We start from the raw sequence: 72,089 nt of genomic DNA, 5'->3' as shown, positions 1-72,089 counted from the left end.
ACAGGGGGTTTTGGGCTGACAACTGAGGAGCCCTATTTGTACCAGAAGTGTACAAAGGCCATCTTAGGGACGGCTAAGCAGAAATGGAAACTATCTGCAGGATCAGGACCAGGAGTGGGATACACTTTGCTGATAATCACAACCATTGAAGACAGAGATGATGGGAGTCCTATCACCGTTATCAAATTAAGCGTTGTTTTGGTGACTTCAATTTGCCATGGGACAAATGTGTAAAAAAACAGATCAGATTGAATGCAGGCCGGACACCTTTGGAAGTAAGGACAAAACACAGCCGATTAAAGTTGTCTCACAGGCAGCAGCGTAATCCCGTGAGCGCTGAGTGTACCTGAGGCAAAACTCACAAAAGTCGGTGGAGACAAAGTTACCCTCAGAGGCTCTCCAAGCAAACCCGGCCCTGAAGTGACTGACATGCACAAAAACACTGTGAGAAATATTTGTCTATATTAAAGGCTTCCCAACTTGATCACATGAGAGAATGGCGAGGGACTAAAGGCCAGATGCCCAATATCCAGACGAGAGGGACTTTGTCCAGAAGAAGCAAGGGGTCAGTCTTAGCTGTGTCTGATAGTATTTAGTCTGTGGAGACCTCTGGTCAGAAGCACAAAGACACAAACCTGCCATTCCTCTTTAAATATTACTTTACAAAAAGAAGGAGGAGGAGAGAGAGAGGAGAGAGAAGCAAAATGAGACTGGATTGGGAGCTTGAACAAGAACTCGAAGGAAGACAGAAGTCAGGAAGGGACTCGCTCTCTAGAAGGGAAGACAGGATGCTGACGGAAGTTTTTTGAGTAACTTAGATGTCCAGACATGTAGAAAAGGATTTACACATCCTTTTCTCAAATCACAATGAAATAAAGTAGATTGATGGTATCAGAGAAGCAAAAGGAAAAAATGATTCCTTCTAAAGGAAAAGCTGAGGACGCCTGCCGAAAGTCAACGGTGCAAATCGCAGTGACCAACAACCAGAGACCAGAGAAGCGACCTGGAATGTACTAGAAGGACACTTAAGAAAAATCATACAGGAGCAGCAAGAATCCCTAAACAAATGGAGGTCAGAGGAAACAAAAAAAAAAAAAAAAGGAAACTCGAGCAGCCTATGGGGCAGCTGAAGGAAGGAAGACGAGGTTTGGTGATGGGGCAGGGTGGCAGGGTGCAGGATAGAGGAGATGCCACCGAGAGACCGAGAGGAGCCACACCAAAACACTAGAAAGAGAGAAGGGTGCCAGAGGCAAGGAGTTCAGCGAGCGACATTTTTATTCACCTTAGTCCCATTACGCTGCCCTTTGGAGGTTTTTAAAAAGAAAAGGTGAAGTAGGTTCACCTGAGCATTCACCTGCGCACAGGGCTGCCTTTCAAACGTACAGTTCTGTCTGTGTTCGGATGACTCAGTACGGAAAGAAAGACCTTCCTCTCAGCCTTTGTGATACGAAAATATATCAATACAAACTTTGAAAATATATACTACATTAAAAAATAATTAAAAATAAAGTGGAAACAAACTGAGGAAGACATCTGACATCAACCTGAGGCCTATACACACACACACACACACACACACACACACACACACATGCATATACATACATAAACACACACACAAATACACATGCATATGCACACACAAACATATACACATAAAAACATATATATACACATAAACCCATACACAAACACACAAACTAAAAACATACACAAAAACACACAAATATACACACACAGACACACTACAAAAAATAAACAAACAAAACAACAAGAACCTTGTACATTTTAAACTGATTAAAATTGTGGAAAAACTTTATATATTTCACTACAACTTTTAAAGAGTTGTGTGCTTTATTGTGTCTCTGTGTGTGTGTATATTAGCAGGACAGTAAAAAGAACATTACAAAATGTTTATTTTTAAAAGAAAATACTTATTACAAGAACAAGGTGTCTGTAGTTTTATGCCCTTAGTCTTTTTACAGCATAGTTTATTTTGTCTGGAGACTTTCTGGCACCCCTTGGAATATGCACAGACACCTAGGCAGCTGATGAAGGGGCTGAGAGCCAAATAGAAGACCCAGGGGACTGAGAAAATGCGCATATATTTGAGAGTCTGAGAGCTGAAAAAGCACCGCCTAGATTTAACTTGGGTCTGAGCTAGCAAGTCTGGGACCACGAGCATTGTATGTTTATGGTGTGCTTTTCAGTGCTTTGTGTAGTAAACAAAGGGTGGCTTCGGGGAGGGATGGGGGATCAGAAGTTGACTTGGCCACTTAGGAACTGTCTGTTTGACTTCAGGAAAGTGTCTTGCCTTCTCTGAGTTCTTTGCCATGTGTAATACACGAATAGTACCTGCCCGCTTCTATTATGAATACCTCTTTTTTATTAGGTACTTGTGAAGGGCCAGGCACTTGGAACACACATGCCGCTTTTGTCAAGTTGGGAGCATAGGCCCCAGCACCTCGCATCTATCCCAGCCCCCAGGCCTGGTCTGGACTCCAAATCCCAGCAGGACCACTCCCCAGGGTATTTAAGTGATCTCCCGAAAGAGAGAAACACGTGATCTCCCTTTCTTCTTGGGGGGGGGGGTCGTTTCTCGGGGCCACCCGAGAGCACAGAACTCCCATTAAACCTGGATATTTCTTAATTTGGCTTGTTTTGATTTGGCTTGATTGGGAATTTTTGCGTCGGCAGGGAGTTCACGGTAGGAAATATTCCTAACACTTTTAGCGTCATTTGGTCCTCACAAGTGTCCTGAGAGTCAGGCATGATCCCTGTCATACAAATTAGGAAACCAAGGGAGATGCCATCGGTGTGTGCTCTGGTTTTCTTTCTGTTATTATGATTTAAAATATATATATAATTAATATATATAATGTAAAAATATAATATATATTAATTTTTAAAAAACTGACAAGAAGCTGCTTAGGAGAGAAGGGGTTTATTTTAGCTACAGCATAGCATTGTGGGGAATTCACAATGCAGGAGTTATAGGAGGCTGGTCACATCATCTTGTGAAAAGTGACTGCCTCCAAAAGACCCTTACAGAATGATTCTCCACTCCACCAGGTCCATTGGCCAGCTTTCTCTGCCCCTTGGAGTATCTAAATGATACCATTCAGGTCCTCTTTACCCCTGGCCTGTTTGGGAGCTCAACCCATAGAATACCTAGACATAAAAAGAGAGAAAGGGGTACTTAGGCACCATAAGCCCCCTCGAATGGAATGTAATTTTAGCAGCAGCTGCATCCCTTCGCCTGAGCTGTAGTCCTGTGTCCAACTCCTTCAACTGAAACAAATGAACAAAACCCCTTGGACTCACATAAGTTACGAGAGAGATGGGAAGAAACGCTTTCAGCTTATTAAAACCCCTGGGACACTCAGCAAACGTTTCTGCCCCCCAAGTCCTGGTTCAGGACTCCAGCTTTCCCCGGGGGTGCTGGGAGCTCACCCTTGCCCCGCAGCAGCTGCTTCCAACTTCTGGCTGTTGTAAGGATCAAAATGCCCCTCGTGCCCCTGCCCACACCTCTGCATATCATCCCTTCCCTTCTTACAGCCTTCTCTTGAAGGCTCGATGGTACCCAGACCTGCCCAGAGGTCCCAGCAACCCCTAAGAGGGCAGAAAATCAAATATTTATAGAGGAGATGCCATTTTCTGGGCCATGTGCTAAGCCGTTTCCAGTCCCCCTCCTCCCTGTAATACTGTGAGCCGATATTCTCCGGTCACAAAGTAAACAACTTGAGGCTGAGAAATGAAATGTGGACCCAACTCCAGGTCACATAGATTTTCTAGTCCCCCTCCCTCTGTTGCCACAAAGACCACACTGTTTGCTGCCTTAAGTGGCCTTTAACACAAATAACCATAGGGACCATAGCCCTCCAAGCTTGCCCGAGGCATGTCAGAAAAAGAGAACCCTCCCCACTGCCTAGGCTGAGGGTGTAGCATCTTAGTGGCAAATGGACTTTCCATGAATGGAAACAGCCTTTCCCTTTTGCTAGAAGAGACAGGATTTCACATGAATGTGTGATGCCTGGCCAGGAGCCAAGAATAAAAGCAGGAAATGGGAGCCCAAGTGAGATAACTACCCTGGACATGGTGGGGAGGGGCAGGACAAACAGAGCCCATTCAAGTTTGCAAAGCATCAGAGAGCCCAGTGGGTTAGGGACGGCCTTCGGGGAGACCCAGAGACCTTAGGGGGAGGGGAGTGGCAGCCTTGGCAGAGAGTAGACTAAGCGCTGGCAGAGCAATTAGCGGGTGGGGCAAACGGGCAGGAAACCACAGAATAAGGCGAAACCCAAGAGTGGGCACCTGAAACGTTAAAAGAAAAATAATAACAGTGTCGTACACACATAGGCCAGTATTTGTGCTTGGTAGCCGAAACCGGCTGACCCAATGACTTCAAATGAGAAACACATGGAGTCAGAGGCAGCTGCCTGGGGTTTAGCAGATGGAGACACGGCCGGGCCCCGCGGGCATTTGGGAGAAGGAGGAGTACTCAGGAGAGAGAGAGCTCAGAATTCTAAATGAAGAGATGGGATGAATGAGTCCAGCAGGCTCCCCCCACCCCCCCTACCCCCAAACCCCCACCCCCTACCCTATCCCTCTCCCCCACCCCCCCCATTCCCATACAGGGCAATCCTGAGACCCAACGGGACAGTACCAGCCTACAGCTCTGATGCTATAAATTCCTGACAGTTCCCAGCCACTTAACGCCCTGATTCCCACCCCTTTTACACATTACCCCTCCTAATTCTCCCGACCACTCTGCAAGTTAGCCTCCGTGTCCCCTTCATAGAGATTTGGAAACCGAGGCTTACAGAGTTTATTGTAGCTTACCCAAGGTCACAGAGGTCACTGATGGGTAGCCAAGAAAGGAAGTTGACCTGGGTTTGCCTTCTGTGGCACATCCCAAAATGTGGGTTTTCAAAATGGCTAAAACAGGCGTGGGACAGGAGCAAATGATTCCTGCGGAAGAGGTAGCCTTGGACTTCAGTGAGAAACCTCGCTGGCTGCTGAATGGAGCTCTTCCATTTCGCCGGCACCTTGACGCCTCTAAGCTCTAGAATCCCAGACAACAAGGAAGCGTGTTTTTTTTTTCCAAGCCCAGTAGTACATGGTCCAACCATTCATATATTCATTTCTTCATTCAACAAGCATTTATCAAGCCCCTGTTTGTTGCCAAGGACCTGTATGCTATGAAACCATTTTCCCCATGAGCCTGGTTTGTGTTCTCTTAGGGCTTGCTTTTGTTTTGTTTTTCCATTTCAGTGCATTTCCACTTAACTTGCTGCATTGGACCCTCACACATGCCCCAAAGTCGCAGCTCAGCTAACAATCAACACCCTGCTCTCTTGAAAGCGTTTATGATGACACAACAGCCCTGTGCCTTGCCGAATGGTCCTCAGTCTCCCTCCCAGCTGTGAAGTCCTCTGCTTCAGCAGAAATGAACAGGGAAGGCTCTTTATGGTCAGTTCTCCGAGCTGAAGAAGGAAACTGAGAGGGAGCTTTGTATAAAGCTCTAGAGGGGAAGAAAAAAAAAACCGATTTGACTGGTTTTCATAGAAATCTAAAAACCTGGGAGGAGGGCATGAAATGTTTTCAGAAGTCAAAACTTTCTGACCAGAAGGGTGAGACCAAGCGGCAGGTTCATGTTGGCTCAGCAGCAACTGCTGAACAGCACTTAGTGGCTGACATGGGAAACTGCCACTATTTCCCATCATCCTGTGCGCCTGCTGGCTGGTTCATCCACGCGCCCCTCTGGCAGGGTCTAGGTGGTCCGGGAGACCATCTATGCATGTCTGAGGACTCACCTGGGGTGAGTGAGGTGTCTCTCCTGCAAGGGGCTAACCCAGGCTTCTTCACACCATGAGAGGGGTCTCACCGCAAGGGAGGACACACACTTTCAGAGATTTTTCTGCATAGCTGTGGCTCCTATCCCTGTGGCCAGATCAAATGACACAGGTGGCCCTAATTCAAGCAGCGGAACGAGCTCCTCATCTTCACTGTGGGATCTGCAAAACAATGCACCTGTTTCCTTTTCTCTCAGCTGCGTGGGTTTGCGCCAACTGATACCCTCGGGTTTCAGCTCTCTCCAGAAATTGCTTCTGTCTCCGCTCTCTCTCGGGGACACTTCTTCCCAGAGACACCATGGCCTGTTTTGACTCTTATAATATAGGGCTATAACGCTCAGCTCACAACAGAAATGTTTTCTCACGGTTCTGGAGAGAGTCTAGAATCCAAAGTCAGATTCTGCTGAAGCCCTGCCCTCCTTTGGGGTCACAATGGCCTGTTTTCTCGTGTGTGTGTGTGTGTGTGTGTGTGTGTGTGTGTGCTTATATATGTGTTGCTGTTGTTTAGTTGGTGTTGATCTTATTTGTTTGGGGGAATTTGTTATGCATAAACGTGTGTGGTGTATTCATGTTCCAATGTATGTGGGCACACATGGGAAAGCACATGTATGTGCATATAAATAGCACCCAGAGCCCAGCAGGTCCACATGGAACACCAAGGACACTAGTTTCAGGGGGAGAGAGTTAGAAAACAACACTGGGAAGGGAGAGTCTATCGATGCGGGGTTACTTCCTCTGGGTGTAGGGTTTCACACTCTGACAAGGACCCTGAGACCAGGGCAAAGGTGCTGCTAAGGTGGATGGTACGGGAGTATTGTCTGTAATCCGTCAATCATATTTTAAATAAATGCTGATTGGCCAGGCAGGAAGTATAGGTGGGAAAACCAGACAGGAAGTAGAGGTGATGCAATGAGAACAGGAGGATTCTGGGAAGCAGGAAGTTCCCTACACCATTCCTGCCCAGATCACCGAAGAAGCAACATGTGAGCTGACAGCTGGAAAAGGTACCAAGCCATATGGCTAACATAGATCAGAATAATGGGTTAATATAAACTACAAGAGTTAACAAGAAGCCTGAGCTAATGGGCCAATCAGTTTATAACCTAATGTAGACTTTGTGTGATTTTCTTTGGGACTTGCCGGCTGTGGGGTACTGGGCGGGATAGAAACCCCAACAAGTCGGCCCCTCATGTTACAGGTGGAGAAATGACGGCCCAGACTCACGCAGGGAATTCCAGCGCTTTATGGAGGGGATGGAAAAAGAGACCAATGGGCTAGGGAAAGCGAGCATGCTAATGTCAATTGTCCTGGTTTGCTTTCTGACGCTGGGACAACGTCAAATCTGGGTCACTCGCTGAAACTTCAGGACTGGATGGCGAAAACAAACCATGGGCATCCGTCTGTCCACCTATCCTTCACCGTCCCATGAGGCTTCTCTGTGCAGATGAGAAAATGGGGACTCAAGAGGGCAGCAGATCCCAGAGACACGGGAGTTTGAGAGAATCCCTGTACCGCCTTAGAGCTGAGAGTGCAATCTGTGTCTGCCAAAGCCGGCCCCATTCCTGGGTGCCCAAGCACCGTCATTTTCCACGGAGCCAGTTGGAAACAAGTCCTTGACTGGAACCAGCTTGAGGCGGCTTCTGCCCTTGTTTCTGGGCAAAACAACAGGAATCGCGATGTGTTTCCATCACCTACACTAAGATTCTGTGTGTTAAACCTCTGCTTGGGTGGCCAGGGAAAACATCTTGAGTTGGGATTAGGTCTCAAATATCAGGTTTTGAATAGGACTCCATTCCATTCCTGTCCCATAGATGGACTCCCTGGATGGCATCCCTGTTAACCTGAGGAAACAGCCCCTACACAAAGAAGGCCTTGACAGAGTGTGGTCAACACACGGCCAGAATGAGATGCAGTGTAGATGATCCCCTTCTGAAAAAGTTTCACTCCCACCACAAATTACAGAATAAACAGAGACGGGCCAAGACCACTCACAAGTGAAAAACAGGAAAGCCACAAGGCTAAGGACAAAGGAAGGAGAGTGGTTTTCATGAGACCAGACCAGAAAACACAGATCTTTCCATCTGCTCTGCCTGACTTTCCACCCATCACCTCCAGCCCTCAAGAATTTTAAAAAGCCAATTTTAGGGCTGGAGAGATGGCTCAGTGGTTAAGAGCATTGCCTGCTTTTCAAAAGGTCCTGAGTTCAATTCCCGGCAACAACATGGTGGCTCACAACTATCTGTAATGAGGTCTGTTGCCCTCTTCTGGCCTGCAGACATACACACAGACAGAATATTTTATACATAATAAATAAATAAATATTTTTTTTAAAAAATGCCAATTTTAAAAAGCATAACTATAAACTCTTCCATCTGAGACAGAGTCATTAAAGGGAAGTAAAGCATGTATCAAAGGCTGCAAGTTGCCAAGTAACTGGAGCTAAGTGATGGGCATCCCCAGATTCACCTAGAGAGAAGCCCCCAGGCCCACACCTCCATCTGCCCTCCAGATCTACATCTGGAAATCTACAGCAGCCCAGATACCAACAGGGACTTAAAAGGCAAGAGAAGAGGGAATGGGGCTTTTAAAACAGGCTGGAGAGATGACTTGGTGCTTGCTGCTCTTCCAAAGGATGTGGGATTCCATCCCCAGCACCCACTACCAGTCCCCCAGGGGACCCATCGTCCTCTTCTGGCCTCCGGAGGCACTGCACACAACCTGCAGATAGTGCACAAGACATACACGCAGGTAAAATACCTATACTCAAAATAATAAAAAACAATTTTTTTTAAACTAGGGCAATAGGTGACCGCAGCAAAGCGTGGTGATGGAGTTTGCAGAGGGAAGCTGCCCCCTCAACATCGCATGGCTCTAGGGCCTTCCCTGGACACTGGAGCTTTGTAGCTAGGAACTCCAAGCAAGTTCCTCAACCTCTCAGCTCCTTCTGTGCAGTTAAAGTGCTAACAATAAACCCTGTATCAGAGCTGCCAGAAAGACCCTCAGGTCTATATCAGCGGCCCTCGGCAGCTGCCCATGGGTCGTCTACCTAGAAAAGTAGGGAAACCAAAGCTGTTCCTCAAACTTAAGCAATCTGTATGACTCTGGATTCTGAGGAAACCTAGAATTATGCAGGCATCCTCCAGTTCCCCAGATCTAGAACATGGGGATGGCTGTGGGAAAGACGTGAGCCTCCTGCTGTGAGTCCTGGAGACCCAAGCAGAGCAAACACCCAAAGCAAGAACGGGAAATGGGAGGAAAGAGGAAGTGGAATTAGGAGGGAGGGCAGGAGTTGAGGACTCTCGCAGTGTCAGAGACAGGACATATATGTACAAACACACATGCATGCATACAGATCCTCACACACATACACACATTCATACATGCACACACACATACACATACAGATACTCACACACATACATGCACATACACATGCACACATATACACATATACATCCTCACACACACATACAGACAGGTACATACACGTGTACATACACCTGCACATGTGCATACAAGCACACACATGCACACATGTATACATACACACACTAACAACACATACACATATGTGCACATACACACACATGCACACAGGTACATGCACAAGCACACACACACAATGCACCTGCATGCATACACATACAGACACATACACACAAGTGCACTATGACTTCATCCTTTCCATGACTGCACAATAATCAGGTACCACTAACATCCTCATTTGACAGACAAAGAGCCTGGGATTTCCAGGCATCCTGTGACCCAAGCCAGACTCACTGAAAAAAAAAATGGAGGAACCAGGATGCCGACCCAAGGGGCCTCTCTAACCACATTGTACTGTCAGGTGAGCACACACAGCTGTGTCTGTCCTCTCGCCCCCAGTGGTGATGGTTCATCTTCACGATCAAGCTGACTGGATTCAGAATTACCTGGGAGTCTTACCACAGGGTAAGGGTTTCCAGAAAGGTTTGACTGAGAAGAAAACACCCACTCTGAGTGTGGGCAGCACCATCCCGTGGGCAGGGATCTCAGGATGACAGGAAAAGAAGAGAACTGAACCCAGCGTGCATCCCCCTCTGCTTCCTCATTGCAGACATATGTGCCCCAGCATCTCATCTTCCCACATCACGCCTTTCCCACCGTGGACTGCGTCCCCTCAAACCACGAGCCAAAATAAACTCTCTTTTCCTTAACTGGCTTTTGTCGGGTACTTAGTCCCAACCATGAGAAACACAATTAATAGACTCGGTTGACTTTTGTGCAGAATGGGGCTTGTACTGGAATTGCTTTCAATTTTTCTACATTTAATTCGAAGTTGGCTGTTGACTTGCTCTAAACTGCCTTAATTATGTTTAAGCATATCCCTTATATCCCTTATATCCCTTATCTCTCCAAGACTTTTATCGTGAGGGGGTGTTGGATTTTTGTTTGGATTTTGCTGAAAAGGCTTTTTCAGCATCATTTTTTTACTTTAAGTTTGTTTATATGGTAGATTGCATTTAATGATTTCCATATATTGAACTATCCCTGCATCTCTGGTATGAAGCCCTCTTCGTCATGGTGAATGATATTCTTGATGTGTTCTTAGATTCAGTTTAGGAATGTTTCATTGGATATTTTTGCATATATATCTATGAGGGAAGTTGATTTGTAATTTTCTTTCTTTGTTGGGTCTTTATGTGGTCTGGGTACCAAGATGACAATGGGCTCATAAAATGAATTTGGCAATGTTTTTTTTTCTTTTTCTATTTTGTGGGATAACTTGAGGAGAATTGGCATTAGCTTTTCTTTGGGAGTCTGGCAGAATTCTGCTCTAAACTCATCTGTCCTGGGCTTTTTCTATTGTTGGAAGATTTTTAATGACTGCTTCTATTTCACTAGGGGATTATAGGTCTATTTAGATTGTCTATCTGATCTTGATTTAATCTTGGTAAGCGGTATCTATCAAGAAAATTATCCATTTCTTTTAGATTTTCCAATTTTGTGAAGTACAGGTTTTGAAAGTATGACTTAATGATTCTTTGAATTTCTTCAGTGTCTGTTGTTATGTCCCCCTTTTTATTTCTAATTGTGTTAATTTGGATATTCTCTCTGTCTTTTAGTTAGTTTGGCTAAGTGTTTGTCTATCTTGCTTATTTTCTCAAAGAACGAACTCTTTATTTCACTGATTCTTTGTAAATTTTTTTTGTTTCTATTTTATTGAGTTCAGCCCTTAGGTTGATTATTTACCTCCATTTACTCCTCTTCAGGGAGCTTGCTTCTTTTCGTTCTAGAGCTTTCGGGTGCGCTGTTAGGTTGCTAGCATGAGATCTCAGTTTCTTTATGCAGGCACTCAGTGCTATGAGCTTTCCTCTTAGCACAGTTTTTATGGTGTCCCATGAGTCTAGGTATGTTGTACCTTCATTTTCATTGAATTCTAGAAAGGCACTTCTGGAAGCTCCTGTCCACCCACGTTGGATCGCAGGGCTTCATGGCAGCTTAGGTTCTGAAAACACAAAGTACGGTCTTCCTCTCCCATGCTCCCTCCATGACGCTATCCACCATATATCATGGTGAAGCCCTGGGGCCTTCCCCAGAGCGCAGCAGACACCGGCACCATGATCTTGAGTCCCCAAAACCATGAATGAAACCAACCTCTTTCCATAAAAAGAACACAGCTTCGTGAATTTTGTTATATGAACGCTAAATGCAAATGCAGGAACACCCTCTCTTCTCTCTTCACCCGGGCTGTCCCCAGAAGCAGGAGGCCCACACATTACCTCTAGGGTAAGGAGGAGCCATGGCCCAGCTTAGAAATATGCCTAGAAAGCTGTGTACATTAACATAGCTACTTACATAGTACCCGGTTCATCATTGCAAGAGCAGCCGAATGTTAAACATGGCAGTGACCTAGACGTAGAAGAATCCCTGTCCTCCACCGCCATGTCTGTGACAGGCTCAACCCTGTGGTGTTATTGATGCAATAGAAAAATTAGTTATGATGTGGCAACAAAAATAATTTTATGGTTGGGGGTCACCACAACACGAGGAACTGTATTTAAGGGTTGCAGCATGAGGAAGGTTGAGAACCACTGGTCTGTAACAAGACTGCCGTGGGAATCCAATGAGTGGAGACTGACATGTAATAAACACTTCATACATAGACTTTTAGACATTTTATTATAAACACTATGTCCCGTAAAAACAATAACAGAGGAAAGCTAAATAAATTGCCCAACATTCAGAGCTAGTGATCAGCAAAGCCTCCTATACTGTAATGCAAGGAGGCAGAATCCCATCAAAGCAGAGAAAAATAAGCTGTTATTAGACGCTCTGTCCACCAGGGGGCAGAAGATGCAGGCATTAGAGAGGCATGACTGCCGCCCACTGATTTTATTATTATTATTATTATTATTATTATTATTATTTTATTTTCTTCTTGTCTGTTTTAAACGCTAAAAACTGAAAGTTTTGCCTAACCCGGTGGTCCATGTCTGTAATCACAACACGTGAGAGGTGGAGGCGGAAAGGCACGATTATCCTCCACTACACAGTGAGTTTGAGGCCAGCCTGGATTACATGAGACCTGTCTTTAAAAAAGAAATCAGAAACCTCAAACCTTAACGGTAGATTTTATGACAATTGTTAAAAAAAAAAATTGGTTCGACGGTTTTTTCTATTGCTACTGAAGAATGGACACTTGCTGTGTGTATCCAATATGACCACATCTGTCCATGTCCAGAGAGTTGTCCCGCAGTGAAATGCCACCAACAACATTGGACGACACGACACCTTCACCAGGTGAGCCCTATCTGGGCTGGGTCCACTGAATGCGGAAATGACGTTCACTAAGGAATGAGAGACAAAGACCCTCCGTCCATCCTGCCTGATTCTTGGCTGAATAGCTATGAGGTTCAGGTACAAGATGTGTGTCCGATGCCCGTGTGGTCTGCAGCATCGGACAGGGAAAGACAGGGGAGGGCTCAGAAAACTCTTGGAATAAAGACAGGCAGCTGAGGTTGGGGAGCCACACGGTGAGTGCTCTCTTGGGGTCACCGTGCTGTTGCTGGGGGTGTGCGGGGCTGGCAAGGATGGGTCCTTTTAGGAGATGACGATGTCACTCCGGTCTTAGAGGGTGCGGAAGGGCTCAGCACCTGCTGGACAAAAAGGAACACGTGTCCCAAGAAGAGAGAGCTATTCTGGACCCCAGGGTAGAGTACTGTGGCGAGAGACTCTACGGTGTGGACTGCCCGGTGTCTTTGGAAAGTAAGAAGGGAAGGAAAAGAGACAGCCTTGTCCCCACAAGCCTGAGAATAAGCATTTGAACTACGAACCCGTGGGGGAGACTTCAGATCCAAACCTATAAAGGGTGGGGCCTGGCTGGTGGGAACAGGTCACTGGAGGGGGAGGGGTCTTGGAGGTTATACAGCTGCTGGTCCAGGCTCTCCATCTGTCTCACTGAGACAGTCTTTGTTTCCTGTTCTCTCCTCCCCAAACTCCCCCACTCCTTCCCTAGTATGAAGGAGCGAAATCCTCCCAAAATTGTGAGTTAAAATTAACCTTTTATCTTGGGATGGTTAGTTCTTCATTTATTTTTATTTTATATGCATTGGTGTTTTGCCATGGGTGTTGAGTCCCCTGGAACTGGAACAGCTGTGAACCACCATGTGGTTGCTGGGAATTGAACCCAGGTCCTCTAAAGGAGCAGCCAGTGCTCTCAACCTCTGAGCCATCTCTCCAGGCCCTGGGATGGTTACTTTTTTAACTTAACCGTCAATCTGACATACCCATGGAAAAGTCTTAATTGAAGAATTGTTCCCATCAGGTAGGTGGGGGAGGCGTGTCAGCTTAATTGATATGGGAACACCCATTCCACGATGGTAGCACCATGCCTGCACAGGGGCCCTGGATTGAGGAGAAAGCAATCAAGCAGGCATGCACACCTTTACTCCTCTCTGCCCTTGATGGTGACCAGGCTCCTGACTCACTTCTCCACTCTGAAGAGCTGTCACCTGAAGGTGCACGTGTAAGCCCCTCCTCCCTCAGTGGCTTTCTCTCTGGGCATCTTACAAAGCAACAAGGAAAGCTAGAGTACCTCTCTTCAGGGCTTCCTGTCAGCTGTCTGGACACAGTGACCCCAAAGTGACCGAAAGATGAGTAAGGCTCTTGCCTGTAGACCCCCAGCTGGTCAGAGTGACGGACAAGGCAGTCAGTGGGAGCAGCACAGTCGGTGGGAGCAGCACAGTCGGTGGGAGCAGCACAGTCGGTGGGAGCAGCACAGTCGGTGGGAGCAGCACAGCCGGTGGGAGCAGCACAGCCAGTGGGAGCAGCACAGTCAGTGGGAGCAGCACAGTCAGTGGGAGCAGCACAGCCAGTGGGAGCAGCACAGCCAGTGGGAGCAGCACAATCACTGGAAGCAGACATCCTCATGACACAGCAGTGACCATGTGATCACACTGGCAGCCACAGAACAGAGGAGGGACATGCCGTTGACTAGGGATAGTTATGTCCTCATTACCACTTCCAGCCATTGTATTTGAATGTGAACGAGCCCTCCCGGAAGGTTCCATGGCCATTTACACTCCTTTCGTGAACAATCTTTTTAGAATCTTTGATCATACCCTTTATCTGAGAGTTCTCTGTAGAGCAGGCTAGCCCCCGTGGTTACCACAAAGTTGCTGAGAGTCTTCAGATGTAGAGTTGGGTGTCCGTGTGGTTATTGCAAACATCGGGAGATCTCAGATGTAGAGCAGGGTAGACCTATGGTTACCATGAGCATTGCCTTTTCCCCAGCCATTTGCCTTTCAAATGTTTCCAGGTTTCAAACATATGTTTTCATTTTTCATATACTCAAGCCTAGCAATGTTTTACCTTAAGGATTGGGCTTCACACTTCTTTCACATAAAGCTGTTTCCAGTCTCAGGTCGGGTAACTATTTGCTAGTATTTCCCTCGGCTTTATGGTTTTCATAATTTATGTTATTTTTAAATTTGTTCAAATCTATCCCTAGGGTATTAGGGGAAACCTGACATTTCTTAACCCTGTTTCCTGCTAATTAAAAATAAAAATAAAACCAAAGGGCAAAGACATGGTTCAGCAATCAAAAGTAATTGCTCCTCTTCCAAAGGACCCACATTTGGTTCGCAGCATCCATGTTGGGTAGATCACAACCACCTGTAACTCCAGTTCCAGAGCATCTTTGATGCTGTCTTCTGGCCTCTGTAGGCACACACACTACACACACACACACACACACACACACACACACACACACACACAAAACTTTAATTTAAAAATTAAAACTTCCCTTGCATAAACCATACACTGTAAACAGAAGTTTCTGTCTTGCCTGGTCCTGCAGCTGCTCAGTCCCAAGCAAACACACAGAGGCTTATATTAATTACAAACTGTTTGGCCTCTTAGCTCAGGCTTATTATTAACTAACTCTTACAACTTGAATTTGCCCATAAATCTTATCTATGTTTAGTCACGTGGCTTGGTACCTTTTCTCAGTGAGGCATTCTCATCTTGCTTCCTCTGCATCTGGCTGGTGACTGTGTCTCTGCCTTTCCTCTCTCCAGAATTCTTGTCTGGTTGCCCCGCCTATACTTCCTGCCTGGCTACTGACCAGCCAACCTTTTAATTAAATCAGTATGAGTGACAAATCTTTACAATATACAAGAACACTCTCCCACAGCAGTAGATGCATGATCTCTTAGGTTTTCTCTTCCATTCCTCCAGTTCTACAGGCCAGATGGCGACCATGGTTTGTTTGACACCTACTGGGGTATATTCTCCTCTTCCACCTCCACCTCCCCTCCCATAGCTTACAGGCTCTAAGACCCTGTGCGTATGAGTTGACCAGAGCTGGAAAGGCAGTCATCTACTGCCAGAGATCACACCCTCCCTCCATGCTGTCCTCTTGATGAGCGCCACCTCTGTAGGAAATCAGAAAGGCTTAGCAGTCTTTGCAACCAAGTGACAATGTGCATCTCCTCACTCGAACCCTTTTCATCAGACAGCCTCCTAATTAGAAATGCTCTGACACACATCTCCACTGTATTTTTTTTACCAATAATCTTGCAAAAAAAATGTTTGAAAGGGTGTGAGATCTTAGATTTCACGCATTTATAGGCTTTTCCTTTCTCTAGCTCTGATAAAATACTGATAAAAGTGAGTTAGAGAGGAAAGTATTTACTTCATCTTAAACTTCCAAGTGATGGTCCACTGTCCAGCGAAGCTGATGCAGAGACCGTGGAGAAACCATGCTTTCTGGCTCTCTTTCTGTGCCTTGCTCAGCCTGCTTCTTTTTTTTTTTTTAAGATTTATTTATTATGTATTCAGTGTTCTGCCTGCATGTGTCCCTGTAGGCCAGAAGAGGGCACCAGATCTCATTACAGATGGTTATGAGCACATGTGGTTGCTGGGAATTGAACTCAGGATCTTTGGAAGAGCAGACAAAGCTCTTAACCACTGAGCCATCTCTCCAGCCCCTCAGCCTGCTTTCTTATACAACTCAGGACCTCCTGCCCAGGGGTGGCACTGCCCAGAGAGGGCTAGGCCTGCCTATGCCAATCATTAATAAAGACAATGCCCACAAACATACCCGCAGGCCAATCTGATAGAAGCCATTCCTCAACCAGGGTTCCCTCTTCCTGAACGAGCCTGGCTTGTGTCTAGTTCAACAAAACCAAGCAGCACAGACAGGCTCCTGGCCCTCTTCTTTTGAATCTCCCATTCATCGTTTACCCTCCTCTGTCTTTCAGGTTCTTACTGTGCTCCATAAAGACATTAATCATTCGCCTTAAGACTCAGGAGGTAGGTGGCTGTGTTGTGAACGTGTAGGATTTAGGAGGCTCTAAGTTTAGCTCATCCCTGTGGAAGGAAAATGTTAGGACTTGTCGTAATATGGAAGAGACTGTTCATTTGTAACGGAATTTGATGGAGTTTTAACTTCTGAATGACATTTTCATCTTGTGCCATTGCTCACCATTGAGAGTCTACCTAGGGGGCGGGGCTGATAGAGAGAATGTCAGAACGGAGCCTGAAAAAGCTCCCAATGGTCAAAGCTGGACAAAACCAAGAAAGCCTGACAATATTAGATTGCAACCTGAACAAGATAAATACCCACATATTCTTATTGATATGAATAAATACATACTTTAGAAAATTCCTAGCAGTACCTACTGAAGGAATGGGGAGGGAAAAAATGGGGATAGAAACACCCAGTAATTATGCTATAGGCCCCAAGGATGGGTCTTGGGTGTGGCTCAGTCTACCTGCCTAGCACACGTAAGACCCTGAGTTCAATCCCCAGGACCCTGAGGAGACAAGATCCAAAGATCACATTCATATTAGCTGTGGAAACTTTAAAGAGAAGCAGAACCCCTGCAGTCCAGTGTCACCCAATTACCCAATTACCAGAATGCTCTTCTCCCTATAGCAGAGGTTTTCTCTATCCAGAGCGATAGAGGGTACACTACACAATCCATCAAAATGTGTACGACTAAGTGAACTCGTCTGTTTGCATGAAGTACAGCATCCGTTACCCCAAAGTTCCCCTTTCCTACGTGAGGCAGGGCAGAGCATGGTTGGGGTCATCCGGGGAAGGACCGTCAGGTGAGTCTACACTAGCCTGACCGTGCCTGACCAGCTGCATTCTCAGTGGCCCAGCGTGTAAGCCGTTCTGTCGGTATCAGTGGTCTTTTGCCAGTGAGCTGCAGAACGGGAAGCGGAATAGACTGGCTTGGTATACACTCTCCTCCAGATACCTAGAGGACAACTGGAACACTGTGAGAACAAGAATATTGCCAAATGCCATCCAGCTTAGTCAACAACCCCGAGTTCCGCCAGAGGGTGGATCGTAACTCCCATCTTGAATGTGGTCTGGACTCATAAGTCATGTAGAGCGGCGGTCCTCAACCTGAGAGTCACCACCCTTTGGAGGGCAAACGACCCTTTCACAGGGGTCACCTAAGACCATCAGAAAACAGATACTTACGTTAGGATTCATAACAGTGACAAAATTCACCGTTATGAAGTAGCAACGAAAATAATTTTATGGTTGGGCGTCACCACAACATGAGGAACTGTGTTAAGGGTCACAGCGCCAGGAAGGTGGAGAACCGCTGGCGTCGAGGTTTTGGGAAAGGGAAACTCGGAAACTCTGGTGGAGAGAGCTGAGACCCTCATCCAACCGATCAGGGTCGGTTTCACCGGTAATAAGTCGGGATCCTGAGATCTCACGATGTGACGTGATGAGGGGTCATTCCATCTCAGTGGGGGTCCCCCTTACATAATCAATCTATGATCCCAGTCCAAAATAAAAGTGCAGGAGAGTGGGGCTGGAGAGATGGCTCAGCGGTTAAGAGCATTGCCTGCTCTTCCACAGGTCCTGAGTTCAATTCCCAGCATCCACATGGTGGTTCACAACCATCTCTAATGAGGCCTGGTGCCCTCTTCAGGCATGCACACAGACAGAATATTGTATACATAATAAATAAATAAATATTAAAATAAAAAGTGCAGGAGAGTGCCAATTAACGGCATATTCCAAAATTCCCAGACAGTAGGCTTCAAAAGGTTTGTGGTCATAAAAAAATAACAAGGAAAAGCTGAGAAAAATGTCACCAGGAAGAAGAGGAGACAAGAGCGACCCATTTAATTGGGACAGGGTTTAAGCTGGGGTTGGAACAACAACGGAAGAGACTCGGGAAACTGATGACGTTCGGTTAGAACTGAAGTGTATCCCCAGTCCATCCTTACATCCTCCTATCCATCTAAAGAGACTTGTAAATTAGGTTTTCCAAAGTCAATGTAGTTGGTGTTTTTTAATTTAAATATTTTTTGAGACAGGGTCTCAGGTAGTCCATTCTGATCTCAAACTCACTGTGGAGCCAGCTGGCCTTGAACCCCTGACTCTCGTGCCTCAGGCTCCTCAGGGCTATTATTGTTACTTATATGAACATCGATGCCCCCCTGAGTGCCATGCTGGCCTTATGGACATTGAGAGAAATATATGCCTCGTAAGTTCTTAGTAACTCTTACTTTTTTGTTTTGCAATTTGATAGCTCCACAATTACCATTATCAACCAAATATAGAAGACAGAACCTCTCTTAGGTAAAACCCCCACTTCTCATAGTAATCTATTTAACCAGTGTTATTTGTACATACTGATATACGGTGTCTACATATGATAATACCACATGTAGCTTCTTTGAAAGTCGTTTCATGAAAATAATTTAGAAAGTCAGGTAAAGGGGGATAAAAATATTTAATCATTTGAGATACGCTGGTAAACCCGGTTGCTTACACTGCAGTCATAAGTAGGTGTACATGTTGTTAGCAAATTCGGAACTTTCCGGATATCCCACTAAACATCAACCGTAGTCCTAAGAGACAGTACGGAATTAACACGATGAGATGCTCTAATTACACACTGGGAGAACGGGCAACTGGAGCCATGTAAGCCTCTGATTAAAGAAAACAGGAATTAAATCCACACCTGTGTAGGGAGCATGCACATTTAACTGGTTCATTTTCAAATACTTGCAATGTCCTCAACAGAGGGAATTCTCTACATTTAAATGAAAGTTTTAAACCGACTAGGAAGAAAGTTGTGAGACTCTATTACCAACTTCACAGCTGAAAAAATGACGAAGGAGAAACGTCAAAGGACAAGAGACGATATATTACTTCAGGTAATTCCTTTATATGGCCCTAATACCAGGTTATAAATACAGTAAGGATTGCGCTATATAAAAACTATCAAAAGGTTATCATTGAAAAGACATGACTTCTGTGAGCTGGGTGGCAACAGCCTTACGGCTCCCTCACTGGTGGGTGACGCGGGGTCCTCCCAGTGAGCACCAAGTCTCACCAATTTCCTCCGACGGCCACAACACGCAGTTTGCACCCATGGCTTTCACTACACACTAAGGATTTGGGAGAGGAGGCACAGCAGGGGACCATCTTTCAGGATCTATTTGAAGATACAATGTCCCTGGAGCCAAATTCTTTCCAAATTCATGAATGGGCTGTAAAAGGAGAAAAAAAAAAGGTGGAAAAAAAGAATTAGCAAAATGAAAAAAATCACAACTTAGATAAAAGCACATGTCTTCAGCCTGAAAATTATTTACTGAGTTTGCCTTGAAATAGAGCACGTTTTCAACAGCCAATCAACAGCTACTTAAGATTTATTATTGGGCGGTATAGTTCTGAATGTTGATAATGTTTATATAAAGAGATAAAAATGGATGCTGAGAAACTTATAAAAATACAATTAAGAATTAAAATCCAGACTAACAATAACCAAGCCAGGCTGTGTGCATATCGGCACCACACGCATAATAAAGATAAAGTCATACACAATCCCTTTCCGGCATTAACCTGCAGAGAGGGTCCAACCACTCACAGCCTGTGGTCCACACTGGCATCTGAGAGCCACCACATAAGCTCCTTTTGGCGGGCTCAGTTGAGAACAGGCCTAGGCTACCACTTCCTTCCTGGGTAGAAGACGCCTCTCAAAAGGCCACAGCTGTATGGCCGTGGTTTCCACTCTAGAGTCAGGGACATAAGAAACTACCTAACCGTATCAGATCAAGATGCCGAAAGCCATTCATCGATTTGGCCCCCCAAAATAGCCGAATGAGCTCACGGGGTCAATTCCAGTCAGAAAGAAGGTGGTGTTGACCAAAACCTGTAGCCTGTCCTTTGTATCAAAGGCCCCCAGGGAACAGTCCTCCCATCAGGATTCTGCCCAACACCTAACCTGCCAAGTCACAGATGTAGGTGTGTCACAGACAAACGACGGACACATAGCCACTCACGAAAACGGACAGCCAAGACCTTCAGTTGAGAAAAACTTTCAGGTAATGCAAAGGTGAGGCAAAAAGGAAACGGGATCAAACTGACTACGTGGAGATGAAGCAGGTAAAAGAACACGCTGGGATCCATGAGCGGTGATCGAGTATTTTAGCCAGGTACCCGTGGGTGTCAGCAGTAACTGCTTGACTGTCACTGCGGTAACTTTTGACCCCCACACAGAGGCGAACAGCTATCAAATCTCACTCCCCAGTGAGCAAGCTGGGGAAGACAGGGAGAGGGATCAGAAGAGAAAGAAGGGGGCAATGGTGAAAGCAAAAGCTACCGTTTCTTTCTTTCAATCCTCACAACAACCTTTATGCCTCAGCAAAAGATCCAGCCTATAGATTATGAGACTGAGGTCAGCCAGCAGGTGGAAGAGTCCGACTTCCAACAGAGAATGGATTCTCTGGGGAACAGCACTCCTGAGTGGAGGCTGCTAAAGAGGCTGGATGTGTTTGGCAAGAACGGCACAGAGCAGAGAGCAGAACACAGCCCACGCCGTGGGACCAAGTGAACAGAAATTCTCCCTCCCCATATACCTGCTCCTGTGTCAGCCAGGACGAGCACCCATCTCAACCAGTGACGGACGCCTCTCCTCTTGAACCCTACTGCTACACGCTGGGTATACCGATCCCTGAGTCCTAGCCAGAGTCTCTGACCGAGATCTTCCAGCTGTCATTCAAGTTCTAAGCCCTCCTGAGTTTTGGTGAGCCCTGATGTTTCAGGCAGGCATGCAGCTCACTCTTACTAAACTAATTACACTGGAGTTGGGAAAGACCGAAGTGAAACCATGGCAGTTCAGAAGAAAATGGACCTGGGCTTCCGTCTCTTTAGAATGAAACACTCACATCACAGGAGGAGACACGCCCTGGCATGTAAGATTTCTTAGACGCACAGAGACATTACAAGCAGTCCCTTCATTAACGAGGTTAAGCACACAAGACAATTCAGGAAAAGACACAGTACCTCTTGACTGTCCAGACATCACGTTATCTTCCTCTAATCTTCGAGAGAAAATTAGTAACAGTTAGTGTTTAGATCTTTTTAAAAATTCATTATAATTTCCCACAAAGCTACAAACAATATCACACATACATACACAGACAGATGGACACACATACATACATATATATACACACACCCATACATACGCGTGTGCACACACACACATATATATACACAGACACACCCATACATATATATACACACCCATAATGTGCACATGCACACACACATTCATATATATGTGTGTGTGTATATGCATAGACACACCCATGCATATATATATATACACACACACATACATGCATACTCACACAGGCACACACACACAAATATATATACACAGACACACCTATACATATGCATGTGCACACACACACACACCTTTTTAAGGAAATAAGCCCCACACAACCCTTGCTTACTTTTCCGTACTGTCTTTGCTTGACTAGACACCATATTGGAAGCTTCAGAAGGCAGACCAACGTACACTCCGCCATAGTTTCTTTAAGAAAAGAAATTAGATCAATTTAAGGGCGCTAGAGGGAGAAAACCATCAAAAATTAAAGGATGAACCACTCCACGATTAAATGATTGTGAAAATAACTCATGACTTTTCAAAGAGTCATGCTTTTCTATGTTAAAAGGAAGCTTTGGGGGAAATAGCTCCATTAAATAGGCAAAAAAAAAAATTTAACTTCTTTGCTTGGAATGAGAAAGAAAAGAAGTGAGCTAAGTACATATGGTGATGTAGAGTCGAGCGGTATGTGACTGGCGTCCATCACTGCGTAGGGCAAACTCGGAGATCCCTGTGGCATTAGGCAACGTGAATATTCAGAAATCACTTCCTCACAGGAAAAGACATGGATAGCATGAGACAGGACACCCGGGAATGCAGAGCAGAGTGGAGAGCGTGTGGGAGGAACAAGAAGTGCAGAGGTGAGGAGGGGGAGTCGGCCGGGGGGGCAGAACAGGTGGCAGAGAGCCACACTGGCAGGGCAGAGCGCAAGCTTGCTGGGTCGCAGCTGAGATCCTGGGTCTGGGCCTCTGTTGTTTCAGATCCCGTGTCTCTGTTAATGTGCCACCTGACGGGATATGTGTCATGGTCCTGTGCCAGAGTGGGTCACATCCATGCACTACGGCCAAAACAACTCACGTGACACTGGCTGCGACAGCACACGTACCTCCTCTTGTCTTCGTCCGTTATTGAGTCTTCTGTCCTAAAAGCCCAGAAACAGCTGCTGTGAGCCATGCGGTTACACACCAGACACTTCAGCGTCGGTTACAGGAGAAGGCAAGGTCACGGTGCCTGAGTTCACATTTGCTACCCGCCCTGTACATCTACAGCCCAGTGCTCTGCCTGGCTCTGGTCATACACTAAAGGTTGGGCGATTTTCTACACATCAAAATAGATAGATTCAGCAAAAGCTAAAAAGCCCGGCTGCCAAACCCGATCACGGACAGAGGACAGCCTGAGACAGCACAGGCTAGACAGAAAGCTGTCCGCCAGTCCTCGGGTGAGCAACAGAGAGAAGCTGCCTGGACCTCAGCTCTACGGTAAGGGCTCTAGCAGGTAACCCCTCAGTTCCTGCCTGCCCTCCCTATGACATGGAGCCCCTTGTGTCCCTGGAACAGTACACACAACTGCAGTGGAAGGGGAAGAGTTAATGCCAATTTTATTTCCCTCTGTTCAAAGGATGGAGCCATGTAATACACACTCTGCTACAAAGAGGAGGAAAACGCTCAGAAGAAACTTCTTAGCGGTGTCTCTAGAGTGAACAGAGTCAGTGCTGGAGACATATCGCAGTTGTTCAAGGGCTTGTGGGGCAAGCAGTAGGATCCTCGTTTGACCCTCAGAAGCCGGACAGGACGGTGCATGCTTGTAATCCTAGTAGTAAAAGGCTGGATGAGGCAATCCAGTAGGATCCACCCCCTATTTAAAATCTACTTCTTATCAATTATCTAAATCCCAGCCTATGTTCTCAGTATAAACAACCTTCGCACATACAACCAGCAGGAAATGATAACAGTCATCCTGTTTATGGAGTAAAGCTTCAGGTACCCATTTTCTAAAAGCACCCTACGTATAATGAGTTATAACATGTCCAGTGACAGACTGGGAAAGGGGACTCTGTGTATAAAGTGTTGGCTGCATGACTGTGGGAGCTGCCAGGCAGAGGTGCCACAATCCCAGAACTCTGCAGAAACAAGGAGCTCCCCAGGGCAGCCTGGCTACCCAGCTGGAACCAGTGAGCCTACGTTCAGCAGGAGTCCCTGCGTCCAGCAAGAGACTCTGCCTCGATAAGTTGAAGAGCAAAGACTGTACCTGCTGTCATCTTTGGGCCTCCACATTCGTACACACACACACACACACACACACACACACACACACACACACACACAAAATCTTCTAAACCTTCAGATAAATATGCCTGAGTATATGAGATCACCATCTCATCCATTTTCTCACCAATTACTTTTAATTCTGGGACTGGAGTCCTGGACTTTAAAAATGGCCTCCGTGGGGTTGGGATGGAACTCGGTGGATAGAATGTTTGTCGAGTGTGCCTAGGCCCAAGATTTGATCTTCAGAACCTGGGTGTACTAGTGCGACTCTGAATCCTGGCACTCAGAATACAGGAGGATTGGGAGTTCAAAGTCATCCTCGGCTATATAGTGACCTGAAGGCACAGAGAAACAGTATTTTTCAGGACACAGGCTTTGACACGGAAGCCAGGGGCTAGATTCATTATTTTCCCCATACGCACGCCACTCCTTTCCGGTTCAAATTTGAGTCACCATCAGGTGAAGTATTCAACAACCCGAAATCATTCTCTAAGATGAACCTGCTTCCTCTACCACCCAACAGCTAAGTTAAATCCCATCAAGTGTGGAACGGTGCCTCTGTGAATTCATGTTTTCAAGTCTTCATGGAGAACATTAATCACAGCCATGGCCCTGAGGATCCCCTCTGACCTGCTTGTTATCCCAGCGAGGAAAGAAAATTCTGCAGGTTTTCTCTGGGTTTCCATTTGGCCTTAGCTGCTAGGGGATGCAGCCAGCTGGCAAGTACGCAATTCCGATTACGGCTCTGAGAGCTCGGAAAGCACCCCAGAGCGTGGATCTGCAGACTACAACATCCGCCCTAACATCAACCTTGGCCCCAATTCCATTTTCTCTCCTGGGCTACACAGGCCACTCTGGGAATGGCGAGCAGGAGTTGCCACGAAGGTCCTCCAGCGTCCATGTCAACTCGGAGCCAGGAGCTGAGACTGTAAGCGGTCTAGCGCCTGCCTGCCTTTTGCTCTGGGCATGGCACGGTGGAAAGACTCAGAGGCTCATCTCCAGGATGTCCTCCAGCAGTGCCGAAGGCTTCCTTGAAGCAAGCTGGCCTCCCTAGTACCAGGAGACTGAATCTTAGGTCTCAAGACTGAGAGCAAGGCTCACCCCTTTTCTATTGTGGGGACCCAGATCAGGTGTCTGGTCAGAGTTGCAGGCTTGGTTTTGTTTTTCTTTTAGAAATATATATAAAATTTACATTGTGTCTGTCTAACAACAATAAAAAATGAATATATCTAGAGAGAAGGAGACTAACCATTTAGAAGGTTATGCGTCTAACTAGACTCCGAGGAACCTCTGGTGAATCAGCTATCATCAAGGGTTGCTCCAGAATACAGCATCCTACGGCTCCTATCACTGTTGGACTCTTTATCTCTTCATTAAGCTTCCGCGCTGACACAGAGATTCAGTTCTACCCCAGTCTGCTGCTCCTCAGGGAACCTACCACGGCCATCTAGAGGACGCCATCCCAGAGCTTCCTGGAGCCCGTCGCTTTGCTGTGTACTTCTTAGTTCTCTGGACACATTAGTGGCTGGGCTCTGCTCGGTGGTGCCCACGAGTGACAGTGAAAAATTAAAGTAGAATCTACTAGGTCTGGATTCTCTGTTAATTACAACAGCGTTAATGAGCCAAGTCCAGTCGGGCCTTCCCCTTTCCTATTTAGTTGTGTGTTCTCCGACTCCACCCCCGACATGTTCTCTGGGCTTCCAACTACGGTAACTATGAAACGCGGTGACTACCTGGCAGTGTCAGTTCTCTGCTCCAAGGCAGACCCTGCTTGGCCTGTGGAGTCCACCTCTCCATTATCGAGGGGGTCTCAACTACTCCCACCTCGATGACCCTGACTTCATGGGTTTAAGAGCTGATTGTTGAATCTCCGAATCCAAGAATGATGAGGATATCGGAACAGGTGCTATGAAGGATAAGCACGCTAAGTAAGGCAACTCCCCCACTCCCCCCCCCCCATGCCCCGGTGAGGGACCCAGGAAGACGCTGTCCATCAGCAGCTGCACGGAGGGCGCTTAACGCCCTGCCAGAGAAGGGAAACTGCGGGCTGGCAAAATGGAGCAAGAAAACCCAAGTCTTCCTCACTAATTTCACCTGTTCTAATTTAGGCCCATCTAAAAGGGGAACGGAAGAGGCTACAATGGCTGTTTCTCATCTGCCCAGAGCCTACATGGCTTCTAGACACCGCTGCAGCATGGGTCTAAATCTAAAGCTACCTGGGGGCTTCGGTTTGTTTGTGAAGTTAGATCTGGGATTTGGGAAGTGTTGTGTTTGAGTCTTTTGGCTTGGGGTTTGGGTTTGGGTGCTACGGATCGAACCCAGGGCTTTGTCCACGCTAAGCATGTTTCCACTGAGTATGCTCCACACCCAAGTTAACACGGTTTTAATGACCATATACAGCAAGCCCACCTTGATTTCTATCTCCCACAGCTAAGCAGAGTGAAGGGGAGGTGGACAGAGGCTGACAGGATGACATTTTCTATGAAGGGATACCAGGGACCACCCATTTAAGTATTTGTAAAAATCGTTATTGTATTAGCATTTATGTGTGCATATATGTGCACATGCACGTTATGGTGTGCACTGGAGGGCAGGGGACAACTTACAGGAATCAGCCTGGTATTGGCATAAAAACAGACAGGAGGACCAATGAAATCAAATCAAAGACCGAGATAACAATCCATACACCTACGAACGCCTGATTTTTGACAAAGAAGCAAAAAATATAAAATGGAAAAAAAGAAAGCTAATTCAACAAACGGTGCTGGCATAACTGAATATCAACATGTAGAAGAATGCAAATAGACCCATATCTATCACCATGCACAAAACTCAAGTCCAAATGGATCAAAGACCTCAACATAAAGCCAACCACACTGAACCTCATAGAAGAGAAAGTGGGAAGTACACTTGAACGCATTGGCACAGGAGACCACTTTCTAAATATAACCCCAGTAGCACAGACACTGAGAGACACAGTTAACAAATGGGACCTCCTGAAACTGAAAAGCTTCTGTCAAGCAAAGGATATGGTCAACAAGGCAAAATGACAGCCTACAGAATGGGAAAAGATCTTCACCAACTCCACATCAGACAGAGGTCTGATCTCCGAAATGTACAAAGATCTCAAGAAATCGGTCATCAAAAGAACAAATAATTCAATTTAAAAAAATGGGGTACAGACCTAAACAGAGAACTCTCAACAGAGGATTCTAAAATGGCTCAAAGACATTTAAGAAAATGCTCAACATCCTTAGCCATCAGAGAAAGCAAATCAAAACAACTCTGAGATGCAATCTTACACCTGAAAGAATGGCCAAGATCAAAAACATTGATGACAACTTATGCTGGAGATGAAAACTTACGGGGAAAAGGGAACACTCCTGCATTGCTGATGGGAGTGCTGACTTATACAGCCCCTTTGGATATCAATATGGTGATTTCTCAGAAAATTAAGAAGCAACCTTCCTCAAGACCCAGCAATATCATTTTTGGGTGTATACCCAAAGGATGCTCAATCGTACCACGAGGACATGTGCTCAACTATGTTCATAGCAGCAATATTTATCATAACCAGAACCTGGAAACAACCTACATGCCCCTCAACTGAAGAATGAATAAGGAAAGTGTGGTACATTTATACAATGGAGTACTACACAGCAGGGAAAAATGACATCTTGAAATTTACAGGCAAAATGATGGATCTAGAAAACATCATATTGAGTGAGGTAACCCAGAAAGACAAATATCATATGTACTCATTCATAAGTGACTTTTAGAGATAAAGCAAAGAAAACCAGCCCACAATTCACAATCCCAGAGAACCTATCCAACAATGAGGACCCTAAAAGAGACATACATGGATCTAAACTATATGGGACATACAAAAAGACAAGATCTCCTGTGCAAATTGGGAGCATGGGAACCATGAGAGAGGGCAGAAGGGGAGAGAAGAGGAATGGAGGGGACCAGAGAAAAAGGTATAGTTCAATAAAAATAAAATAAAATAAAATAAAAAAGACTGTGTTTCATTTTTAATCATTCCTTCCCTTTGAAAATTATGTGGAATGTAGTTTAATATTTGAAAAAATGAGTGAAATATTTCTAGTCATTTACAGCAAGCTTAGAATGTTCTAAACGACAGGAACATTTCAAAGAATCAACCACTAACCATTGGGAACGAAGTTTATAAAATACATTAGCATTTCATTGAAATGGCACCTCTCTTTGTTGGCAACAGCTTAGCTTCTTTTTACCAAAGAACAGGTTTTCAAGGAGAAAGAAGTCAGGGTTAAAGCCACCCACTGAGTATAATAATCTCCAAGATTAAGACCACAGATTCCCAGAACTCTGACTCAGAACTCCGGTCACAACATCAATGAGAAAGTGGAATGGAGTACTGTAACTCAAATCCCTCCCGCTTGCAACGTCTTGGGATTGCGGGTACCTCCTCCGCTGGTAGTTCAGACATGACTCACGCTGCAGAGGAGCAGGACAATCATCGCATCTAAGATTATAGATGGTGCCTGCAGAGCCCACTTGAAGCCACTTCCTGTGAGCGTGCCACAGCCAGCGTGGCACTGTCTTCCGTCTCAGAGTCGATCACACATTGACTCAGACGCCACAAATAATCACACACCTTTCTGCTCCATCCTCCACCCAGATTTCCAACAATGCATTTCGTACATGATCAGTTAAAAAAAAAAAAAACCAACCATCTGTACAGGACACAACAAAATCTTCCAATTGTTTTACACTAGGATTTTCACTCTACCAACAACTAGAACTTTCCACTCAAAGAAACCTTATTTAGTATTAATCCATCAAATATAAAGTGTAAGCAGGTTTGGTGACCCATGCAAGTTTTCCCAACAACTCAAAAGAGGGATGGAAGTTAGAGGGTTACAAGTTCAAGTCCAGCCTGGGCTACTTAGTGAGACACTATTTCAAAATTAAAAATAAGAAGAGGGGTTGGGCCATAACTCAGCTCGCCTGAGATATGTAAAGCCCTGGGTGCAATCCCCAGAAGTGCCAATAATGGTCATACATTTTTTTAAACTACATTTTTTTCTTCACCAATAATATATGGTATTCAAAGTATCTTCATCATTGTATTTGCTCAACTTTGCAATTGAATGAACTACAGTTAAAATACGAAAGCCTTCGGTAGTAAAATCACGAAACCATGGCACGTTCCAAGACAAACGGCGAATGACTAGACACAGCAGCTGTTCCAATGAATGATCTCTAATCTCTCTGAGCTTCGGTTTGCCTGGAAACGAGGAGGTTCTCACTCCCCTCTACTTTCCAGAACGAACAGTTACATGGCAAAAACATAATATGCTTTTTTTCACTTATTCATCAAGAAAAACCATTCTAAATATAAAGCTCTGCTTACAAAGCTGCTCTGAGAAGCTGAAAAAAAAAAACGAGAGTCTGAGCCTCCCCCATCCACGTCTGGGTGCCACGGTTGAGGCTGCACTCACCTCAATTGGTGAACAGAACAAATTTAACAGGGAAGCTGCCAGAGTCAGCTCCATTCTGCCTGGCTGTGTTTTATTCTTCCTGATGATCATCTGAAACAGGTTTTTGTTTTGTTGCAGGGGAGATTGTTTAGTTTTTGTCTTTGGCTTTTGTTTTTGGTTTTCGAGACAAAGTCTCACATGGTAGTCCAGACTAGTCTCAAACCCTCCGTAACCCTTCTGCATCCCCTGTTTCTGGACCCTTGGGATGACAGGCATGAACATCACACCTGGCTGAAACAGGCTTATTAATTGACAATATATTTGCTTCTAAATTATATTTGCTGTAATTATATTATAATTCTCCACTTGTAAACCCAACTTTCTTTAGAATTTAACCCTCTTTTGAATTTTTTTAATGGTGCTCCCGGCTCCTCGGGTTTGAATCTGAAATCGTCCCCCAGTAGGCTTATGTCTTATAAACACCTGTGCCCTGTCCTGCCCGCCTGGAGGCACAATTTCTGGAGGCCATGGAAACTTTAAGAGGCTAGTTGACAGAAGGTGTGGACCTTGGAAGGCACAGCCACCTCTCGAGTTCCTGACTCAGGTTCATATCACTGCTTCCTGGTGATATGAACGGCTCATCCCCTCGCTCCTGCCTCCAAGCCCGCCCTCCTCAGGAGGGACTGACACTCAGTCTTTCTTTAAGTCATTTCTGTCAGGTGTTTGTTGCGGTCGCGAGAAATGTACCCGACGTTGTGGTTCAGATCGAAACCACCAAACAGTGATAGGTAATTTCCAACTGAATTATTCTTCTGCCAGGGACTGTATTAGGTCTGATTCATTCGTCTGCAGCTTCTTCCAGCTGTTTGTTTTCGCTCTTTGCCTGGAAAAGCTCCATAGCCAAGACTGGCCACATTCCTCCCCACCCCCGGGGTGAGCATAAGTATCATTGACTTCAAAGCGGGGACTTTCAACCTCAGCCCAGAGGAGAGTGACCAAGGGCTAAATTGCATTCCCAACCTACCACTGATGAACTAATTGCTCTCTTTGTGAAGAAGACCCACAGCCTTAGGAGGCGGTGGTAGAGCTAGCAATTGCTATAAGCAGGGCCGGAAAACGTTGTCTCCTTACCTTCAGAAAGCTTGCCTTTCCCCCTGTGGTACCAGTTCTGCTTAGGGCCTCGAGGATGCACAATTGTTTTCAAAAAGCCCAGGATCGACAAACACTGGACCACGCTCTCTGCTCTGCTTCATCTCAGTCCTAGCCCCTCACTTCCCATTGGTCCCACACATCAACCCTCTGGAGGCCACACCCCCACTTTCCATTTGTCCCTCTCATCAACCCTCCGGAGGCCACGCCCCCTACTTCCCATTTGTCCTTCCCATCAGCCCTTTGGGCTTCCTTTCCTTTTCTGCCTGGTTTAACAGCCAGACATCTATCGCTCTCCATCCCTAATGCTCTTCTCCTCTCCTCCCCTCCCCTCCCCTCCCCTCCCCTCCCCTCCCCTTCTCTTCTCCTCTTCTCTTCTCTCTCCCTATTACTACTCTACTGGATCCAACCTGTGGGAAACCCACCCATGACACCAATGAGAATTACGGCTTCCACTCACAGCAGGACTTTCCATGTGCTGTGCCTGCCATGAGGTATTCACGACAGAGCCTCCAACCAATGCTTTCAGCAGTCTCTAAGTCATCTATAATTATGGCTCCCGTTCGCCAGGATAATGCACACGGGGGCCGTGTATCACCTCCCGGCCTCTTTGCTCCCCTAGACGTTTTCATACAACTCTTGGGATAGGGGTACATAAAATAAATACACAAACCAAACATTCACCGCTATTAAATACGTGTATTTAAGAGCAATTGCTTTATATAAATACAATTTAAGCATTCATTAAGATGAATACAAATCTGTATACCTTTGAGATGAATGTGCTTTATTCTTCCCCAATGAGTTAAATCTTGGCTAATATTTGCTATTGCAGAGTACAGAATGAATATATTAGTCGGGGGTTTCTACACTAACAACTTATAGGATGAACATATATATAGAGAGAGTTATTGGAACCACTTACAGGCTGTGGTTCAGCTAGTCCACTGGTGGCTATCTGTCAACAGAAAATCCAAGAATCTAGTAGTGGCTTAGTTCATGAGGCTGGAGGTCTCAGCTGCTCTTCAGTAGATGCTTAAATCCTAAAGAAGTGAGCTCCAATGTCAGGGAGGGAATGGCTGTGCTAGTGAGGCAAGGGCAAGCAGGCAAGGAGCAAAACCTTCCTTCTCCGTGTCCTTTTACACACGTTCAGCAGAAGGCGTGGCCCAGATTAGAGGTGGGTTTCCCCAGCTCGAAAAATCTGGATTAAAGGCGCGTCTTCCTACCTCCAAGATCCAGACTGAAAATAGATCTTCCCACTTCAAATTAAGCAAAGATCTCTCACAGTTGTGTCCTCCATTGGGGGTTTTAGCTCATTCCAGATATACTCAAGTTGACAACCAAGAACAGGTATCACAGAACAACTTTAACTTTTGTGTGTTCATGGGTATGGGTGTATTCGCTCATGGGTGCTCATGAAGAGGCCAGACATTGACATTAAGATGTCCGTCTTCTTCAAGCATGTGCACCTGAGTTGAAGCCCCCAGGACCCATGTAAAAAACCTAGACGTGGCTCTGTGTGTCTATAACTTCAGCACTGGGGAGAGGGAACAGGCAGATCCCGAGAGCCTGCTGGCCAGCCAGCCTAAAAACATAGTGACACCCTGGCTCCAGGCAGAAAGGCAGACAGCAATGGGGGAGGACAATGACATCTTTGCTCTGACCTCCATGTGTGTGCATGGGTGTGTATATATCTACACACTCCCATGCATACACCACAAAGACACACACACACAAACACATGCACGCACACACACAGCACAAAATACAAATCAAGATTGGGTATTCATAATTTATTTAAGACTGCTTGTAATGTGTTTTCTAGATATTTTTCTCTATATCCATTACCTTTTATGGCAATAAAACAGCTTTGCTTAAAGAAGAATCTTAATGAAACTGCACTCTGGTGCAGGAGAATTATCTGTATTCTGTCAATCATGTATTTTAATAAAACGCTGATTGGCCAGGCAGGAAGTATAGGCGGAGTAATGAGAATAGGATAAGGCTAGGGAGGAGAAAGGTTCCTCAGCCATTCCTGCGCAGACCATCGAAGAGGCAACATGTAAGCCGTCACACTGAGAAAGGTACTGAGCCCATGTGGCTAACATAGATAAGGATAATGGGGTAACATAAGTTATAAGAGCTAATAAGTAGCCAGAGCTAAGGGCCAATCAGTTTATAACCTTATGGAGTCCTGTGTGTGATTTTCTTTGGGCTTGCCCGGCTTTGGGGTACTGGGCAGGACAGAAACCCCAACAAGCCAGCCCTCATGTTACAGCACTCTCTAAGTTTTAAGTGAAGTATTCCTTTGTTTAAATCTGAAGGCTATGATTTTTTTTGTTTCCAAAGACAAATGTTAAATTTGAGTTAATTTATTTAATAATATCATCTATGATACATATTTGTGATAATCTTACAAATAATGCTTAATCTTTAAACAGCAAGATTCTTGAGTAAAGACAAGAGAAGGTAACAGGAGGTGAAGATGATCAAAATATATCATATACATACATGAGCGTGTCATAAGGAAGCATTATTATACATTATAAATATATGGACTAATACATTAGTATTACTAATATATTATACCATAATATATTATCATATCAATATTAATATGTTAATATACTATATACTAATATTAGTATGTAAATATATTATAATATAGTAGTGGTAGTAATATATTAGTGTTACTAATTCTGATACTAGTAATAGCAATAATATTAGTATTTTTAAACAATACTTTCAAAAATATTAAAAGTGACTGACACTGGAAACCAATCAACCCTAAGGCTCAAAACTGCACCCTTTTTTTCCCCCACACCACCATACTTCTTTCAAGAAATCACTTCTCTCCTGCCTTGGCCATGCGGATCAACGGGGCTGTACGATTGGCTCCCAAAACCAAGCACATGACCTGGTCCTGGCCATTAAAATTCACCTGGCCCCTGACTCAGAATGGCAAAGCGTCCTCACTATGGGGGAGGAGACATTGCGGGTGAGGGGTGTCTCAGAAGAAACTAAAGGAAACTGGACTGTTCCCACGGGGTCGCTGAGCTAACAGGGCACTGAATGGCCGTCTCCCCCATAGCCTGGGAAAAGCTGTTAGCAACAGGAAAGCTGCGGGGAGCAGTTTCCCCGGGTCTGACTGCCTTCCACCAATACATGACAATGGCTCTCCTTTGTTTGTATCTTTTGACCAAGTTTAAACTGGACTTTGGCCATAACCAGCCAGAATATCCCAACACAGCCTACTGGTGCCAAGTAGCTCAGATAATTCGCTGAAATGAAAGAAAGAAAAAAATATTTGATTTTTGCAAGCATGTGAATCAGCCGAATGAATTATAAATATTTTGTTCCCTGGTCCTGCACCATGATAATAGAGAGACTGGGGAGCAGGCTGGCAGAAGAGCTTACCCCCATAAGCAGGTCTGTCTCAGGGTGATTGACCCTCTAGATGCCTTCACACAGGCTGTCGCATTTCTAAGGTTTACATTTTAATTCTTCAAGCCCATCCTAGAACCTACTTCTACCTACCTCTCTTCCTCAGCAGAGACAATCCCCAGCCCCAACTCCCACAGCCTTTCTTACTCTTCAGCCCAGAGGTCTACACACGACATGTCTCCTGCACGTCAAGCAAGGATCAGTTAGAAACTTCAGTATGAAAAGCCACATATGACCACAATGAAACACTAATAAAATCTAGGTTTAACTATTCCGGTGTCAACTGTTCATCATGGATGTTTCTAGTCATGAGAGCACAGTTTGGTTTTTTTCTCTTTAAAAAAAATAATATTTTTTCTGTGGTTCCCAATTTTCCTGATCTTGCTCTTTGCTCTGGTTTTGGTGGTACCGGAAATGGAGCGTCACACACGTTAATCTTCTTCATACAAACATTCTACCGTGGAGTTACAGGAGCCCCAGACTCAACTGGCTCCGTACTTTTTTTTCTTTCTTTCTTTTTAAGGGCTCTCCCCAGGTGACCCAAGCCGGCCTTGAACTTGCCATCCTTCTGCCTCAGCCTGTCAAACCGCTGGGATTACAGGCCTGAAACATCAATTCAGACCTGCTATTTCTTCTGGAGTGGAAACACATTTTTAAAGAGTTTCTCCTTTCAAGTTGACTGTTATTACTTGCTCCACTCAGCTGAAAGCACCGTCTGGAGCGGGTGGATGTGGTGTTGGCCACAGCCACCTGGTCCCCTTCTTTTCCCTGTCCTTCTGACCACCATCTGCATCTCCGGCTCAAGTCAGAAACTGTGGCATGGTCCTGCTGCTCCCTTCTCTTCCTTCTCTGTCACTTAACGCATGGACTGTCTCTAACGCACCCAACCACACAACCCCCCTCCTTCCCACGGCTCCCACTTGCTGGCTGACCTCCGTGGCTCCAACTTCACAACACCCCTCCACCTCCCTCTTCCCAGGCCACTCCCAAACCATCAGCACCATCTTACACCTCACCCGTCCTGGACCGGGGGCTCTAGGAGGGCCCAGAAGATGGCCAGGTCCTGTCACCCGCATCCTCTTCTCATGCTCTTCCCTTTGCACGGGCTCAGCTTGCTTCCTCTTCCCTGCGTGAACTCTTGCTCACTCAGGAAGCCCAGCCCAGCACACCTTCTGCCTGTTTTCATGAAGAACCCCTATCGCTATGCTTTGGTCACCAGCGGACCACAGTGGTCTGCTGAAGGACCTTTCGTTCTATGGTGGATGCTGAGTAGGAGAAGGAAAAGATGATAAGAAGAGGCCTCCCCTTGAGCTAGACTTCTACAACATTGACCCTTTATGCCTAGGAAACTGTCATGTGACCCCCAAGTATATTAGAATATGAAACAGGTATCCAAACATTTGCTGATAATAAATTTTAAAGAAATGTATTTTTAAAGTTCATTTAATTTTCCCACATATTAAAGAAATTGGTTCACTAACGAAATGGGTATGCCTATCTATTTTCATCTAAAGAATCAAATCTTGAGTCAACAAGATGGCGCAGAGAGGAAAGGCACTTGCAGACAAACCTGATGGCCTGAGTTTAATCCCCTGGCTGATGCGCAATGAGAGAATCAGCTGCTACAAGCTGTCCTCTGACTGCCACATGTATGTCGTGACAGGCATGTGACTGCCACATGTATGTTGTGACAGGCATGGACACATGCACACGTGCACACAAATGAACGTAATAAAAAAAACTTTTTTAAAAATTTAACTACGTTTTGGCTGGATATCTCACACTGTAAGACATTCAGCACCCTCAACAGCGCTCAGTTTGTCCTATCTTATTTTATAATAATAAATGCCACTTAGATGGCCACTTCATTTAATACACAGAATACGAGATCACAAATGTATTTAGAGTCATTTCAGCAACCACTGGAGATTCAAGCACTATGCCAGGAATTTGAAGCAAGTGATTACTGCTTCTTTTGTGCCCAAAGTCTCACATGAAATGGCTATTTCATTCCTAGAAATCTTCATAATGCCACTCTAGTCTTCTCTGAATTCCTCTTCATAATTAAAAAAAGTCTGACTCTATTCTTAACATTGGACCGCTGACAGTTGTCAAGTCTCATCCCTCCCCCTCCAGTCTGAAACCTGCACAAGCTGCAGGAAAGCCTGGACGCTTCCTCCCTGGGCCAGCAGGAAGGTCAAACCCAGTTTCTGTGTAAGATCTCTGACCCGGACCATGCCCCAGCTACAGCACAAACTAAGCAGACCACTCTGTGTGCAACCCTGTTCTCCCCAGAAAGCCTCACCCAATAAATACCAAACTTTTGCATCCTCTTTCGACATTGTGTGGCTCCGTTATCTAACTAATCTGGGGCAGGAAGGTTAATCCTAATCTCCATAGGTTCAGTGTGAATATGAGGTGTCCGCCATAAATTCTTATGTTTGCACACTTGGTCCCTCACCGGTGATGCTGTTTGGGAAGGTTGTGAAACTTTCAAGAGGTGTAGCCTCACTGGAGGAAGTACTGTCTGGGGGTGGGCCCCACTTCCTGTTCTCTCTGCTTCCTGGCTGCTGAGGCAACTATGAGCTTCCTGTCCTCCTCGCCTGCCTTCCACCTGTGGCCACACCTTCCCTGCTGAGGCAGACCGGAAGTGTCCCTCTGGGACGGAGTCAAAGTCACCCTCTTCCCTTGAATTTTCAGGGTATTTTATCACAGCAACAGAAACGGAACTAGGCCAGCACTGTAACCAGAAACCCCCCGAGACAGTGAGCTCCTGTGCTGACCTTGTATCTAGATTACAGATATAATCCAGTAGAATGGCGGAGAAGGAGAGCAAGGGAAACACAGCATTCCTGAGCACGAGAAACCTCACAGAGAGACGTCTGATTATTAAGTCCCGCAGTCTAACGATCAGTTCAACACAGATTATACAGAAGGATGTCCTGGGCCAGTTTCCAGGGCTATAACAAAACACCTGATAGCAGGTAAACTTCAAATCATAGAAGTGTGTTTGGGTTGTGGTTCTGGAGGCTCTGAGAGCACAAGGCAGCGTACGTGCAGCTTCTGCCGGGGACATGGTGAGACAAGCGAAAACACAGTTGGGTGGTCTCTCTTCCCTTTCGTAGAAATCACTAATGCCAAGGGGACTCCAACTTTCATGACCCCGTGAACACTAACTACCTCCCGAAAGCCTCAAAGTTTTAACAGAATAATCTGAGGATTGGCCGTCCAACACAGGAGCCCCCCCAAGATCAACACATGAAGAACCCCTCAAGCTGTAGAAAACAGCTGTGCAATTCCCCTGAGTATCTAGGAATATCTAGCTATTTTCTCCCAAATGAGTGAGTGTTCACATGAGTAAATGTTCCTCCAGTATCCTTCCTGGATAGTCCTGGGACACACAGAGTCCCAGGGGCAACACCGTGAGCGTTCGCATCGTCACTTGTTAGGAACGCAAGTCTCTGCGCAGGTTGGGATGGAAAGACCACCGTACTCTTTCTTATTAACACACTAAGTCAGAATGCTAGGATCGCTGAAGGAGAACACGAAAAGTCATAAACAGTAACATCCTTCGAATCGCACTTAGCTGTCAATCAAAGGAGGTCTACAAGTGCACAACGCAGAAAATGCCCCGTGTCTTTTCTGCCATACCTAGTCCCCGAAAGGTCAGAGCCACAAGAAGCAGCCTTTCTTGGGGAGAGGGATTAGAACATCAAAATGTGGAGTACTTACGCATCTTTAACTGCTCCCGTTGGACCTAGGGGAGAAAAGAAAAAGATTTGCATTGGTGTGACAGTATTTCTACAGATTAAGTCCAATACCTAGTTTTGTGTTTTCCATATGCGGTGTGTGTGTATGTGTGTGTGTGTGGGTGTACTCACTGCGGGTGTACACATACATGTATGACTGACTATGCTTGTATGTGTACACATATGTGTGTATATGCATGTGTGTATGTGTGCATTTGGGGGGGAAGAAAGGGGAAGAGACTGACAGACAGACAGACAAGCAGGAAGAGACACTCTGGAATTTAAAATCCTTTAAACCACCACCCTAAAATTAAAAAAAAAATAAGATAATAAAAACAATCAGGGACAGGACATTTTGATCGTATAAATAAATAATAAACAATCAATGCCTCAGAAATGAGCAATTCCAGAGTTAAAACAAGTGGAGGACCTAGAAGAAAGACTAGAAAGAAATAATAACCATCTTAGTTTTATTCATGGGAAGGGGTAGAGAGTGGTTTCCTGTTCCTCGTGAGGTGGGGGAGGTGTGAGAAACTGGGATTCTCAGAGTCTTACAAAGAAAACACATCCTGAGTCCACGATCACTAGAGAAACCTGGGACAATCACGCAAGGGCCGAGCATCAGAAGTCACTGCGGCATCTCAGGGATGATGCCGGGCAGGCTCAACACAGAACAGTCCCAAGTGGTGTCCTTGTCCCCTCTCCAGTGCCTGTCTAATAGCCGCTAAATCATTATGCTGCAGTGTCTAGTGACTGGGGCACCCTGGACAGACAGGGCAGCTTATGTGTGGACCAACCACCACATGCTATCAGCACTGACTTCAATCAGCCACCAAGAACTCTTCATCCATCCACTTCACCTTGATGGCACCAGGTCCCGGGTACCATTAGAGCGTCTCCCTGCTGGGCTCCCTGCTGGTGAACTCACAGCAGGCTCAGTGGGAATGAGAGGTGTCACCTTCCAAAAGGAGGTCCACATCCCGGGAAAAGGCAGATTGTAAAGTGCACCTCATTTTCAGAAGGGGGAGGAATGGAGCCAAGTAGCAACCAGGGTATGAGAATGTGGCTCCGACACATGCTTCTTTTCAGAGGTTTGGTTGGGTTTTTGTTTTGTTTTGTTTTGTTTTGTTTAAGATAATTGTATAATTGTTTGGAAACCTGTGAGAAAATTACCAGAGTACAAAGGTACGTGTAATGTGACTTTTAAACCCGTTTTACCCGGAAAAGCAGCAGGTCACAAAATGATGTCTTATATTATTAATATTTGAACTTTTTCAAATGTTAGAAATAAGGGCCACAGCTATGAGCACCAAATACTAAACACCGGAAGTCGGGTTGTTCCTGTCTTATGACGCAGCAAGATGACGTAAGCAGGCTGGCGAAGTACTTGAGGCGCCTTCTCAAGCTCCAAGTCTCATCCCTTGTGGGGGGGAGGGGTGAAAGACCCTTTGAGAGGGGTAGCCTAGGACCCCCTGCCTGTCAGATGTTTGCAATGAGAGTCACAGCAGTGGCAAAATTACAGGTGAGAAATAGCAATGGGAATTATGTTGTAGTGGGGGTCACCACAACATGGGGAACTATTGGGAAAGTTGAGAACAGCTGGCTCAGAGAAGTCTCTCCTTACGTCAGATCTCTTCACACTTAAGATATTAACCTCAAGCTATTTCTGAGAAACTGAGTCATATAAGAAACTGTCCGCAGTCTATCTGTGGACATGTGGATTGTGCTCATGAGTTAAAAGTTTTATTTTGATAATAAAAGCAACTTCAATTCAGAAATTGTTACTTTTAAGGCTCAATCTGAACAGATAAGCTAACTGCTAATCTTATGTTTGTTGTAAACTGTTAAAGATAATTAAGACATGCAAGTTACTAGTCACCTTATAAATGATCAGTTTCTTTAGTGTGTTCAGAACTATACTTACAGTTCTGCTACACACTAACGTAATTAACTACCGATAAAATCTTTATTTAGCTTCTTGCATGTGTTTTCAGGGTGAAGCCTAAAGCAAGTAACTAAAAACAAGCAAGGTTTGCTTAGCTCACATATATTTAATAGATAATGGTCCTCAAACTTCCCATAGATCTGCCGAATATGGTATTTAAAATGTTTAACTGAAAAGCTTACTTAATATGAGAGACCCGCAGCTCCTAGCAGTGGCCCCAGGGTATCCAAAGAAGATGCTGCAGCACCATGGAGACTCCATCTGGATTGTGGTAAAGCTAACCACAGGGCAAGACTGCCCTATTGCCACACCTGCCGCAGAACCCGGCCCAAACTCTGGACAAGCAGGACTCTAAGAGTTGGTTGCCCCACTTTCCTAAACAAAGGAAGGTCAGTCTCTCTCATGTTCCTCCCCGGGCGGGGAGGGGGACCTCTCACCTTCTGGGCCTGGCAGGTGAAACCCGATGTTGCCCTGGAACTTCTGCCCCCAACTCCACCAACTCCATGGAGATCACAGAAGCCTGGGATGGCAGTCTAATAATGGGCTAGTCTCAGCCATTTTAATTGATACATTTGGATTGTACTTCCTGCTACAAGTTATCCTTCTTAGATCATGGTATTGATGACTAGGCTAACTATAGCTTTGTCGGCTTAACAGGAGTAGTAAAACCAGGGTCTTCCCCAAGGCTGCAGCCACCCTGTGAGCTCATTTCATATGTAACAATCAAGCCTTGATTTTTCTAGAGCTACTAGGTATCCTGTTGAGAAAAAGCAAATGGGTTTGTCTTGCTAAAAGGCTTCACATTAAAAGACAGACAGGTCATGAAAGGAATATGACTGCTCTCAGGAATAACTACTTGCATCTCCAGTGAATGATTAGATGATAAGAAATAGGGATAAAATCTATGTAAGATCTAAAAAATGTTTTAAGCTGAATGACGGTCTGAGGGTGTGAAAGCTTACATTCTGGAGGTCTCAGAAAATGATTTAAGATATAAGAAATGTAAGTTGTAAAGGTATAAGTAAGTGATTAAAGATATAAGAAAATGGGCAACGTTTCAGATGTCTTTCCCCTTTCTATGCTATTGTTACACTAAGATTTCAAAAGTTTAGAGTTTTGGCGTTGAGCAATGGAGTTCTGATAGGCTGGTAGAGCAGTGACAAAATTTTAAATTGTCTTTGGTTGCCTTCTAAGTGTAGACTTAAGGTGCGTCTCACTGGGCTAAAGACATTGCTGTCCAATCTATATCTACATCTCCAGACAGATGAAAAGAATGTTCATGCTTTTTAACCCAAATCTACAGCTTTTGCTAGGACTCAAAGGTGAGAGTCTGCTCTAGCTTTTTTGCAGACACCTGTCTTCTGCTTTTTCTATAAGGTAGATTTCAGCACAGACTGGTAATGCTAATATGCCTAAAACTTATGGGTGTTTTTTTTTTTTATTAAAAACTCCTGTAAGCCTCAGAGAATCTAGAGAATCATAAGACTTGGATCTTACCTATCACAAGTCAAAAGAACTCCAGATAAGAACAGCCTAAGTTTCCCCATCTGTCTATTCCTGAGGATGGGGTCCCTCTCTCCTGGTCTTCGGACTCCACCCTTCCCCAACTAGCAGGTCAATGGACCTGAAAGCTCCAAATGTAATATTTTCCTTTATGTCCCTGAACTTTAACTCCTGCCCCTGGCCTTTATCTGTCTCAGCAGATTTCCATTTGGCTGACAGACACCATCCAGGAATCAGCTGCTAATGCCCCTTTGCCTAAACTCCTTCCTTGCCTTTGACTAGCATTCCAGTCTTTCTGGGCTCTGACAAGATCCTAGCTTCAGCAGGAAGTAGTTACAGAAGAGAGACCATCACCCCTTATCCTACAACAGGCTGGGATGTTAGGTCAAAAGGATACTTCCTGGCATGGGGAAAAAATAGTTATCTATAATGTCCATTGGCATACCAGGAAAGGTACTTGTTAAAATCGACAAAGCCCAGATCTACCAACAGGTAGATCCATTAGCTGATCTAGTCTACAATATGATAGGTCACGTGATCTGCTGTATGTAAAATAAAGAGGTTATTGTACAGCTTTAGGAGAAAATTGTTTCTATGTAAACCACTTGTGAATCATTAGAAATAGTCTTGCTGGGCTTAAAAAAAAATCATTGCAAGAAAGGGGACCTGAGAGGAAGTAAGTAACTGGTCCCCATTCTCATTTCCAGGTCCCTCTGGCCCTTCTGCTTCTGCTGACTGCTGTTGGCTCTTGTATCATTGATGCCTTAACTAAATGCTAATTCCTGTCTGGGTACCATTAAGCTGAGGGTTATTAGATCCCAATAAAAACAGGTACCATCACAGAGTCAAGGATTTGACTTAGGATACAACTCGAGGTGGGGGAAGGAATGGGAGAGCCAAAGTTACGTTTTAAGTTTTAATTCCTACACCTTAGAGATCTATGGAACAAAAATGAATGCTTCTGATCTGCAAGCCGCTTGCCAAGGACCGATAGTTTCTGAAATGCTGGAGACTACTGTTTATGAGAGATAACAAGCCACACAAGTTTCCACTCCCTAAACAAGTTCCTTTAAGCCATCTTTACTACATGAGCTTGATCACAGGTGGGTGGGAGGTTCCTGGGCAGGAAATACATCAGGATGTATGCTCGCCCCTGATTGGACCTGGGCAGGAAATATGTCAGGATATATGCTCGCCCCTGATTGGACCTGAGGGAAATACTTTAAGACCCTGTAAACCATGACTCAGGGCCATTTCCTGGGAACCCAGGTGTGGACCTGACCGGAGCCCATCTACCTGGCCAGTATTTAATTAAAGCTTGCTTCAAAATTGGCTTTAAACTGTGGTAGTTGTTTTATTCTTGATTGGGGGGATTAACACCAGCATCACTAAATTAATTAGTTAATTAATTACTTCACTTTGAGGAAGAAACTCGTGGGAAAATTCATATTTGGAGGGATTACATTCACTGTGACATGTCTCCCATTCTAGGGATGCAAGCAAAATGTTGTTCCTGGAGAACCATCGGTCCAGCTTGGATGCAAGGCACCACGTTAGTCTGGTAGCTGAAAGAAACACACACTTCGTCTTGGTTCCAACAGGCAGATGACCCTTTGAGGTTCCTCCATACAGAGTGAGTATGAAGAAGAATGAATCAGGTTACCCAGATGTTCTTAGTATTGTTCAAATTTACACACTTGTTCATATGAGAGGTTCCTCACACTAGCCTAGAGAATACTTATTCCCCACACACACACACTATGAAGCACTGGGCAACAAAACCAGCAAGCCAAGAAGGAGTACCTGTCACTCAGCAACACCACAGCCCAACAGGTCTACCACTGTGCCACACCCTAGGCCAAGAGATCTACACTGAGCCACACCCTAAGACAAGAGATCTACCCCTGGGCCACACCCCAGGCCAAGAGATCTACCACTGGGTCACACCCCAGCCAAAGAAGTCTACACTGAGCCACACCCCAGACCCTTATCCCTTCTATGAGAATAGCATCCATTTATTTTCACATTAGAAAAAAATATAGTACAGCTTCACAAGCTTTCTTAGAGTATAAGCAATCAGAAACCTAAATACCTTTGGTACTTATGGGAAATGATTAAAAATACACAGAATATCTCACTCTGTTTTCTAAAAGAAAACTCCTGCTGGGAACTGTGAAATCTACAGAAAAAAACAAAACAAAACAAAACAAAACAACCTTCTCTTTAATATTAACACTTTTATTCTTTAACACTGGTCCCTCTGACCAGCAATGATTCTAAATCTAGATCATATTTCCTATTTGGTCAGAGGAAATAAAACAACAGCTCATTAGTTCAAGACAATGGCTTTTGGGTTTTCTTTTTTAAAGAAGCCAGCAAAAACAATACGGATTCAAAAGCTGTATTTATTACAATAGTGAAGAGGAAATTTCAGGTCAACATGTCCTAGAGATAGACAACTATGTCAATGAGTGTAAATGCTCTCACAGAACAACTCCTTGTCTCTAGGTTGTCCTTTTAATATTTTAACTTTCGAATAGTGTAAAGGAAAAATAAACAAAGGCGGGGCTAGGGGAATAGTGTAGTGGGTAAGAGAGCTTGCTGCAGACCCACGTGGACCTGAGTTCAAATCCCCAGCACCACATGAAAGCAGGGCATGGCCAAGCATGACTGCAACCCCAGCACTGGGGAGTGGAGGCAGGTGGATCTTGGGAGCCTGCTGGAGAGCCAGTCTAACCCAGGTGACAAGCTTCAGATTCAATGAGAGAGCCACTCCAATAAAGTAGAGAAGGAGAGCAGGCTATTTAGTGTCTTCCTCAAGCCTCCAGGCACCACACACACACACACACACACACACACACACACACACACCAAATAAGGTAAAACATTGACACTAAGCTGCTGTAGCATAACCTCACCCACGGCCATTCACAGAAAGTCTCTCGTGGTGGAAGTGATTGACTCAGCGGGTCACGATGTCAGCTCTGAGGACAGAGAATGAACGACGTGAAGGATGAAAGAAGATCATGATTCTGTCTGAGATGACTGCCAAGCAGAGGTAACTGCCAATTCCCTCTTCATCCCTGCCACTTCTGACGTGTATATATATCCAGGAACATGCCGCTCTCCCATCCCTCCTACCACAGTGAGCAGCGCCTCCTTCCCGCTACCCAAACAGCTCACCCTCTCCTCCATCCACACCTGCCTCCCTCCCTCCGCAGCCAGTTTTCCATGTCTGGCCTCAGGATCTCCACCTCTGGACCTGGGCCCAGACACTTTCGTTAACCTCTTAGAATCGTGACCCTTCTGTAAGCACACACCTCCTCTCCTATGTCATTTGTGAATGTCTTTCCCTATGGAACTCTAACAAGTCCACTCAATGGAGGAGGCACTGTTTAATTAAAATAAACATTAGCCCAGTTACTCTTACTATTTATTCAAATTTTACAGATTCTTCAAAACCCATTTGGTCCCACTCCTTGCAAGCAGGCTTTCCTGACTGTTTAGGGTTTTAGCTCATTTCCCCAATTACCTCATCAGTCACAGAGTGCTCGCACAACTTAGAACTTCATTTTCCATTGTATTTGTCTCCCAAACACTCATTCATTCAAATAAGTATTTTTAGAACACTAAAAGAAAAATTCCATTGTAAGTTTTGAGGTTGAGGAGTTAGGGCAGTTTGACTGCACAATTATAAGGAATTTCATCCACGGGGAAGCCACACAGAGAAACACATGCTTGTAACCCCAGTATTTGTGGAGAAGCAGAGACGGGGTTCTCAGAAACCAGTCTAGTTCAAACCTAGGCCCCAGGTTCAGGAAGAGACTATCTTAAAAAGTAAGGTATAAACTAGGTGCATGCCTTTAATCCCAGTTCTAGGGAGGCAGAGGCAGGCAGATCTCTGTGAGTTTGAGACCGGCCTATTTCAGGACAGCCAGGCCTGTTACACAGAGAAACCCTGTCTCTGGTTGGGGGTGGGAGGGAATTATGGTGTAAATCAATAGATTTACTTGCTCAGCATGGTGGCGCAAGCCTTTAATCCTGGCACTCAGAAGGCAGAGGTAGATGTATCTTTGTGAATTCGAGGCCAGCCTGGTCTACAAAGCGAATTCCAGGAAAGTTCAGGCTGTTACACAAAGAAAACTTGTCTAGAAAAAAATAATTAAAAAAAAAATTAGAGGAAGACTTTCAACATCTGGCCACCACATCTGTATATGTATACACATATACACACACATGCACACACACACATACATACACACACAAATTGATTAACTGATTGACTGATTGATTAAAATACAATTATTTAATTTTAGAGACTGGTCTAGAAGCCAAGGATACTACTATAAATAAAATAGAAGGGGCTCTCAGGAGGATGTCCCACGGGGGAGGGAAACACAGGAGACAAGAAAGGACAAGACAGCAGCTCTCCAGCAAAATGTGCTTCAGAGAGAAAACAGAGTGCAGCTGCTTACAGAGCAGAAAGAAGTTCCCATGGCCTTGCCAGCACTAGAGGCGAGAGGAGAGAGTAAGGGAAGATACAAAAGACCACTTTGATGACATCACCCAAGTCTTCCATCACCACCACCTCCCCCAGACATGAGCTAAAGCTAAGCACCAGCAGCCTGCTCCGACACTAACAAACCATCTACTGTCACCAATCAAGGCTGGGCCTTGGTGCTTACATTAAAGGGAAAACAATTACTTAGCTAATTGAGGACAATGCAGTCACTAATCTAAATAACTGGACCCCAAAGCATTATATTAACTCCCCAGGGGCACTGGTAAAAATGAGGTGATTGCTAAGCTCCTCCCCTTCTGACTACCCTTATATTAAAATCAGAAGCATTGTGACAATAAGCCGCCCACAGAATCAAGTCCAGATGGTTGCCCATTGCCTATCTCTGGTAAAAATTACAACTGGCTCAAATGGCACACGCCGAACGCTTCTAAAATAGCGGCCCGGTTATTTTAAACAATTAGCCTGCACTGAAGCAGGGCATTGCAGATATCTGGGAATCCTGGGATTTTTTTCATGGGCATGTGTGTTTACGTGTATATGCACACGTGTGTTTGCATGTTCATATGGGTATGGGTACACAGGCATGTGGAAACCCATGGCTGACATTTTGTCTTCCTCAAGCTCTGTCCACCTTATTCCCTAAGGCTAGCCAGCTTGTCTGTGCCCCCCAGCATTGGGGTGGGAGCATCTTGCCTATAACCCCAGCACTGTGGGGGGGGGGCAGTTTGCCAGTAATCCCAGTGTTGAGGGAAAGCTTTCCTATAATCCCAGCATTGGAGGGGGCCAGCTTATTTGTAACCCCAGCTTTGTGGGAGGGCTGTACACAGAGGCAGAAGACTCATTGAGATTTCTGGGCCAGAATAGTGAGCCCCAGGTTCAGTAGGAAACTTTGACTTAAAAAATAAAGTTGAGAACGACAGGAAAAGATGGAGTTACAGGTGGCTGCCACACCCACCCAGTTCTTGTGTGGGTTCCAGTTCCCACACCCACGTGGCAGATGCTCTAACCACTGAGCAATCTCCCCTCTGGCTCCAGTGGAATTTTTAAGGGATTTTTTTCTGACTGACTTAGAAAGGGATTTTTCTGGTTCACATTCCAAAGGCTCACTTAATAGTGTATGCCTATACGGCATGTATACATGAGGGAATACCGGTCTGTGAGTGCAGGCATACATGTGCGTGTGGGGGTCAGAGGTCAGCCTTGGGTGGTTTTCCTCGAGGCCCACCTATCTGTACTCACAGGATCCCCCCTCCCCAGCCTGGAACTGACCGAGTACGGTAAACTCGAGGACCCGCAAGTCCCAGAGACCCTGTCTCCTCTTCCCCCAGCGCTGGGATTACCTATGCCACCACCCTTTAGCTTTCTGAGAATCGAACTCAGGTTTCCGAGATTGCGAGCATTTTCCCAGCTGAGCCAAATCCCCAGCCCTCCCTGTAATTTTTTTTTTCTTTTTCATCTACCTATTTACTTAATTATTGAATTTGGAGGTAAGATCTCACTACATAATCCTGGGCTGGCCTAGAGTTTGCCACGCAGCCCAGGCTGGTCTCAAAACCACAGAGATCCATCTGTCTCAGCCTCTTTCTTTGCCTCCTGAGTGCTGGGATTAAAGGAATGAGCCACTGTGCCCAGCCCGCTCCATGATTTTTTTTTTTTTTAAAGAGACTGAGTAAGGACTTCGGTCTTTGCCTCCTGAGGGAAGAGCTGGAGGGTGAACATACAGAAGGAGTTCCTGGCTGTTTGGGCAGGGGCACCCCAAAGCTCCCCATGTTGAAATAAATATCCAAACACTTCCAGACAGACCACTTTATACGGCGGTTTCTCTGGAGAAATGTGCTAAAACATCGTGAAATGGGATCCGCAAGCATCCGTCTTCCGTAGCTCTGAGTAGGAAAAAAATCAAATTCCTGCAGGGAGAAAGTGCTCCTACCAAAGTGTCAAAATGAGCTGCACCTGAGGGTGATGGGAAAATTCTGGAACTCGGCTGTGGAGACCAAGGCAAGACGATCGATGGTTCCAGAATTAAACAGAGAGATGGGCTGGGACAGGGCTGGCCTAACGCACAAACTACAGGATCCAGAGTTGGACAGACAGCACTACAAGGGAAAATGGGGGGGAACTTAAACTGCAAAGCTCTTCAGGGCTCAAAAGGGTCTCCCATCTGCATCAACAGCTCAGCTCCTCCAGGAAGCTTCTCTGGCGAGCACTGTGGCTGGGATGTTCTCGGTGTATTCTATGTACACGGTGCAGCAATTGCCCTCACACACTCAGCCTCCCTGCTAAGCCCCGCAACAGTCAGGAAGCTTAGCTGCACTTTCCAGGCCTCTCCTGCTGGCTGCCCCATCCCCTGCTCTGCACTGAGGTGTGGAGCATGGGTGAGCTCGAAGTCAAGGGCACAGGGGAACCTGAGGAGCCAAGAGGCTGCAATGTGTTTCCTTCCTCATGGCCACGCAGCCACAACCTCCAGCTTCTCCACTAATGTGGCATAGAGAATCACATGTATCAAGCCCACGGCTGCATGTCAACCCATCATATTAGCCAAGTTCACCAGGCCGCAGCCAAGAAGGGCAAGGGTCCAGACAGCTGGGAGAAAAGAGAAATAATTATCTGGTTTTGCCTGAATATGTAGGGAATAAAATGGGGTTTGTTTGAGGCTAGCCCAGTCTACATAGCGAGTTTCAAGTTCCAAGTGAGCCGAAACTACATAGTGAGACTGTCACAAAAAAAAATAAAATAAAATTAAGTTTATAATGGTAATTTCAGGCCTGTTGAGACAAAAGTAGATCTGTCATTTTCTTGTAGAAAAAAAATATTCACCAAAGCCATCTTTTCAACATACTAATAACTTTTTACCACAATATAATAATCTCATTTTACAGTGTTTCCCTTCATTATCTGATTTGGAGTTTCACACTGGCCCTAGGAAACAGAGTACATCCAATTATCCCCCGCGATACAGATAAAGGAACCAGAGCTCAGAAGGTAATGTGAAATGCCCACAGCCACGCAGCCAGCCAAAGCCAAGGGTGAGCCTGAGCTCCCAGTTCAAGGTCACCAGGGCTCCTCACCGCTCTTTGCCTTTTTAATTAATTAGCTTTTTTCAGTGTGGCTACTGAAAAGTATAAAATATTGAACGCAGGGTTTCTGAGACATTTTAGCAGCCATGTTCTGTTCATACCTAGAGATCCAGGACAACATTGTCTATTCACTGAATCTCATAGGCTCAGGACAGGTTTACAGCCTGGCCCTAAGAGACTGGGACACCCAAGTCACAGCTCACAGTTGGGATAGATTTATCTTCGTGTCAGGACATTCCTTTCGTGCCCTTCTGGCTCTCATCCTGACGTAGCTCCTTTCAGAAACTAAAATTCCTGCCCCCAGCTGACAGACAGAACATACCAATGGCCAAATCCTGAAACCAGCCAGCTGGACACACAGGCTGGGGACTATTTGGGAACGACTTCTCAAAGCCCAGGGTTAGAGAGGATGCAGACACGCCCACTCACGGTGCCTTCTCCTTCCCGGCGAACAGCATGTACGCCCTACCCTGCTCTCTCTGAACAGTAAGGTAATTTTCAGCAAAGAGCAAGGCAGGGAACAGCCTGCTCTTGCACATTCGTCCTTCCACAAACAAAAGCAACGTGCACTTGGAGGGATTTTCTTTCCATGTAGCTAGATTTCCCTCTACCCAACGAGACATCTACTCAAAAAAAAAAAAAAAAGCCAAACAAATATTTGTAAATAGAATCACCCACCTCCCACCTCTCCTTCAGCAAGAAATGGGATTCTTTTTTTCTTTAGATGCAGCTCTGACTGGCCTGGAACTCCCCATATAGACCAGGCCGGCCATGAACTTGGCGTGAACCTCTTGCCCCTCTTTTCCTGAATGTAGGATGATAGGCACAGATTACCAACACTGGCAGAAGAAATATGATTCGTGGTTTGTTGGGGGAGGGGGAAGTTGTTTGTTTTTGTTTTTAAGATAGCTTGAGTTCACTGTAAAGTGAGGCCTTGAACAATCCTCCTGCCTGCTTCACAGACCCCCCCACCCCACGTCCAGTTTATCAGGTGCTGGAGATGGACCCCAGGGCTTTGTGCGTGCTAGGCTGGTCCTCTATCAACTGAGCTACATCTCTGGCCCAAAATACAATTTCTAAACGGCTTGGCCACATTACCAGTGAAATGCAACCTGTGTATTAACAATTCAGAACTGCCTCGTTATCGTTCTGATCTTTACTTAACAACGGTACTTCTCCCTCTACCCCCCAAAATTTGACAAAGGGTCTGCTAACAAAAATGTAAAAGCACAGGGCAGTGGGGAGCGTTTCCTGCTCTTGCAGAGGACCCAAGTTTGGTTCCCAGCACTAACATGGTGGCCACAACAGCTTGTAACTAATGGTTCAGGAAATGTGATGCCCTCTGGTGGTATTCTCAGGCACCTACATCCACATAGCACACACACACACACAGAGAGAGAGAGGGGGGGAGGGAGAGGGAGAGAAAGAAAGAGAATCAAAGACAGGAATAAAAATAAATTCTTAAAAAATGCAAATGCACTAAACTTGTTTCACTTTTAAGAAAATCTGCTATGGATCCGTCTTCCAGTTTTTGTTTTGTTTCATTGTTTGTTTGTTTGCTTGCTTGTTCAACATTCTCAACCTTTTTTATTCTTACGGCCTAGCACACGAGCAGTAGGCTTACACGGAACCACAGAACCTGGGACCTCGACACCAACAATCGCTGAGGCTTTAACGCTCTGCTGATTTCCCCTTGCAAGGAAACATGGCCACTCTCTGCTTGAATCCTGATCCTGTATTCATTTGCATATGATACTAACTAAGCTGAGTCACTGCTATATGAACCTAAAAGATTGGCTTCCCAGTGGCTGTCTGCAGATCACTAAGGCAGACCTTAATTCAAGACAGTGAAAGTCACATGGGACAGATAAACTTTCCCTGGGCCTAGACTTCAGGTGTTCTAGTTGTAACTCTTGAAACAGTGTTTGATAATCCACAAGAATGACACTGGCAGCCACAAAAGAGAGACCAACTGTGGTCAGTGGTTTGGGTAGATTTCCACGATGGAAGCCATCGTGGAAATGTTAAAAGTTTAGCCAGGCTTGCTATTGTTGCAGGCCTTTCTATCCCGGCTCATGAGAACCGCAAATTAAAGGTCAGTCTGGGCAGCAGCGGGAGTTTAGGGCAAGCCTGGACAACTTAGTGAGACCCTATCTCAAAATAAAAAAGCAATACAGGGAACGGAGCTCAGTGGTCCAAGTCCTACCCTTCGTGTCCAATATCAGACCCTGGGTTCAAACTCGAGTACTTCAAACAATCAGAAATAAAAATAACTGCCAAGCCTCAAGGTCTTGGCCAAGGGAGGTGACAGCCCCAAGGTTCAAAATCATTAGCAGGGCATCCTGATTAGCTTAGTAAACACGGCAGGATGGAGAGCTGCTTGTACTTGCTGCTTGGTGTGGGCTGTAGCATGATCGAACTCAGCTAGGGAAGCTAGGGAATCCTGTCCAAAAAAGACGCTGAAAATACGTCAGCAGAGAATAACCCCAAACAAATCCAACATCGGCTAGTTTAATCAGAAGACCTGAATCTTACAGTAAGTCGCTTGCTAAGAAAACCTGGCTTAGCCAGGGAAACCTTAGAAGCCCTGTCCTGCCAATCAACGAAATGAAGCAGTGCGTAGACAAGTTTGAATATATTTTTAAGTGAAAATATATCAATAAAAAGGCCAATACCGAAGCTCTATCAGGCGAATCTGAGCACCTAGATACCGCAGCTTCTCAAGTGAGAGCCTAAGAGCGCAGCCCGGTGGGTCTTAAGTAAGCAGACCCACACGGATGCGTTTCCGGAGCCCCGCCGGCTGCTGCTCTAAACCCACTGGCACTCGGCCCCACCCCCAGCCCCAGAAAAGTCCTGACTTGCTCAGCTGCACTTTTCCAGGTGCAGGGTCTGGGAGCAAAGGGGTTGGGGCGGGGGAGGGGGCGAGGCCTGGAGTCGTCCCAATGAAAGGGGAGGTGAGGGACCCGAGACATGTCCGGGAAATTCTGGTCCCCAGAAGGGTGCAGAGCCTGGCTGCAGGACCCAGGCGACAATCCTCCCCGCTGAATTCGGGCGTGACCGCCCCCGCATGGGGCACCGGATCGCACTCGGTCTTTCCAGACACGCTCCAGTCTCGAAAATGGGGATGGAGCGAGAGAACTGCGCGCCCCCCGCTGCGGCAACCTCTCCCGCGGGACCCACGCCCCACGACACCGCTTACCTCGGCCCGCGCCCCCGCTGGTGGCAGTAGAGTTCCCGCAACCCATCGCGCCGCCCGCGGGAAAGCCGCGCTCCGGACCTCACCAACGCCGCAGGTCCGGGAGGTGGAGACCCAGATGGAGGCGGCACCAGGGACCAGGGACAGCCCTAGCCCCGCCCGGCGCGGGGACCCCCACGGACCCCACCCGTCACCGCGGCAACCGCGGTGTCCACCAATCCGCAGCCTCCTGCGCGCTCCTCGGCCGGGCATTGGTGGTGGTTCAGAGGAGGCGGGAGTTCAAAGTAGGGTTTGGGGTACCAGGCCAAAAGCCGAGGGCGTGGTCCGCAGCAGGATCACCAAGCTTGGGATGCTCACCAGTTCGCCCTCCTTCCTCCTTCCTCTTCGCCTTCCCCTTTCTTTACTCAAAGCCCCTATTCTCCGTCCCCAAGATGTGGAGAGGAGAGGAAGTGACAGGGAACATCTGTTTGGAGCATTGTGGATGTCTGTCTAGTGAGGCTAAGGTTAACAGCCTAAACGATGTTCAGATCTGAAGACGAAAACAAAACCTCTCCCGCTTTCGAAGAAGGCAGAGACAGCTCCATCCCCACAACCTCATCACCTAGAAAACTCAGTTGCCCTACCCCCAGGTTGGTCAGACCTATGTGTCTTCCCCAAAAGTCGGTGTCTCTCAGATCTGAAACTAGAGTCTCACCCTGCTTTCTGATTCAAGGCAGAGCTACGAATGTTCGTGGTTTCGTTCAACATAGCCGTTGGGCATGTGTAACTGGGGTCACACACAACACCTGCTCTGCCCCGTGACAGCTGTGTGACTTCAGGAGCAATATGGAGACACAGAATCATGGACGTGTGTAAGCTACTGGCTCAACGCCTGTGCTCAGCCAATGCCAGTTCCTATCATGGATCTTGTATTGAGCAGGAATACAAATTCCCTAGAGATGAGGGATCCTCCGTTTCTTACTGTCCTCCTGGCTCACAGTGGAGAATCAATAAACTCATTGAGACACTGGTGAATTCAAGCAAGGAAATAAAGCCCCATTTTAAACTCACTTGGTATTTATAGAGAGCCTAGGCTGTGCCAAGTTCTTTCGCTAAGTTCTGGGGTTACAAACATGAGGGAGACAGTCTCCTGATTATAAACAAATTAGCTACATTGTGACAGAGACACCATCAGAGTGATGCAGAGAGGAAAGGCTCAAAACTATACCTGTCCAGGGGGAGCATATAGAACCAAAGCTCGGGCAGGCTTCTGAGAACCACCTCGGAGATTCCAGGACTTGGGAATCCTGTTATTCAGGATATGAGAGACACTGCATCCTCCGTTTGAAGCTTAGGTATGTGTGACCTTGTGATGGGATGCTGATTATTCTAGGGCAAGAGGAGAGCACTTTTCGGTTGGCTTCTAGAAGAGCTAAGTATCACTTTCCTTTCTAGTCTGTGGGCAAAATGCTTGAGAAGAAGCCACTCCAGAAACCACGGTTTTATTTTGACTGATGATTAGGTAGGAATGTAGTCCGTTTCGGTGAGGCAAGGACGGTGGCAGGAACCCATGAGACTGTTACCAGCCTTAAGGCCAACAGCCTTTCTCAGTCCACTGGGCTTGACCCAAGGCGTGAGTCCAAGTTCATTGTCCCAGGCCAGTAGAGACTAAAGACGCAGACACTTGCCAGAGCGAGAAGGCAAACTTTATTAGGGAGTTTACAGAATGGTAAGAAATTAAGGAAAAATGAGGCAGGCTCCCAAGATACATTTAGTAAAAACAGAAAGCAAAGCTCTCAGTATTACTGCTGGCCCTGTGGATGTCCTCAGTGCTGTCCATTAATCTGTCCTCACAGCTACCAAGACACGGCAGCGGTGTCGTGGCTTTCTGTTGTCTCCCATGGTTTGTCTGACTTGAGTCTTGTCAAGTCCTCTTTACTGTCCTGTACCTAGCATACGAGTATCTTTGTCTTGTCCTTGATGCTCCTGGCTTTACTGTTTAAACCTAGCGTGAATGAACTCTCACATCTATCCCCACTGTAACGTATGTGAGGAACTTGGAGCTTGCAGCATGAGCCCTTTTCCCTTTGACCTACTGGGAACTAAACTCCTGCTTCAGGTGGCCCGTCTCCCTAGGTTAGCAAAAAAACAGACAGGAAAGGAGGTTGGGCTGTACAATAACCTCAGGGCCGACACCCGGTGACCTCTTCCTGCAGGAAGTCTCCACCTCTCAAAGATCCCACAACCTTTCGAACTAACACCCCCACCTGGAAACCAAACCCCAGTGTACTTGTTTCCATCTTGGCCTCCGTTGTCTTCTTTCAGAGGCCACCCCTAAACAAATCCTACATTTGTGAAGGGTATTACCCACCACCAAGGAGCGGGAAGAATGACCATTCCTTAGTCCTGTGGTCTCTGACAGTGGGCTGCATTCCTGAGACACCAGCAAGAACAGTAAAAGCAAACCACAAGATCCAGAAACTGGCCCAACACCCCCAGCTAATCTTTTGCAGTATCTGCCCAGCATGCTGGCACAGAACAGCAATGCCATCCTCTTGACTGAGGATAAGAGACACAAACCAAGACCTTGAAGTAACCTTGTCCAAGTACTGCCAATGGGAACATGCCCTGTCCTGGCAATATGGACGGCTGCTGCCACCTCACCAACTGCTAACAGTTTGTTTCTAGTCTAATCTTCCTGTCCTATGTAGGTGTATCAGAGCATTCATTGTCCCTGCTTCCTGACAATAGCCAACCCAGAAAAAAATAAAGTAAAATCAAATCTCACTTCCTAAACTTTCCAGCAAAATGACCTACTAGGAACCTAAAGTTCTCGTAAGTTCTTGCTCACAACCTCTGTGTGCTCTGTGTGTGTGTGTGTGTGTGTGTGTGTGTGTGTGTGTGTGTGTGTGTGGAGAGAGAGAGAGAGAGAATGAGCAGTCATAGGCCCAACTTGCTCAACAGATGTGTTCCTGGGGATCTTTAGCAGGAAGTAACTGACCCTGGTCAATATCATGTGTTTCACCTGACAGAGTACAGCTTGTGGAATCTTTCCACTCTCCTGACAAACTCTACTCTGTATCTCCTTCAAGGCCAGTCATTCCTCTACATGCTGGAGAGGTGACTGGAATGAGGCCATCTCAGACACTAGAGAGCCAACGGGAGAAACCAATCAAGTCCCTGGACAGAGAACTGACAGCCTCTGACAGCGCTCTACACAGGGGGGTCATAATGGGATGGGTATTTAGAGACGTCTGCTGGAGGAGAACTCAGGTCCAAGATCCACACAAAAAGACTCCAGGCGACAAGAGCAACAAGAGCGACAGCTGAGAAGCTCTGAGGCTGGAGTGGGCTGAGTATGATCCTTCAATAGAAAAACATCCGGGAGAGCAGGCTGGAGGCCAGGTGAGGGCGGGGAGCAGGGGAGCAGGGGCTGGGGGCAGGGGCAGGTGTGACCTCAGAGGCAACAGCATGAAAAGTTCCTAACAGATGTACTATGGAGAGAAGAACCAACACTGCCTCTCCCCCCATTTTAGGGATTTGCTTGTTTTGCTGTATCTTGTCATTGTATAGATAAAAGTTTGCTACATTTGGATGCTTCTAAACACAGTCAAAAGAAAATCATTACTGCATGCCCCATTGGCAGGCTTTTCTCTCCGTGATGGGAAAACCCCACCACCCAGCTGTGGTTTCCCTGCTGACTTTGAGCAGCGACTACTTTGTGGGAAGGAGAGAGGAGAAGGTGAGTCTGCTGAGCAGGACGACGTGAGGCAGAGGAAGTCTACAGGACTCCCCACCATGTTGGACGGCTTGGATCTTGTTTACATTTTTCTCTCTCTGTTGACAAGCTGCAAGATGGCTGCCTTGGCCGCTATGTATGGAAGACACTCTACAAATGAGAGTTCCTGCTCTGGGCGTGCTTCAAAGTCAGGACACTGCCAGCAAACTTCTCCCATAGTTCTTCTGATGGATCCTCAGGAAGCCAGAAGCCTAACACTACACCACACCTGTCACTCATCTGGTCCTCTCTCCGGTGCTAACATCTCACACCCTCAAAGGAAAAGCATGAACACAGCATGTGGGGTTAGAGAACAAGCCACACTCATGTCATCCTATGACAACATATGATTACAATTGTCCAGATTTGGGCCTGGAGAGGTTAGGTAGTTAAGAACACTTGGTGTGCTTACAGAGGACCCAGGCTCACTTCCCGGCACATGCATGGCAGCTCACAAACATCCACAACCCCAGTTCCAGGGAAGGATTCAGTTCCCAGCACACACGTGGTGGCTCACAACTATGCAACTCCAGTTCAAGGGGTTCCAATGTCGTTTGTGACCTCCATGGGCATCAGGCATGGACACAGTACGCACGCATGTGTACAGGCAAGGCAGTCATGCATGTAAAATAAAAATAAATAGATGCCTTTAAATGTTTTAATGTTCTGTCTTATTATTGGCTATTGTGAAGCTCTCGCTGTGCTTAATTTTAAACTCTTGTGCATGTGTGTGTGTGTGTGTGTGTGCCTCTATGTGTACATGTGTGTTCATGTGTGTGTATACCATATGTGAAAATCATAGACAAAAGAGCTGGGCTTTCAGACATCCATGGAGAGCCTTCGGTAAGATAAACACAGATATGGAGTTAATTGAGAGGGGGATTGTTTGAGACAGGGTCTTGTGTAACCCACGCTGCCCTCACTGATGGCTCCAGATGGCCTTGAACCCCTGGTCCTCTCTCTAACCTCACAAGGGTTTAGGTGACAGGCTTGCTCCACCACGCCCAGCCTTCGGCACCATCACAAACCCAACGCCGCCTGTCCTCACACACACTGCTCTCTCCAGGTTCAAAATCCCAAAGGGGAGGCCCAAGGAGAATGTTTTCTGAGGTCAGGAAAAAAATAGATGCTGTCACTCCTTAAATTGAAATGCTGGAGGACCAACTGTGACTTTAACAGGACAATTTGCCCTAAGCCCTAAAAAAAAAAAAAAAAAAAAAAAAAGTTCATTTTTCAGGTAGTTAGAAAGGCGGTTGCCCCCAGTGTGTAATGTTAATTTAAGAACACCAACTCTGATACTGATGTTTGAGCATGAGGAAATAAATAGCTGCCCAGAGAAGTCTCACTCCCTGTTGATCCCGCATTCAAAGCAAGAACTTGAACACAGAACCTCCTGCCGCTTGTCCACTCAGACTGAATGACTGCTTAGAACGAGGAAGAGAAGCAAATTGCGCACATCCAGGCACGGAAAGTCCTCCCTTGGCGTCCCCTCCACTGCAGCAAATCTGATTAAATCACCACTTCCTGATCTCCTTACATCTCCTCTAGCCCCATGGTTCTCATGGGCAAAATGAAAATGCCTGTCTGGGCGATAAGGCTCATATCCATCTCTCTCCTCCCTCCGTCTTCTTCCCGACATCTTTCAGCTCCTTAGACACTTCAAACCTGCTTACCACTGGACCTCAGCACAAAGCGGTATCTCCTGCCTGGAATGCTAGCCCCTATTTTCTCTACCTAATTCCCTCCTGCTCACACTGCAAGCTTTACTCGGGAGTGACTTCTTCAGATAAACTTTGTCTCACCTTCCCAGTGACAGCCTTGAATCTACGGGCCATCCTCATTCCTGCCAGTATGAGACTGTCTCTCCCAAGTTCTTTGTTAATGAGGAGGCCAGGCTGGCTCACTTCACTGTGGTCTCACTAGCACTTTGCCAAGGCAGGAACTCAACAATAGTGGAATGCCTCTGTCTGGCACCCACCAAGGTCACCTAATAGAGGAGGCAGACGAGAAAACAGATAAATAAAAATGGTGACCTGAAACCTCCTTGTTGGAATGAGTTCATGGAAGGTATTTGGCCACAGGTAGGGCTGAGATTAGAAACACAAGGTCAGAAGGCCCTCAGGTAGTGATGGGTATATTTAATGAGACACTCGAGGATTCAAGGAACTAGACCATTGGCTCTTAAAGCTCCTTGGCTCTGTTTTAATCAAATGCACACACACGTGCACACACACCAGCAGAATCCAGGATGCCAGGCTTAGAACCACAGCACAGATAGATCCCGAGAATGGAGAAAAGGGATCTGAGAAGGAAACCAGAGTTCTGACATGAGGTGATGGCTGGGATTCCATTTCAATCCCACGATGTCTAGGCGGTTGTCTTCTCTGTCCACATAGTATGTCATTTCAGAAAGAGAGGAAGTAAAGCAGGGACCCAAACCAGGTCGTAGACCCCTCCCCCCTTGCAAAGCACTTAACAGGAACCTTAAGAGTCCAGTTCTTAAGAATCCCGCCCAGGGTTCAATTAAAGACACCACAGTAAGCAAAGAGAGCTAAAACGTGAGGGCTAAGAAAACTACTCATAACCCAATCTTTCTATCCATGTTTCTTTATTCTTCTTTCTCCTGTTACGAATGTCCCCAGTCATATATACCCTTACAACCAGCAATTCCCCAGCCCTCACAGGTCCAGGGCTGGAACTCTTTTTCCCCATAAAAATCAAATAAGAGTTTTCACACACACACACACACACACACACACACACACACATACAAACACACAAACACACATACAGATTCGTGACTGTCATCTCAAAGGTGAGAGTAACTTAGTGCATGTCTAGTGAACTCCTTAATGGAGAAAGTTAGTTAAGAAAGGAATAAAATCATCAGAGAATTCTAGAGGGGTAGGCTAGCATGCTAAGCTACATTTTTAGGTAGTGAGATAAAAAGTTTATTTTCAGTGAAATTATGAAAAGGGCCATGGATTGCTTTTTAAATCAGTGTGCCACTTTTTTCCCCAGCATGTATAGAAGATATTGGGTAACCAGGCAACCTACATAAACAGTCAGGGGGAAGCTATGGCTCCTGATCTGACAGCACATTCACCAGACGCTGCCATTTCTCTGAGCCTTCAGGTCTGGAGTTTACACCTATTGCTCTGAGCGGTAAAAACAAAGAGGCGACCCCAGGCCTCTAAATGATCAGTTCCAGGGTACGGCTGTTATCTGCCGTTCTGATCATGGGCGTTGTGGGTCTGTGGTGCCAGCAGGAAGGAAGTCTTTCTCTGGGTAGCTGTTAATTATCTCTTCTGCGGTCCTTGAGAGTAAAACACAAGTGGTAAATTTCCTGAACTAAAATCATCAGTAAAGTGAGGTGAAGGTGAGCGTAAGGAGTTAGGAATCTTTCAGCGTAAGGTTAGTTTGGGGTTGTTGTATTCCATATCTACAAGTGAGGTAAAACCAGAGTGCGGTTATTCTTCCGTCTCTCTGAGCAGCTCTGAATCAGCAGCTTTGAGCAAGCAGTAAATCTATGTCCTTGGATACCTGTGAGTATCTTAAATGGAATGTTTTTGCCTAGATCCTAAACACTGACCAATGGCCTGTTGATAAGGACAGTTGCAGGAAGGCAGATCTCTGCATTTACATAGGAGAGAGGAACGAGGGCCTGGCAGTGGGAAACTGTTTTCATACACAGCTAGGGGAATGTGATCAGTGAGTCCCAAAAGCATAGGAAACAGTTCTGAACTGTGGAAATTAATTCCCAAATATGTATCAGAAAGGGAGTCAGCTACAACAAACATCTACAAGAAAAAAACATACACTTTATTCACAAAGCAATGATCCCAAAATTCCATGAATTTTGGTTTAACCTTTAAAGCCCTTGGCCCTCATAAGTCGCTGGTGAAAAGATATCTGAGCAATTCCTGTAAAATATTGTGGCTTGTAGCAATAATTTATTTCCTCGTTTCGCCAGCCCCACAAGTCCACAAAGCATAAACTAATTGACGCGAAGTGTTTGTCTCAGTGGCATTTAAATATCTTCAACGTTGTCCTACCAAAGCCACAATCAATTCCAGAATGTGTCCACCTCCACCAAAGAAAGCTTGGCACCCACCAAGCAACAATATTCCACCCCTCACTCCACGCCCACTATCTGTTTTCTGGTTTGATGTCTTTGCCTGTTCTGGGTGTTTCATACAAGTAGAGACGCTGTTACATTTTACACTTGAAGTATGCAGAATGTTTTATTCTATCAAAGCTTTATATTGTTTCGGTGCTCCAACAAACTTACTGACTCTCAGGGCAAACTAAGAGCCGAAGTGAGATGTTTCTCTAGAATCACTGGGTTTCTCTAACAGGAGAGTAAAGAGGGAAAAAGGAGGAAATGACTTCCGGCAGACAGCTAGACGAACCCATCGCCTGGCACTTACTCAGTACCATGATGAAGGTTTAGTTTACTCGTAAAATAAATGACATCATGTCCTTTTCTTGGAAGCACATTACTTGGGAAACAACCTTCTTCTTTTCTGAGGAATTGAGAGTGTTTTTACTTGGGCATTGGATGCTCACAATATAACAGGCATCTATTAGCCCACGTAAGTGGATGAATGTTCCCGGCAACTGGAGGAATAGCGAGCTGTGATTCAAGCCACGGACAGAAACAAATTTACCTGAACATTTTTTGTTTACATTTTTAAATTTTAACTTTTGGTTACATTAAAAATAGTGTATGCATGTGGTTGCCCCGTTATATTTCAAGACATGTGTGCATCATATAATGTTTAAGTCACGATAAATGTACTGGTCTCTTCACTCACAGAACGGAACACATTTAAGATCTTTTATTCTAGCCAGACAATGGTAGCACCCGCCTATAATCTCTGCACTCAAGAGGGAGAGGCAGGAGGACCTCTGAGTTCAAGGCCAGCCTGGTCTATAGAGTGAGTTCCAGGACAGCCAGGGCTACACAGAGAAACCCTGTCTTGAGAAAAGGTTTTTTATTCTAATTGCCTTTTATATATTTTGACATATTATGGTTGGAGATTTGAAATATGGTTGGATAATTTTTGATGATTAAAAAGGTACAAAAACTCTATAAACTAGTATGTATATATAATATGTATGTATGTGTGTGTGTGTGTCCATTTACAAATTTAGCATCCAGCTATAATTATTTACACATGTAGCCTTTTCATAAAATACTACGAAATCTTAAAGGGAGCCCGAACAGTAGCTGGGATGCACATGCACAGAAGTCTCTATCACAGTGGCTTATAATTTCAGTTTTCAAAACCCGGATTTTAACAGCTGCATATTTGTCTCTCTAAGTAGGAAAAGAAAAGAAGCTTGATACTGAAATTCTGGAGTCTGCGTTTCTCCGAGAAAGTCCTCTGCTCTCAGAGAACTCCGTCCCTATTACATAGGCTCCTTGAAAGGAGACCCAAGGAGCTGTCTTCTCCCTTTTCATGATTGCCCGACAAATGGGATTGAAACCCCAGCCAATGCGTCCTGCTGTGCATGCACGTGAAGGAGATGGTCCTTAGCTACGACACCCTCGCCAGCCAAGTTTGGTGAGATGCATGGAAATCAGTCAAAACCTCCTTGCTAAAATCTCAGAACCGCGCCTCACACAGCCAGGATGTCAATCGTGTCTGTGTCGCTAATTGGCCTATGAAACGGCTCCGTTGCCATGACTAAGTAAACAACATTCAGGGACGGTTGTGATTAAATTGCTTGGAAGAGAGGAAGGAAAGGAGGAGGGCTCTGCCACTGAGTCATTAGCAGAAGACATTTGGAGCCCTGAATCTGGAACCGGGACTTAGAGGGATTTCCGAAGGAAGTAATTTCCTAACTCAGGCAGGCCCTGGGAGCAGAGGAGACAGGGCAGGGCGTAGAGGCATAATGAGGACATCCTTTTCTCATCGGAAACGCTACGACAGATGTCAGAGAGCACAAAAGGACCTCGGGATTAACCTGCTGCAGTGTTTTCAAGCCTAAGGGCCTTAAAAGGTGATGCCAGACAAGTCTCAGGCCGCAAATCCTTAGATCAGAGTTCTTCTGAGTCCCCATGCCTCTGTGTGTGCATGTGCGCGCACGTGTGCGTGCACGTGTGTGTGCGTGCGTACCCACGCAAACATAGACACACAGGCACATTGCTCGTGTGTGTGGAGGCCAGAAGTCAACATCACCGGTCTCTCGCTGAACCTGGAGTTCACTATCTTAGCCAGAGGGCCTAGCTCCTGAGCCTTGAGACCCACCTATCTCCACCACCAGTCCCAGTGCTGTACCTGTGCCGGGTTCTCGCGTGGACTCAGCAAGCATCGTACCCACTGAGCCATCTCCTCAGCCGCTCACCCCCTTGCCTTACAGACCTGGTTTCCCCTCTTGATTTTCCTCAGCCCTCCTCGCTTGAGCTTTTAAGCAGCAGTCAGAACCAGCTGCTTCGAATCTGCCCGTGAATCAGGTTTCTCTCTGGTGCTTTATTCCAGTTGAAATTCAGTTTTCTGGATGTCTCAGCAACAACCCTGGTGATTGCTCCCATTATGTTTGCACTAGAACAGGGCAGGAAATTGCAGGCTTGGAGCTTGGAAGCCATGGGGACCGTCGTTACCTGGAAGGCCGATCTATATCCCTATGCTTCTCTGTCTACGGCATCGACAGAATCTAGGCAACCAAGAGCTCAGGAGCCAGATCTCCTGGTCTCACCACCTCCTAGCAAGTTCCTTGGTCGTTCTGTGCCTCGGTTTCCCTATTTGTCATAAGGGTAAATAAGTACCTGTATCAAGTTGTTCTGAGAATTGGATGGGTTCCTAGAGGTCAGCTATTAACATATCTATCACAAGATAAACACTAATGAGGATTTGATTTCAGGAGAAAAGTATCATAGGGATACTGTTGCCAGTACTAGCAATCAAGTCTGCTAAGCATTTGATCATTGGTAGTTGTCATGTTTATAGGACTTCAGAACATTTAAAGGAGAGGATGATGATTCTTAGACTGTTATTGGACCATTACAGAATGCAGGAGGCCAACTCTGAAATGCTGAGGGCTGCTGAGGAGACAGATAGAGGATAAAGTGTGTTCTGATACACACACAGGGCTCGGTAGAGACCCACAGCAGGTGCTGGAGAAAAGGACATGGTTCAAGTCAGGCAAGACTCCCTCCAGGAGGCCACATCAACTTAATGGTGTTAGCCAGATGCAGGAAACAGTTATGGTACCCCTGGAGAGGAGACAACCAAGTGCTCTTGAAGCCTTAACGCTTCTGATCAAATCACACCAATGAATGCCTGATGTTGCCCTCCCCCGCCCCCAAGCTCCCCACTCCCCTGCCTGCTGCAACTACCGAGATCAAAGCTCACCGCCTCCCTCAGCCCCACTCCAGTCTTTCAGGAGCTTCTGTAGAGAGCCAGTCCTTCAAACAGGCATCTACTTTAGCATAGGAGCACTTGTGGGCGTTGCTTTCCTCTTCCCTCCAGCTCTGACCAAAGGCCACGCAGTGAGTGACTGAGAAATGTTCCCCACAGGCTCATGGTCTGAAGAAACAGTCTCAGGTTGGTCACACGGCCATAGAAACTTTGAGAGGTGGGGACCTAACTGAAGGAAATGGGTCACTGGGTAAAATTCTTGGGGATATCTCTTCACCTTCCCTCTCCTCCCCTTCCCTCCCCTTCCCTTCCCTCTCCTCCCGTTCTCTCCTCTCCTCTCTTTTCTTCTCCTCTCATCTCCAATAAGGTGAAGCAGCTTCTTCACAGGCTTCTGCCACCACCTGTCCCAGAAACACGGAACCAAGCGACCTTGGACCGAGGCCTTTGAACTGTGAGCCAATAGATAGATAGATAGATAGATAGATAGACAGATAGATGGATGGAAAATGGATGGATAGATAGATAGATAGATAGATAGATAGATAGATAGATAGAAAATGGATAGATAGATATATAGACAGACAGACAGATGGAAAATGGATAGATAGATAGATAGATAGATAGATAGATTCTTTTTTAGTTTATTTGTCGTGTTTCCATCACAACAACAAAAAGTCAGCCCAGATCATCAAATATCCCCTCACTGGCAAGTGTTCTATCTGGTCGGGAAGAATGAATTCCTCCTCCCTCCATATCTTAGATGTCTTCCTTACCATACTGACTGTAGCATCCTATTTTATTTATTTCCTTTCAACTTCCAGCCTTAGCAGAAATGCCAGCCCTGCAACATCAAGGTTTTATTTGATTTGGCATTGCTAGAAGCCCAAGCACATGGGAAAGGCTCAGTCGACTTGAGCTGTTATTTCTCGACTGAACAAATCTCCCTGAGTCCCAGCATCAGTCCAAAGAGGATGTGTTTGAAGATGGAGTCGATAAACTAGATCAAAGATTGTTCAAAGCAGTCTTGTTCAGGGAAAAGGCAATTTTGTTCAGCAGCCGCTGACTTCCTCTCTCCCCGGGATCCCAAACACTTGCGTTTTGAAGCCTATGACCAAGAAGAAGAAGTAATTGGAACAATGTATACTTTCAGCATCCCACATCCCAGTCAAATGCACAGTTCTGATATCTGGGCATCTCTTGCCATCTAGAGAGCACTTACGAGTAGTCAGAGATGCTAGCCTAGGCTTCTTTAAACAATAAATTGGAAGTAATCCTGCCTATTGGCAAAGAATGGGAATCTTATCCTCTGTAGTGTGTCAGGTAGTTATACAAGGTCAGTTCTGGTGCTGCCTCAGCCCCTCCCCTCACACACACACACACACACACACACAGTGAATAGTGTCCCTGTAGTGAACTAGCAGACAGCCTGTGGCAGCAAGAGTGGAATGAATTCGGGCAAGAGTTTCCTATTGCATGGCTCGGGAACCACCATCCGTGTTGTGTGCCCTGTACACGGCACACCTGAGTTCATGTGTCACTCATGGGACATGCCACAAGCGTGTAATCTTCGCATTTGTGTAATACAGCAGCACTGGTCAGCTGAGCCTGGTTTGGCAGCCCAGAATTCCCAGTTCAGCCATAGCGATTGATCTGGGAACCTGCACCTTACAGGGACACGTGAGCCTGCCCTACCCCCATGTTCCTCCAGGTGATGTGGACCCTGGCCTTATTGAGACACTGTGTTGATAAACATTGACCGAGCAAGCACCTTGCTGTAACAATGATGTGACTGATCTCATAGCCTCTTCCTCTCCCTTCTCAGTCTAACTTAAAATAATTATGTGCTTAAAATTAGCAAAATAAATTTCCTCTCTCATTTGCCAGGAGGCCTGATGGACTGTTATAACATGGTCATGATCAAAAATAAATAAATAAATAAATAAAAAGAACAGAAAAGAAAATGAGATGGGCATTAAGAACTCCACATTGGTGTGTTTGGTGTGTTTGTGCATAATGTTCCTCAAGTTGCTAGCCCTCCACCTATACCTTAGGTCAGTCATTCTCAGCCTGTGGGTTGTGACCCGTTTCGGACTCCAAGGACACTTTAACAGGGGTGACCTAAGACTATCAGAAAATACAGATATTTACATTATGGCTCTTAACCATATCAAAATCACAGTTATGAAGTAGCAACAAATATAATTTTACGGTTGGGGCCACCACAACGTGAGGGACTGTATTAAAGGGTCACAGAGTCGGGAATCACAGCCTTCGACACCTCATTTGCCAACGAAGAGGTCTCACTTCCTCCACAAGAAGCACCAGTTTCTGTTCACATTTGCGAGTGTGAATACAGTCCTAACTACGAAAAGAAATCCCATTAGATCCCTGTGCCTTTCTCGTTTTCCGGAATTAGGAGTCATCTCTATCTCTCCATGATCTGGTCCCACCAGCTCCGTGACCTGGATACAGGTCATGAGTATTTGCTTGGCATCTTCTGGCACCCTTGCCCTCAGGGGTTGGGTATCTAGAGATCTACTGTTCAGATCTCTCTACGGTCTTGCTGTTTCCCGTGGAAAGGGCCCTGACACTCAGCACGGGTTTCATAGGCACACACAACCTTGAAGGGAGCAATTTTCTTTGCCATTCATTTCTGCCAAGATGTACCGCCTAGCCACAGGTCCAAAAGCCGTAGGAGTGACTGAGATTGGACTTAATCCGAGCTACTCTAAAGCTGTGCTCCTGGAAGTTGACCAATGTCAGGTTTCTTCTCACAGGGATGAGATCTGACATGACCACAGGTGATGACGGAGAAACTCCAATTATCTGAATTTAAGGACACACATTTCTTTTTCTTTGTTTATTTGCTTAATTTTTGTAAGTGAGACAAGGTCCCACAATATAGCCCTCACTGTAGGCGGAATTTTCCATCTAGATGGCCAATCAGCTCTGTCCTGCTAGCCACTCCCCAAGTAACCACACAGAGACTTATTATTAACTATAAATGCTCAACCAATAGCTTAGGCTTATCTCCAGCCAGCTCTTACAACTTAAACTAACCCATTTCTATCAATCCATGTGCTTCCCTGAGGCTCATCTACCTCATCCATAAATTTCCCATGTTGCTTCTCCCAGTCTGGCTCGAGATTCTGCCCTCCTTCTCCCAGCATTCTCTCTGCCCTGAAAATTCTGCCTAGCTATTGGCCAACCACCTTTTTATTAACCATGAGAGCAATACATCTTCACAGTGCACAAAAGGATTATTCCACAGCACCTCACTGGCCTGGACATCATTATGTAGATCAGGCTGACCTGATACTCAGAGAGAGCTGCCTGCCTCTATGTCCCAAATGTTGGGACCAAAGGCGTGTGCTAATATGCATGCATAGGACCTGTGTTGCCATATATGGTGGTGCCCGACAGACAGTAAGTAGCCTGGAAAAACGAGTTACAGGCAGAATAGACATGTTTGTGAAGCATGTGTAAGTTCATGTGATAAGTTACATATGAAAGGTTTTGGAAGGCAGTGTGTGGAATATATTAATAGTACCCCCAAGAAGCAGAAAGAGAAGAACTTTACCTTCTGCCTTTCATCCTTCTGCACAATGTAAATTATTTTACTCACTAGCATAACCGATGCTTATAACTGAAATTAATGCAACAGTAGGAAAGTGCTGCGTGCTACCCAGGGGAGTGTGCTGATCACCCAGGTTCAGGGACCATTGCACCAAGCAAATGAGATAAATTCTATTCGTTTAACTTCTCAGTTAAAAGAATTAAGCCTTCCCTCCAGATGCAAGCTCTTCCAATTACCCCGTAACTACCAAGCCTCAAGCACTACCAGCACTTGGGAGTCCTTGTCGACACAGTAAGTAATCAGAGAGGATGAGCGGCAGAAAAAAAGCAACTAATTGAAAGTTGAAAATGGAAACGTAAGAGGGGGAGGGAGGAAAGATGCCTAAACCCACATCCAGGGAAGGCAGCCTAGAACATTGTATCTCTACCCAGCTCCTACATTTCTAAGACACATGATACTTTGTCTCACATCCTTGAGGTTCTTGAGTAGAAAGATCCATAAAGAAAGCAAACTAAAGTTTGTTTATACTCCAACGCCTTCTGAACAGGCTAAATTCTAGTGGTCAAGGGCCAACGTATCCAACCTTCATTAAGACATGTAATTGTTTATCATTGCAAAAGCTATCTTAGTAAAATATGCACTGTCAGCCCCAAACAGAATGTCTTTAATAGTCCCTAGGCTGAGGGTGTAGTTCCATGGGTAGAGTGCTTGCACAGGGTTCAGTCTTCAGCTCTGCGTAAGACTGGGCCTGCTACTGCACACATGTAATCTCAGCACTTAGGCGGCAGAGGCAGGAGGATGGCGGTTCTTGACCTAGCTTTTTCTGTCCACGAGACTCTGAGGCGGGAGGGAGCTGAGACGAGTGAGCAGGGTCAGGCAGCTTGAGTCAATGGAGACAGCTGTTAAGTGTTTCAACTCCACTTTATCCTAGGAAGAAAAGGGAATAAAAGCTGGGAACAGCGGCCGGGGCATCACCTAACTTGCATTAACAGACACCCTGCTCGGCTTCCAGTATGTGCTGCAAAGAAGGCCTCTAGCAGGGATCTGTGTCAGGGTTCAAGTTAAAGATAAGTCAGCAGCTGGTTTAGAGACAGCTTTAGATAAGGTTTGAAAGTCCTCCAGGCCCAGGAACATTTCTCCAAACAAGGGCAGGTAGGGGCAGGAAGTTCTGCGGGAGGGAGGGAGCCCCACCTCCCTAGGTCACTGAGATAAGCTGCCAGGACTTGGGGAGACTGTCAGCTACACAGGGAGCATGAGAAGCTGGATGCCCCCACCAAGGGCACACCAAATTCCTCTGCCACTATTAAAAATTGATATAACTCTCCATCCTTAAATTATCCTTGAGATACCAGTTCTTATACCTTTTTCTTTTTTCCATTCCCCCTTCATGCTGGATTCTCAACACAGCACTTTTTGAGAGGGAAAAGCAACTTGACCAGAAAGTAGAGGAACATGAGCGTGGAAACTTCTCCCTTGGCTGGAGAGGCGGCTCAGCCCTTAATGGCTAGAGGCTCACAATGAAAAACAAAGGAAACTTCATCCAGTAGGGATGTAAAAGCCGCAAATGACTCCCAGCTCCAAATCCTACCATAAAGACATGCCATGCCAATTCCACATCTGGACTCCTGATGACTGTACCTGGGGTTTTCAGCAATTTGCAAAATCTGGCAAAATTTCAAAACAGTAAATATTCATTGATATGAGATACACATTATTTGCTAAAAATAAGTTACGATACAATCCACAACAAATTTACAAGATTTTCAGCCTCAAACAACAGTCAAGTCTTTGGGTAGTTGTTAATTCAGTAATTGTTCTTGTTTGTAAGCAGATTGCTTTCGCGTATATATTACCACCTTTAGCTTCAGAACCCTAAAGGGCATTCAGAGGGAAATAGTCACATTCTACCCTGGAACTGGGGTGACAAACATTCACAAACCCCAAATTCTCAATCAAGGCACAAAATGGGGTGGGTGGGTGAGACTGGCTCCAAATAATCATTCAGAGAAAATGGAAATGATACTGGTTGAAGCCATTTTCTAAATGGTTTATTTTTCTTATAAATAAATAAATAGATGGATAGATAAATAGAAAGTCTGTTTCAGTAAATCATACTTTTGGGAGGAGTTTTTTCCTAACAAGAGCAATAGTAAGTCTATTTTGGAACAGGACAAGCTATTTATAAAAAGTGGGGGCGGGGAGGAAAAGAATATTTGTGTAAGAAAGCAAATGTTTCCACAGCCAGCCCTCGGTTTCAGGTTTCTCATTATTTTCCCCCAAATGACCCATTAAATCTTAAGTAAATACAAAGTTAAATTCCAGATCACTCCTTGAACCACAGGACTCCCGTGCGCAATGCAGGCGATTTCCCTACTGTCGTTTGAGAAGAGGGAACCTCAGCTGAAAGAAATAACCCCATCAAATTGGCCCGTGGACAAGCCCGTGGGGCATTTTCTTAAGCCCGGACCACCGCGGGAGGTGCCATCCCCAGGCAGGTGGTCCTGGGTGGGATAAGAAAGTCGTCTGTGCAAGCCACGGGTTGTTCCCAGAGTCCTGCCTTGAGTTCCTGCCCTGACTTCCTTTCAGGATGGACTGTGAGGTGGAGCTATAAGCTCAAGATATCCTTTTCTCTCCAAGCTGCTTTTGGTCACGGTATTTCACCGAAGCAATAGAAACCCTAACTAAGGCGCCTGCCATACTGCGAACGTGCAAAACAGCCAGAGAACAGCCGTCAGGAACTGCCCACCTTGCTTTCTTGAGACGGAGTCTCTCACTGTCCTGGAATCTGCCAACCACGTGCCTGTCCACCTCCCCAGTGCCAGGACTACCTGTTACCACCACCCCTGGCTTCTTTAGGTGAGTTCTGGAGAGTAAACTCCGATCTTCGCAGTTACCAAGCAACCAGTTTACCATGGGAGCCATCTCCCTAGTCCCTGGTGCACGCTTTGAAAAACCATTAGTTTTATCTAAATGTATGTCACTGATCAGCCGTATTTTTTCCTGCCATAAATCAGCTAACCCTCTTGCCCCTAAAAATAGATGAAATTATCAATTTTAGGGTCAAAATAGATAGCATCTACTCAGTCATGAATACTAATAATAAACATCCTTGAAAGCAAGAAGCAAGACCTCCCGGTGCATATTTATTCAAGGTGCCTCCTGGAATTGTCAGAGAATTTGTGACATCACATATTCTGTGCCCTTCTCTATCCTGCCCTTTAGATTGGTATAAACAAACGTGTACAGCACGTATTTTTTTTTCTACTTAGTATCCTTACTCCAAGAACTAACCCCACCCACCCTTGTAGGCTCCATCCATGACTTCTGATTCCAAGCTTAGAGCAGGCATGTGACCCTGCTGTCCCAGGTTAGCTACTGGAAAAGTTCAAATCATTTGATCTCTTTATTATTTTAAAATCACTTCCTTATGGCTGATTATACTCTTCACTCAGAAATCAATCTACTAGGTTATTCATAACCATAAGAATACAACTTTGGATGATTAAGAACTTCCGAGCTTTGGTTGGAGAGCAACACAAGGAATAAGTGTCGGGCATTTTTTTTCCTAAAACGGCAGTCAATATCAGAAAGCATTTTCATGGAAAGTGACCCTGGACATAGCCACAGACCTCCATTCCTATACTGAGAATCACAGATTTACATTTTTCAAATGCTCACGGATCCTCAAGGCCTGACCATACATGGGCATTAAATAGAGCCAATGGTGAATCACATTCTTACACTTAAAATATCTGCAAACCCCTTTCCTGGGGCTGGAGGGAAGACTCGGAGGTTAAGAGTGCTCTTCCAAAGGACCTGGGTTCAGTTCCCAGCTGTTCCAAGCACCCATGTCAGGCCACTCACCGTGACCTGTAACTATAACTCTAAGAGATCCAAAACCTTCTCTGGCCTCCACGGGCAACAGCGCTCATACGGGGACACATACATGGGCACATTCACAAACACATAAAATCCCACACCTTAAAAAAATTATAAAATGCATAAAGCAAACAATTTACCATCTTGGCCTTCCTTATCGTGACCATTTTAAACATTCACATTGAGCAATGTCCTCCAAGACTGGACAAGCTATACTATATATATAATAAATATTATATATAATATATATATTATACTATATAAAATGTGGTCCTATGTAGCTGGGGTCTGTGTTGCCACCAAAGGCCACAGGGATGCCCAAGGTCTGGGCTGCCTCCTGTGGCCATGGTGGTGTCCAAGGGCTGTGTCACCACCAGGGCCACGCTGATCAGAGTGGCCTGTCCCCGGGGCCATGGTGACATCTGGGCCTGAGCTGCTGCTGAAGGCCATGTCTGGGTCTGTGGCTCTACACCAGCCAGGGTCTGAGTTGATGCCCATGGCTTCTGTTGCCACCAAGGGCCGTGCGGATACTTGGGGTGTGCTCAGCCACCTGCGACCATGTTAGTGTCTGAGGGCCAGGCTGCCGCCGGGGCCACGCTGATCTGGTTGGTCTGCACCACAGTGCCCTGGTATTCTATAACCCAGACTGCTGCTGGGGGCCATGCCTGGCTCTGTGGTCCTGCTACAGCTGGGGTCTGTATGCTACCACGGGGCAGGGTGGCTCATAGGAACCATGTGTGTTGAGATTCACAGGTCATGTTGAGCCAGCACTGACCACCACTGGCCCTGGGAGAACTGGCCTTGCCCCTCAATAGCCACTGCAGCAAAAGAGTTGGCCCTGCCCCTCACCACTGAAGTGGGAGAGCTGGCTCTACCCCTTCCCTGGGCTTTGAGTTAACCCACCCCAGCATCTTCCCCATCCATGACCTGTTGGTCTTTGTGAAGGGACTGGTCCTGCAGAGCCATAGCAGTACTGATGGGGTACCAGAACCAGACCAACAACTCATTACAATGACCATTTGCATTTAAAGTAAACATGGACAAAGGGTCTACTGCATGACACAGCTCCCATTACCGCTGAGACAAACGAAGAGGTGATGGAGAGGCAGGAAAGACGGCGTGAAGTGGTTTTGGTGTCTGTTTGTTTGGGGGGTTTTGTTTTTAGTTCTCTTTTGGGGGGAATGCTACGGGGGTGGGGTGGACATGGTTAGACTCAAAAATGAGTGGGATTAGGGGCACATGATATGAAATTCCCAAAGAATTCATTAAAAATTATGTTTAAAAAATGTTGCTAGGCCATGGTAGCACACGCCTTTAATCCCAGTGCTCGGGAAGCGGAGGCAGGTGAATCTCTGTTGAGGAATATTATTTCCATGTGTGCTTTTTTTTGTTTATGCTGCGTTGGTTAACTGTG

At 45.8% G+C, this 72,089-nt stretch overlaps 1 protein-coding gene across 2 annotated transcripts; it reads right to left on the bottom strand.

Annotated features, from left to right (window-relative positions):
* Positions 1 to 19,089: 19,089 nt before the first annotated feature.
* On the bottom strand, positions 19,090 to 52,242 carry C26H12orf75 (chromosome 26 C12orf75 homolog). 2 transcript variants are annotated; one of them, XM_087902016.1, is made up of 6 exons: positions 52,099 to 52,242; positions 37,836 to 37,860; positions 22,884 to 22,919; positions 22,125 to 22,204; positions 21,667 to 21,699; positions 19,090 to 19,871 (listed from the first exon to the last, which is right to left on the bottom strand). In XM_087902016.1, exons 1-6 carry the CDS (start codon positions 52,142 to 52,144, stop codon positions 19,861 to 19,863), a joined length of 231 nt encoding a protein of 76 aa, XP_087758142.1. In that variant the 5' UTR covers positions 52,145 to 52,242; the 3' UTR covers positions 19,090 to 19,860. The 2 variants fall into 2 exon arrangements, with proteins under 2 accessions (XP_087758142.1, XP_087758143.1); XM_087902017.1 differs by having other exon boundaries at positions 21,667 to 21,704; positions 52,099 to 52,237.
* Between the last annotated feature and the right edge of the window lie 19,847 nt (positions 52,243 to 72,089).

The sequence above is a fragment of the Myodes glareolus genome, chromosome 26, assembly GCF_982192425.1.
Source record: "Myodes glareolus chromosome 26, mMyoGla1.1, whole genome shotgun sequence".
Lineage (NCBI taxonomy): Eukaryota > Metazoa > Chordata > Mammalia > Rodentia > Cricetidae > Myodes > Myodes glareolus.
This window is presented reverse-complemented; position numbering and strand designations above follow the sequence as displayed.

Bases quoted from the DNA above. Each gene is read 5' to 3' on its own strand.
- C26H12orf75 (XM_087902016.1), bottom strand. From the start codon at position 52,144: ATGGGTTGCGGGAACTCTACTGCCACCAGCGGGGGCGCGGGCCGAG. The intron at 37,861-52,098 runs GTAAGCGGTGTC...TTTCTCCCCTAG, and splicing joins CAGCGGGGGCGCGGGCCGAG to GTCCAACGGGAGCAGTTAAA. The intron at 22,205-22,883 runs GTACGTGTGCTG...CTTTTCTTAAAG, and splicing joins ACGGACGAAGACAAGAGGAG to AAACTATGGCGGAGTGTACG.